The 72,089-nt window shown below is 37.9% G+C and overlaps 3 protein-coding genes and 1 long non-coding RNA gene across 4 annotated transcripts; 3 read left to right on the forward strand and 1 right to left on the reverse strand.

Moving 5' to 3' along the window:
• Window positions 1-1,914: 1,914 nt before the first annotated feature.
• On the forward strand, window positions 1,915-17,642 carry LOC107815595 (protein NUCLEOLAR FACTOR 1). The gene is made up of 25 exons (XM_016641202.2): window positions 1,915-2,220; window positions 2,319-2,438; window positions 2,766-2,886; window positions 3,579-3,667; window positions 3,994-4,183; window positions 4,837-4,972; window positions 6,192-6,315; window positions 7,462-7,562; window positions 7,708-7,839; window positions 9,364-9,444; window positions 10,164-10,345; window positions 11,002-11,074; window positions 11,520-11,579; window positions 11,696-11,734; window positions 11,824-11,912; window positions 12,156-12,220; window positions 12,360-12,406; window positions 13,642-13,701; window positions 14,600-14,671; window positions 15,838-15,867; window positions 15,963-16,057; window positions 16,192-16,297; window positions 16,912-16,974; window positions 17,069-17,131; window positions 17,301-17,642. Exons 1-25 carry the CDS (start codon window positions 2,190-2,192, stop codon window positions 17,373-17,375), a joined length of 2,244 nt encoding a protein of 747 aa, XP_016496688.1. The 5' UTR covers window positions 1,915-2,189; the 3' UTR covers window positions 17,376-17,642.
• A 281-nt stretch (window positions 17,643-17,923) lies between these two features.
• LOC107815593 (cytochrome b561 and DOMON domain-containing protein At3g25290-like) lies at window positions 17,924-22,887 on the forward strand. Its single transcript, XM_016641201.2, has 4 exons — window positions 17,924-18,889; window positions 19,405-19,851; window positions 21,092-21,355; window positions 22,396-22,887. Exons 1-4 carry the CDS (start codon window positions 18,686-18,688, stop codon window positions 22,693-22,695), a joined length of 1,215 nt encoding a protein of 404 aa, XP_016496687.1. The 5' UTR covers window positions 17,924-18,685; the 3' UTR covers window positions 22,696-22,887.
• A 4,149-nt stretch (window positions 22,888-27,036) lies between these two features.
• On the reverse strand, window positions 27,037-29,245 carry LOC107815594 (uncharacterized). Its single transcript, XR_001654768.2, has 2 exons — window positions 28,105-29,245; window positions 27,037-27,242 (listed from the first exon to the last, which is right to left on the reverse strand). It is a non-coding gene; the product is annotated as an uncharacterized LOC107815594 (long non-coding RNA).
• A 6,256-nt stretch (window positions 29,246-35,501) lies between these two features.
• Window positions 35,502-55,678, forward strand: LOC107815590 (uncharacterized). The gene is made up of 3 exons (XM_075236098.1): window positions 35,502-35,712; window positions 35,800-36,183; window positions 55,446-55,678. Exons 1-3 carry the CDS (start codon window positions 35,502-35,504, stop codon window positions 55,676-55,678), a joined length of 828 nt encoding a protein of 275 aa, XP_075092199.1.
• Window positions 55,679-72,089: the final 16,411 nt, after the last annotated feature.

A 72,089-nucleotide genomic window follows, 5' to 3' on the forward strand; every position in this document is an offset into this window, starting at 1 on the left:
TTGCAGCATGAGATTGGTCGGAACTGTGAGGCATATTCAAGATCATCAACCTTAGGAATCAAAACAATGTTAATAGTTTTCAATTGTTTTAATAGCATCCCATTCTGGAAGAATTGCAAAATGGCCTTTGATATATCTTCCCCCGTAATACTCTAGGCAGACTTGAATAAATCACTACTAAATCCATCAAGTCCCGGGCTCTTATTGATGTCAATATGAAAGAGAGCTGTCTTGACATCCTTATCAGTATAAGGACTCAATAATTCTGTTTGATGATCCTCAGATAATACCGGTCCTTGGTGTAGGAAACTAAGGAATGCTTTAACTCTAGAATTAGCTTTCTACCCAAGAAGATCCTCATAGTACTTGACAAATAAATTGTCTTGACATCCTTCAGTTGTGTAGTACATTACTTTAGCTTTTTATGCTTAATGACAGAATAGAAATACTTTGAGTTGTCATCCCCAAGCTTGATCCATGTATCCTTGGCCCTTTGCTGAAGAAACATCTCAGTTAAGTATGAGATCTGTCTGAATTTTAGGTATTTCTCTCTTTTAAATTGCTGAAGCATGGTATTAGCAGGGTTAGCCTATAGCTAGTTCTGAGCAATGAGCAAAACATCCCTATATTCTCTTTCCTATATTTCTATATTGCTGAAAAACTATTTATTCAAAGTTTTCAAACTCTTTTTCAGAATTTTCAGTCACTTAATCACTTGAAACATCAAATATCCTTCTACTTGGACATCCCATCCAGCTTTTACAACATCAAGGAACTAGGGGCGTTGAGCCCATGCATTACAATAAGCAAATGATCTCTTTTGCATCTGTTTCTTATCAACTACAGTGAATTTTGCAGGGGAATGATCACTTATGCCCTCAGGCAAGAAAGTAGCCTCACATGAAGGCATAGAGTCCAACCAAACATCATTTATAAAGATCCAGTCAATTTTTGAGAAAACTCTTTGATCACTCCCTTGTCATTCCAAGTGTACTTGTTACCCTGGTGAGGATGTGTGAGCAACCCACAAGTATCAACAAAATTCCGAAAATCTGCTATTTCAGACCAACCAACATGATTTCCTCATATTCGATCATTTGGATGGAGAACAGAATTGAAATCACTTAGAACCAGCCATGGGTTGGAACAACCTGAGCTTATGCTAACTAGGTTATTCTAGAGATCCCTCCTTTCCTCTTTGGAATTAAAAGCATACACTATAGAGAGAAGGAATTCCGAATAAAAGAAGCTTTTATTACTTTCTCTTCTCTCCGGCACTCTTGGACTTAGAATAGGTTGTGTGCATTTTAAGTAATGAAATTATAAATTAAATGGTTATATGTTTTAAGCTGAATATGTTGTCAAGATGATTGCAGACTTATATGAACCGAGTTTCTTTTCTTCCTTTATTATTTAGCTAATACTTCAAATAAAAATATAATTTGTTAACATAATCTTGAAGTGAAATTTAAGTAATTAAATTATAAAATGGGAATACATTTTAGGTTGAATATATCGCGGACTTATATAGACAAAGTTCCTTCCTCTATTAGTTAGCTAAATAAGCTAAATAATCATTATTTTCGAAAACTTATACTTTTTTATTAAAAATGAACTATTTTTTACAACTCAAACCCAACTTTCAATATGTATCTATGCGATTTTTCTTTTTTTATTGAGTTAGCTAAATAGGATTAACGATCATCATTTTTAGACATTTTTACTTTTTTAAATCTTTTATTTTATGACTCAAACACAATTTTTTATATATGATTTAAAAAATTTCTATGATACACGCGCAACGCGCATATCGTAAGAGTAGTTTATATATAATTGATAAATTATATATGCCTATACAATTTAGTTAAAACTTGATTAAAGAGGATAATAAAATTTTATATATAATATAGGAGTGTAAAAATCTCTATTTCAAAATGCCCTAATCCGTAAGCCCGTTCAGCTTGATATCTCACGACTCACTGATACAAAGCCCACTTTGAAGTTCAACCAATTCGGAAAACCCGGTTCCAATAACACCTTCGGCGCCGTCAAACCGGTCGAAATCTTACCCGGTTCATCAAACGGCACCCAAATTCGCAAGAGTTTCAGACAACCTTAAAACCCTTCTCTTAAACCCTTCGAAAAGCAGAAAAAGAAGCAAACACTTTTCCCTGTCGAATTGCAGCACAATGGGCAACCAGCGATTTGGTAGAAAACGAGGTTGTTTACTCCTCAATATCAATTATTGTTTTTGTTTGTTTAGCAATTTTTTTTAACTTATCCGTTTTTTTTCTTTTCGTGTCTGAAATTTGATATAGGCATGAAGAGAAGAGTTGAACAGAAACCGTTTACAAAGAACCAGAATATGATGAAGAAGAAGAATGGTCGATTTGGTAGAGAAGAAAAGCTCAATAGAAGCCCCTCTCCAAGTGTCTCAGGTAAACTCATTCAAACCATAAATGTAGTTTAAGTGCTCCCTCCATTGCAAAAAGAATTCGGGGTTATGCATAGTTTCTTAAAGAGTATATATTTATACTAAATTATACGCATGGTCCCCAGGGGTTAGCTCAATTGGCAAAGGTTGAATTATCTAGAAAAATATTGAGAAAATGATTGTGAAAAAACTGCTTAGTAATATATGAAATAGGACAATCAGAGTAATAAAGAGAACCGATTTTTCCTTGTTTGTGTTCTGTTATTTGCCAAAAGTTATGATTTTTTAATTTATTTTTTTATCTTTTTCTTTTCTGGTGGTGGGTTAATAGATGATTCAGGAGAAGAAAACTCGGAGATAGAAGAAGTTGAAGCACAAAAGGAACAAGAAGAAGAAGAAGTTTTGAATTATAAGGAGCCAACAATGTATGACAGTTTGTTGGAGTCATTGAGGTAAAAACATAGTTGCTTGTATCTATCAAATACTTGTGATGGTGGTCGCTTGAATTGTCAACTGCAGGTTTTATTTGTTGGAAAAAATGAAAAGTTTTGAGTTACTTCAATTTTTTGTATTTGGTTTGTTTTTTATGTTGACTGTCGAGATCTATATTCTTAAATTAAAGCAAAGTCGACATCTTTGGTACACAAACAAAATAACAAGACATAATCCACCACATAAGGTACTTTAGGAAAGGAAGTCTTTTCTGATGTGAAGGAACTTTTGCACTTCCATTCTCTGTACATTATCTAACTATTAGGCTTGATAAGCCAGTGAATTAAGAATTGTTGCTGCTTCAAGGCATCATGATTCATGAGGATTGTGTTGTTTATGTATCCTTTTTATGCGTCGAATTGGGTACCTATAAAGTAATAATGGTTTTGCAAATAATTGCTTATTCTCTTTGTAAAACAACAAGTATGCATCAATTCAAACTAGTTGAGGCCAGTTATATGAATCCTCTGCTCCATTTACTTAGTTTCTTTGTGATTGCTGAAATTTGTTGGATTAATAGGACCTTCTTGAAACCACGGATTCTAATGGTTGTAGCATGTGTTGATCATCTCCTCTTTTCATGTATTTTGGAACCATTAAGCTGCTTGGGATTATATCATGAAAATGGTTTGTGAATTGCGTGCAATTGTAGGACAAAACGAGAAGAATATAACTCGGACTCAGAAGAAAATGAAGATGATGTTGAGCAAGCTCATGGTGCGTCTGGTGATGAAAATGAAGGTAAGGCCTTAAGGACTAGTGAGAATTTCTGCATTTTACTCTTAATTTTTATGGACATTATTGCTTGACATTTTGGTTATCAAAAGTTATTGCTGGATGTTTTATGTTCTTTATTTGCTCTTGTATTCCATAATTTTTGATTTCCTTAAGATGGTTATTTCTAATTCTAAGTTGTTTAGGGCGAGACCGGGACTTCTAACACATATAAGTGAGATTTGAAATGAATTGTCCTTCAGAAATGTCAACTCTATAGCTGATCGTAAATTCTTTTTTTGAACAATTAACTCTATAGCTGATCTTATATTCTGTTTTTCTTCCAATTTTAGGCAGTGATAGTGAGGCTTCTAGACTTAGCGAACCTGGTGCTAGTCTAAATGGAGGTGGTCTAGGTAACCCCGTGGGACAGGTTGGAGGTACCGAAACTGACGATGATGATTCGGAGGCCTCTGGTTCAGATGAAGAACAGGAATTGAGAGTAAATGGTCAACCTACCAAAGGGGCTTGTGCAAGCACGAGGTGCGACTAGTTTTAACTTTTAATTGAGTTTGTTGCCTTTTGTTTTAGTTCCCTTATGTTCCAATAATTGTGTTTGTTCACTTGCTTATGTTTCATGATTTTGTTGGATTAAATTCTAGATATAATGCACATGTCTCTTCCTTTGGGGACAAATCAAAGTACATTACTTGTGCAATATTACTGCCAGATTGTATGAGTTTCAGCTGGGAAAGTATGTTCGGTTTGGTAGTGTCTACTTGCTTTAAATGTTTGGTTGGCTGAATAAGACTATTCGACAAAAGATATGTTAACTCTGTATTATAGTTTACGAACATCGACTTATCATAAAAAGCTAATTAGTGGAAACATCTAAATGCTTCATTGACTATCCATCACAGACAAGATGCAGTGAATCATGTGCCATTCTGAATCGGTTGCTTCTTTTACTCTTAAACTGCATTCTTCCACATGAAATGTGCCCATTAGGGATGGGTTTTTGTTGCATCACTTGCTCCTCAACGGTGTCCTATTAGAAGGAGAAGATAGGGTAAGAATAATCTAAAGGCAATTGGACTGATCCAGATCCAAATCTAGTTTGATGGTTGAGGAAAGATTTTATAAGACAGAAGAAGTTATGAAAATTCTTAACCTAACATGTTCTTTCCATGCATCAGCTCATTTCACTCTCATTTGGATCACAAGTTATCCAAAGAAGAGGTTGACATGCTACAGAAAAAGAAATGGACTTGCAAATGGGTGGTAGCGATGTCAAATTGCAAGTGGAGAGGGACAGGCGAGTGTTTTCTGAAGGTAGCTTTGTCTTTTTTTTTTTTTTGCTATGCTTCCTTATTCAATCGTTGATTGCTTCATAGAACTCGGACCTGTGACCTGTCTTTGCACTTGGTTGTTTTAGTTCTCCATTCTTTCATATCTTATATTCTGGGCAGAAGGTCTATTAGGCTATGCTCAAGTAATATGAGTTTGGTAAATAAATAGATAGTGGTCTGTGATTTTCCGTAATTCATTGCAGAATTGTTGCAGCAACACATATCTTCGCTGTACCTAACATCCATTTTCATGGAAAATTTGGCAATAAATCTATAGAGTATTTTTGGTCCAAATGATGTGGAAGTGGTGTCCTGCTTAAAATCTTCTTGGATTATTTGTCTATTTTTCAAAAGGAACAGAAAATAGTTCACGAACAGTGCATTCCCAGGGCTTAGTTCAAGTGGCAGACGTTAAAGGACTTGTAACTTAGTCACATGTTCAAGCCCTGTACCGTGCGAATTAAGACTGGTATTTAATTGGAGAAGGGTAGAGGGACGGACTCCTTATCACCGAGTTTCCATGGCTGCGATTAGCCCTAAGGGTTGGCCCCGGAGGGATTTCTCCTTCATCCACCCCCCCCCCCCCAAAAAAAAAAGTAGTTCATGGACAATGTTGTTGCCGGAGTTTTATAATTCTTGTCCATCTGGTTGGGGTTCCAATTTTTTCTAGGGGTTTTCTAGGATTCTGGTATCAATTCTCATCTTGCGTCTGCCTTTTTTTTAGATACCTGTCAATTCCAATTATTTGTGATCAAGCTTCAAACTTGAAGGTGTAGTAATACTTATTGTAGTGCTTGTCTAGTTACTCTGCAGCTCTTTTTTGAATTTCTCCTTGTAATATCCGTTAGTCTAAACTTGTGTGAGCGTTCTGTGTGTTTCTTTTTGGGATAAACAACTTAAGCCTGTTAAGGATATTGACAATCAAGAACTCTCTTTTCTAAAATATTGCTCCCTATATTTGTATTGATTTATATGTGTACCATGTTTTTTGATGCTTACTGGATGAGTTTAGGTCATATTCCGTAGGTGACTGTGTTAGGTTCACAAAGGAATGTCTTTTGTTGCATTGCTGAGTAGAGGCAAACCTCACAATACCTAACTGCACTGCTCTATGCTACATCAATACGTTCAACTGTTTTAATTTTATGCATTGTTTTCAACAACGATCTTCCTATACAAGAAGTTGCATTTCTATTCTGCAGGAGCTAGACGGCTTCTTATTTCATGGCTTGAAGCCGGCACTATACAAGCATTGGTTAGGTATCTATGAGAAGTCTGGAGGCTCCGATTTTGCTTCATCAAAGCAGATATTATTTTTCTCCCTCTGTAAGTAAAGCCCATCAAGTTTGTTTTGGTCATTTACTCGTATTAGACTTATCAAATGTCTGTTGCCTGCGGTATGATGATTGGTGGATAGAACTATGTGCCTGTTTCTTAGTTATTTTGCAACGACTTGTGGAAGATATATCAATCACAGTCCGCAACCCTCAGAGTAGATCTTTAGTGTAACTCCAGCACCTTATTTTCTTTCAGTTTGTCAATCAAATTGGTTGTGTAACTTGTTTCTTGATGTTATGTGGTTCCACATTGATAGTTGTGGTTAATAGCAGCACGTATTTTTGACTGAAGTAGTGTTTCCTACTAGGTGTGATTTGGTGAAGTTAAAGTAGAGTAACGAATTTGGTTATCAGTAAAAGTAGAGTAATGAATTTGAGTTAATCTTGTGGTAAAATTAGAGCAAAAAAATAGATCATCAACGGTTTAGAGATGTCCTTGGCTGCATTATCAGCTACTATGTCATTTTGTGGCAAAAATACTTGTGGAGTTGTTATATATATGTATTTGATTTTGTAAACTTTACACAAACTGAAATTGTACCAAGTGAAATATTTATATACGTGTAATTGGGCATAGTAAAAAGTAAACAAAAAGGAAAAAGAAAATGGATGGAGGATAGAGAGTGAGGTTGGCTTGGTGGAGGACAGAGGATCTCCAGATTTGAATCTTCACAACAAACCTCAGTGTGAGTCCATCTTCTGCAGCTTGTGTGGGGGACACTTATGCTTGTTTATTGCAGTAGGCCAGGTGGATTGGTCGAGCTGAAGGCAAGCTGGTCTGAACACTATAATTACCCCCACCCCCCAATTAAAAAAAATTAAAATAAGAAGACTAAAAAATCCCTAATTGAGCTGCCAAATGGTCCATTGGACATGGAGGTTCACTTGTAGTGCTGTTATTCTTGATAGCTGAACATCCACTTATAATGCTGCAAAAAATATCACTACTCTAAACTTGGCTTATTGCAAAAAAGTAAACATGCTTGACTTACGTATTCATACTTGAGTTATTCTTGTGGCACCCCTTTTGTGGTTAACCTGGTGGATTTTATCTCACTGTCCATGTATTACTTTCGGTTTCTTGTCCTGCTATTTACTAGTGTTGTAATTGCTATTACTCCCTTTATTCATGTAGGCAACAGCTACCGGGATATTTTGCACCACAACAAGAAACCCTTCTATCTCAAAGGTCTAGAAGAAGATTCAAGTACCATGGATGCTTATGTTATGCATTCTGTAAGAGCATCTGATTATTGATATTGCTTTTCCAGGTATATTTTCTTACTCTTGGCTCGCTGGTACTATCTTTCTGGTTATGTTGTTGTTATTATTCTATTTTCGCATGTCATCTTTGATTATTTGAGGGAATCATGTCTTGCAGCTTAATCATATATTCAGAACTAGGGATCTTGTAAAGAAGAACGAGGCGAAAATAACTAAGCTTCCGGAGAGTGTGAAAGCAGATACCCTTACTAATGAAGCTTTTCTTGACCGGGGGTTTACTCGCCCCAAGGTATTTACCTATTTCATTCTTATGCTTCTGAAAATGAATTTGTGAGAAATAGACACTTGTTTTCTATGTTACGGGGATTCTTCATTTGTCTTGACCTACCCCGTTGATTGGTTGTGAAAAGGGGTATGATAGGACGTGAGTAATATGGGTATGAGAAGGGTGTGACTTGTGAGTACTTTGTGCTGATTCTTCAAAATACACTAGAAATTAGCAAAAAACTTGAGGTACTCGCGCCGGATATTTCCCCACACAAGTACTTGATAGTGGATATCAAGCTTGGTATGTTTTATTGAAGGTGCATCCTTGTCTTGTTTTCAAATTTTTAGATAATCAGGGCTTCGATGTGTCAAACTGTGGTTATTCTTAGAATAAGATTTCTATATGGTAATGAGGAATTATGCGATTTCATTAAAAAGAAAATAGTCTGACCTACTCTTTGTACCTGCACTTTTCTGACATTACATTCTGTATTGTCTGCTGAAGTTCTACTCTTAAATGCTATATCATAGTTATGGTGGAGTTAGATTATTGCAGAGGAGACAGACTAGTTGAAGTACAATAATAACCTTCCAATCCCGCTCTTAGTCTTTAGAGACACTTAAACTATTCCACCACTGACCCACATTTTATGTGTATCACTCTTGCTAGTAGGGTTAGCCTTTAAGAAGCTGAACCACAACATTTCCCATCTCCAAAGAATCAGAAATACCTGATAAAATGTCTTTTTCTTCTGGGACTCAATAGGGCCTGTTAATGTGTTTGGCACATGTGGTACGCCCTTCTAAATTCTTTGTTCGTGATTTGGTAAACGTTACCTCCCCAAACCCCCTCAGGAGGGACCAAGAGTGCTTCTTCCCACTTCTCTCGGTGGCTCGAACTTCCGACGTCTTGAAGTGGAGTGCTCTTGCCACTAGATCAACCTCTCTTGTTCATATGCCCTTCTACTTATGCTATGATCCTAGTTCATTTCTTCCTTATCTGCTTTTATATTTTACTTGTATTTCAGCTGCGGATATTAATATATCTCTTAAAAGTTTTTTCTGATTATGCCAATGGATCAGATCCCTATGGATAAGCTTATTCCCCTTTAAAGGTTCAGAATTCTACTACCTGTAATCATTTTATCATGAGACTTTCTTTACCCCTAACATTAACCACCTGCTCAACTATGTCTTTCGACCTAGCAAACGTACAATTGAGAGTTGACTATCTCCTGATTTTTAAGAATTAATTGCACTTTTGAGGTTCACTTACGGTTTTATATTCTGGAGGTTAATATGAGTGTGATCAATTTTTCAACACATTTCTTGATGATGGTTTGGCTTATTTTCTTGATGAATGTACTTCTGTTGTTAGAGCCGTTGTTTGATCTATATCAATTTTTGCACAGTAATCTTGCATTTCTCGGTGTCCGGTTTAGTGCCCTCATCATTCACGAAGCACTGTGAAACTTATAGCGTTGATCATATTCTTGTGGTTGGTTAACTTGTAATAGTATCGATCATTTTCTTGTCGTTGGTTCAGGTTCTGATCATTCTCCCTCTAGCAAGTGTTGCATTTCGAGTAGTCAAGCGGCTGATTGATTTGACACCTCCTAAATACAAGGTACATGAGCTTTTCCATTTTCTGAATTCTCATGCAAAATATATTCAGCAGTGTCTTCCCAAGATTTGTGCAGCAGGTTCCATGAAATGCTAATTGACCTTGTTGGAACGAAGCAAGAGTATTGTTGCTCATGCTGTTGCTGCTTGACCTAGAATTGTAGTTAGCTGCTGCAAAATGCACAAAACTTTGCCTAGTAAGATATATTGACTAGTGTTGGGGACCAAACACCTTCTCACAGACGCCTTGCCGCTGTAAGATAGTAACATATATCAAGTGTGTGCTATTTTATTTTTGCAGTAATATGTGAACTTTTCTTAATCAGTTTAGCAGTGATATGCTAGTGATAGGTATTTTTTATTTTTGATCGGCTAAAGGTATAATTTTATTGATGAAGCTATTGTTATAAAAGGAATTACATATTTGATTTGCGAAATGTGCTACATCTGGAAGACTAGAATGTATAATGGCTTATTGCCCTTTCATTTTAGGGGTTGATATGAACCTTTAGATTCGTGGAAAAACGCTTTGGCCTTGTTAAATGTGGAATAGTTAACTTAGAGAGAGATCGTAAAGTGGACCCCTGTAATTAAGGTGAAGAGATTATTCAGTTAGGCTCCACTTAACTAAGATCATATTGCTAATTTTGACATCATGTAGGCCTGTATTAGATGGAGATATACCTTCTTCATACTTTATTAATGTACTGTTGATTCCCTCAGTCTAATGTAGAGGAGCGTGAACGTTTCTATAGAGAATTCGGGGCCGGAGTAAGCAAAGATAGGGAGGATGAAGATGCCGTCGAAAGCTCTGAATCAAAGAAGAGCTCAAAACCATCTGATTTTCAAGCATTATTTGGGGGAAATAACAATGATCACTTCATGCTAGGAATTAAGTTCACTAGGTATATTTCTCAACTCTGGTGAAATTGTCCAACATTTACTACACCATGAAAGCTGCATTTCTTTTTGCAAGTGCTTTTCGACTTAGATGCTCTATATTGCTGTTAAGCATTATTCAAAGGAAAATAATTTGCTCATTTTATTCAGTCACGAACAAGTCGCTAAAGTACTATGTTATTATGCAAGCAGGTTCCTATAGGAAAAGTAAAGTTCGTTCAACTTGCTGCATGTCATAGTAGGCCTTGATACACATCTTGCTAAATAAAATCACAATTTATAAAAAGAACGAAGTGATTTAATGAAACCCATAATTTTTAGAAATGTCATGTGTGTTCATGGGCCATATTGTGGCTGTATGCTTTTACTTTGACTAATGATGCTTTTACTTGGTTTTTATCTAAGTAAGCTTTGCCTACCAATTCATGGATGTGGCACATTAGAATATATGCCATATATGAAGATGGACAAATCGAGCCACTAATTCTTTTCTTACATAATAGGGTAGAACATGCTAGCAACAATCATAAGTTAATGAAACTGTGTACATAGATATGAGTAATTCCACAGTATAATATCGAAGTTATGGAGAGATCAATATGGAGTATTTTTGCTGTCATTTTTTCTCCAAAGGCAAATCATATGCATGTTTTTATTTTAGGAGGAGCATAAAGTTGTACGGTGACTTTTACTCGTCAGACATGATTGTTGCTTCCCCTCTTGGCCTAATCACTGTAAGTTTGCTAATACATACACGTGTTTGGTCCTCATTGCTCTTTTTCATTTTATGGGTGTTTAGATCTTTCCTGAAATCCTTGATTCTCTCTTATGTTCGACGTATACAGGATACTTTTCCAGAATACAGACAATGAAAAAACATTCTCTAGAATTCAAAGCCATAAATTTATTTAATAAAGGGAACTTGAAAATTGTCACCTCTTGACTGATTTTTTTTTTTTTTGGGGGGGGGGGGGGAGGGGGAGGACAAAGCTATATCTGTGCTCATTTCTGTTCTTCTCATTTCTATACCCTGTTCTTCTCATTTCTATACCCTGTTTCAATATATCAACAGATTTGCTCAAAGCTTATTCTCTTAATCCTAAAACTATGCAGCTCTAATGTATAGTACGAAAATTGTTATAATCTCTGACTAACTTCTTGTCGATTTTCTTCCTTCAGAAAATTGGGGAGGCAGAAATGTTTAAGGAAAAAAATGTTGATTATCTTTCTTCTATAGAGGTAATATTTGTCGGAATTGGGATATTAGTTTGGAAGATTATGATTTGTGCTCTAATCTTCTTCAGTAACGCTCCTTACCTTTTTATTAACGAACGGTATAATTACCATTTGAGCAGGTTCTAATTGTTGACCACGCAGATGTCATATTGATGCAGGTACTTTGAAAGTTCATCTATGCCCCTAGGAATGATTTGGTGCATGTCTACATTTTACTATCTTTTGTTCATATTTTTTTCTCTCGCAGAATTGGTCACACGTGAATACAATTGTTGAACAATTAAATCGGATACCCTGCGAGCAGCATGGAACAGATATTATGCGCATTAGGCAGTGGTATGCTCGTAAGCTGCTCTTTTGTTTTCCTTATTGCTATTTCTGTTATCCACCCCCATTTTGAAAAAAAGAAACGAAAGAAAGTGGGTTGTTCTGTGAGTTCTGAACGCGGATTCACGTAGAACATCGCTCCGCAATACGAATATAGGATAAATATAAGGCCCAAACTTAGAACATGTTGCACTCCCTCGAAATGAGTGATGCTTTTTGCTAATAATTTGATTTTGTGAATGTTGATTGTAGGTATTTAGACGGTCAAGCACCATTCTACCGCCAATCCATAATCTTATCTTCTCATATAAATCCAGGTACGTTTGCCACCTTTGTGTGGTGTTTAGGCAGTAAAGATAGATGCTAATGATATAAGCTGTAAATCCTGGTATCATTCTTGATAATTATCTTTATAATTAGGGCCTAAGAGCTAAAGTTCTTTTCTGTCCTATGCAGACATCAATGGTTTATTCAACCATCATTGCCTCAACCATGAAGGAAAGGTCTGTCCATTTGGCATTGCATAGAAATAATGGCCCTCTTTTCTCTGGTGACAATGATGGGAAACTTTCAGATATTAATAACCCTTAACATGATTGTGTTGTGTTTCTACCTGGAGCTCCATTCCTGGTTTAGAGTGCTATATCTTTACTTTTTGACTGTTCTTTTTGTCAACCCCTTTCCTTTCTTTGTTAGCCTCTCTACCCCTTCGGGGTAGGGGTAAGGTCTGCGTACACACTACCCTCCCCAGACCCCACTAGTGGGATTTTACTGGGTTGTTGTTGTTGTTGTTGTTTTTCCTTTGGTTGTTACCTGGTGTTTGATGTATCATAAGTTGGTGACTTGGGGGAATAATAAGCATTTTGGGCATTGTTTGAGCATCTAGCGCAAAAAAGATGTATATGCTTTTAAGAAGGGTACAAATTGTTCTTGATATGCAAAAGAAAAAGGGGACAGAAATTATTGTCCACCTGTTAAAGCAAATTACTGTACCAGGCTGAATGAATTATTTTGTTCACTCAAAATGTTAAGACGTTGATAGCCTTCTTCTCATCATCTTATTGTGAAGTGGCTGGACTAAGTTATTTGCCCATTAACTGGTGATTTGCAGCTATACTTTGAGAGCTGTAATGTTTTTTTTCTTATAACCGAGAAATCCCTGAGGATCGGTGACGCACGGTTTAAAACTCGGTAGATAATAGACCTACCTACCCTTTACTCTTAAATACCGGGCTTGTCTGCAGCAGGGTCCGAACCAGTGAAGTGAGGCTAAACCCTACATCACTTGCTGCGGCCTTATTACCAGATCAAAGCCCTGAGTCTGGGGCCACTTTGAAGCTGTAATTTTAGTTATTCTTTTCCTTTATTTATAAGTAATTGAAAATCCTCCATTTGACTTCTCCGCTCTTCCTTCCACTAACGTTGTTCTGTGAAGACGATATATGTGCCTAAACTTATGGAAAATGATGAATAAATTTCCATTATACAATTTATTCTAATTAGCGGGAGATGAAAGTTTTAATGTGAGTTTAATATGTTGTTCTTCTTACTTTATTTGAGTTTTGAAGGGTTGCATACACTAGGGAAAATAGAATTGGATCTCCACTGGTATAAAAGTGACGCATAGCCTTGCATATTACCTTGAAATTCCGAAATCATCAGTATGAATTCCAGCATGCTTATATTGTGAGATGCTCAGAAAAGAGAGATATTGCTTATCTAAGTGCTGTATTTTCAGGTTAAATTGGCAAGCGAGTATAAAGGTGTTTTACCCAAGGTAGTACTTCAAATACGGCAGGTGAGTGATAAAAGTATGGTCTTATAGTTATATTTAATTTATTTAGCATGAATCCGACAAATTTCCAGTGTAAGAATTTCAGTTTATCAAAAGGAATACATCAAGTTTTGTGTCTGTAGTCATATCACTTTATGATTTTGTTGATATTATGACCACCTCATCTAAAAGTTTAATTTAATAGAGATGAGACACTTTTATTTATTTTATGTCTTAAACACTACCTCTTGCCTGCAGTCTAATTCTTTTTCTTGGCAAGCACGTGGACATTCAATTTGATAATGAATGCTGTTGGGACGTGAACCTAGAATCTGTGCCTACTCTAATAGCATGTTCAAATTGTGTTCCCCATGGAAGTCAAGATGACACTTGCTTTCATTCACATCTAGTCCTAATACCAGATACTAGATAAACAGGCGGTTACCGGTGTCATACAATCCTTCTCTATTTGTCTTACTTAAGCCAGCTAAGATCAAGAAATCACGAAACAATGTATCAACTTTATTTCTTTTGATATTGATATTTTTCGTGCAACACCTCCAGTACGTGTTACAACCAATTTTTGGGTTTAAACGTGAATTTTGAAACAGACATACGAGTATCAGAATGGCTTACCAAAAGTTGGATCTGATACCATGTAAAAATTGTGTGACCACCTTATCTAAAAGCTTAAACAGTTAGGGTGGGAATTTTTTTATGTCTTAACAGTCCGCAGCAAAGTTGTATTAAGTACAAGATCTGCATTACTATTTGTATGCTCCATGTATTATTAAGTTTGAATCTTGTCTGGCTTCTATTTTGTTTGATAATTGCATACCTGAATTTGATTAATCATGTTCCTGTGGAAATACTATGGATTCCTTTCTCCGCTTATGGTTTTTGCTATTTCTCAAACTTGCAGATTTATGAGCGTTTTGATGCGAAAACTGCAGAAGATGCTGATGATGCTCGGTTTGATTATTTCACAAAAAAGGTCTGTTGTTCTTCTGCATTGTCGATCATTTCTCTTCATGATGACACGACTCAAATAATTGTGGTGATATCTTTCCGTAAGTAAAGAGCTTGCTCCACCTTTAACAAGATGGAATGTACTTCCCAGACAAGAAAAAATGTTAACAGCGATATCCTCTTTATTAGGCTTCAGGGTCGTAATGCCTGTTTGTTTTCTTCACCTATATTAATCAAAATTTTGTCAATCAAAATCATCTCTTGGTTGTTGTAAACACCCCCCCCCCCCCCCACCCCCCCACCCCCCAAAAAAAAATGGAAGGTAGATGAAAATATGATTGCGGATCGGATAATTAGTTATCTGAATAATAAGAAATAATCTTCGTAATCCAATTCAAACAGCACCTAAATTGTATGATCGTAGTTTTTTCGAGTTAACGTAGGTACAACTTCCCATTGTCTGATCCGTCTAATCCTCCATTGTTTCTGGCCGCCAAATGATTCATCCTTTAGGCTCTAATTTTCTTAGATCCTATATTTTACCATGCTACTATTATTTATATTGTAAATGCAACTCTTATTCCTTTTTGGTGATGAAGCTAGAGTACGTCGAGAGCACTTGATTCTTTGCCTCCAGATGGGCATGTATCTGTATAAATGATTAGCTCGCAAGTTGACACTTTTAATCCATTTTCTTGTCTGTATTAAAGAATTGTTTAAGGCACTGCCCCTAATCGTTGTTTAAATTTCAAATCTGCCCCTAATCTTTGTTTAGCTTTCAAATCTGATGGTGCATATAAACTAAGATCTTATCCAATACAATCTCGGTACCTCCCATTTCTTCCTTTGTCTCCCGAGCTATTTATGACCATTTGTACTATTTTATTTAATGTAAAGAGAGACCAAGTCTCCTTTCTTCAGTATTGTTATTTACTCATTATTTATGGAATTATACATTTGTTCTTATTCTGTACATGTGAAAGAATTTGAGCATCTAGTCAAATAAGGCAATAAATCAGTAGCCCGAGATCTTTGAAAACTCATATGGTATAACTATATAACCACACACCATTCTACATGTGTAACCTGATTTTTTAAAGTTAATATCATCATCAAATCAGTTGGTCTTACAGTTGTGATGTACTATTGGTGTATGCTCAAATCTCACACTGATGAACTCTGTTATTTCAGGTGTTCCCCAAGATAAAGGATTCCATTCAGGTATTTTCATCTGAGCTCGAGAAACAATTCATTTTTCCTAAGCATTTAGCTGTATGAGAGATGGTCTTTGCTCAACTCCTTTTTTTGTTCTGCAGGGTGGTATAATGCTATTTATTAGCTCTTACTTTGAGTTCATTCGAGTAAGGAACTTCTTGAAGTCACAAGAGGCATCCTGTTGTCTGTTGGGGGAGTGAGTAACATCTTGTGTTCAGATTGCTTTGCATTTCTGTGTATGAAATCGGATTTTGTGATCCAAGTGGCTACTTGCTATTATGTGAGTATGCTGTTCTGGTTTAAGGTTCAGTTGTTTACCTTTGCTTCTAGGTACACTGAGCAGAGTGATATATCTCGTGCACGAGTGTGGTTTTTCAACGGAACAAAAAAAATTATGCTTTACACTGAAAGAGCTCACTTCTATCATCGATACAAGGTTCTTTCTTGAGTGCTATTCATGCTCTCTTACTTCTCTCCTCTTTTTCCTGCTCACAAGAATGCTCATGCTTTTGGTTCTCTATCTTCAGTGCTATTCATGCTGTCTTGCTTTCTGCTATATATCCTGCTTAATAGAGCATTCTGTGATGGAATTATGGATTTTTTGTACCCTTACAAATATGTAGTTTTAGGGAAAAACTAGTAGTGCTTCTACTGAAAGTACCATATATTTTTCCCGGGGCTAAATTCCTGATCTAGTAGACTTGCCAGATCAGGAAAATGTTGATTCGTACAGCAGTCAAGAGGTCGTTTACCTGCTGCTCACTTTGGTATTAAAGGTATCCTCCCTTTGCAGAATATCGAGAAGTCTGGGGATTCTGGTGTCAAACATATCATATCATATTCTTAATAACATTTGTACTTAAACAGTATCATGTGATGGTTGCTATCTTTCTTCTCAATTACACAGCCATTTGGTAGTTAATGTTGGTATTGATCTTGTCTTCTTTCACAGTTATCGGTTGTATATCCTTAGATTCCTCTAAAAGATATTATCAGCCTTTTGTTATTCAATGTCTGCATAATAATAATAATTATTTTCCTGGGAATTAGATACGTGGCATGCAGAACTTGATCATATATTCACTTCCAGAGCGGAAAGAATTTTACCCAGAGGTGATCATCTCTACTTCAACTCTCCAATTAGGATAATATGGTGTTTCACACGAGCGCAAGTCTTACCTAGTGATTTATTTCATTTCTTCTGCAGGTTGTAAACATGCTACAAGGGTCTGCTTGCACTGTTCTATTTTCTCGTTTTGACCAGCTTCGGGTATGACTTCAAATTCCTCATACATAATTATGAGTTCATATCTTGCATGCATGCTTTCAACCTTTTTCCATGCTCGCCCTATCAACGTACTGTCTCTTAAATTTTCTTCCAAGTGTTTTGGTTTCCTTGTAGTGTTCTTACCGCGTAATTTACTTTCACTTGAATTCAGCTTGAGAGGATTGTTGGCACTGCTGCTGCAAAAAGGATGATCACATCGGACAAGGGTGTTTTTGTCTTCTGTTAAAAGTTAAAGTCACAAAACAACCAACTTAAGTGTTTAGCCAAGGAAAAGTCCTACTCTCAAAAGGGTCAACTGTTTGTGCAGCTCAAGGAATTGGTTCTTGCCTTTACTTATGCAAAAATGGTTCTTGTCTTCAAATCAGAAATCCTACTAACATGTATTTTGAGCAATGTTGCTTAATCAATTTTTTTAAAAAAAAATTAAAATTGGCATATTGATAACATTATTCAAATTTTCAAAGACAAAAAAAATGAATTTATTCGTTTCAAATGTTCTCTACTTACTGATACCTTACGAACCTTTGAACTTAGCCCTCCTCCCCCCCCCCCCCCCATTCCTCAGAGTATTTTTGGGCATTGCTTGGGGCGAGTTAAAGTGGCTACCTAGTGGTTTACAAGCGCTCTTATAATATAGCTTTTATATATATATATATATATATATATATATATATATATATATATATATATATATATATATATATATATATATATATATATCATGGGAACCGGAGTTTCTTCTGTTTATTTCCGATATTTTATTTAAATGGAAAAGGTATTCTATTATCATGGTTAACCAGCATTTGTAACAAAATGTATATGTTTTATGTGAGCTTTTTTCACATGCCATTTGACACCTCTTTTCTAGTGTGACTGCAATATGCTTAATGGTGACTTCTCAAGATACTTTTTTTTATATTTAAGCTGAATATTTAAAATAGACAATCATAAAGAGAATTTGACCTCTTTTCCTTTTGTTTACCTTGACATAATTTGCATTCTTACTTATACGACCTTAGTTGAAATAGCTTCTTAATTCTTGTTTCAACAACTAACCCGTAGTAACAACATGAAAACGAGTTATTTTTTTTGACAAGTTGATTCAAAAATTTTAGTCATTGCAATTCCTTCATACTAAATACGTGAAACACATTAATGTTGGAGTATACAATAAAGTGTGAAGCGTCTCACTTTGGTAAAAGCATTTTAAACAAGAAAAGCAACAAAAAGAGGAGTAAAGTAAGTACCTTGGAAGAGTAACTAAAACACTGTTTTTACCCTCTCACACTTTGTTCCGAAAAAGAACCTCAGATATTATCCAAAAAGTGATGAGAAAAATGAATAAAGAAAACAGAACATATACATTACTTCTTTTTAACTCCAATTTTTCTGACTCCATGCAAAAACTCATGGATGCATGCTCAAGTTAAATTTTCCTCTTTCCCCCTTTTAACTTAGTTCTTATATATATACCTACCTTAAGGTAGAAACACAAAAAATAGAAAAAGGCAAAAACAAAGAGAATAAAAAGTGAAGATGTCTCCATCTTATTTAATATTTTTGATCTCAAACTCAATCTTTCTTTTGTCTTTATTTTCAATTACAATTCATGCTCATCGTTGCAGTGATGACTTCTGGTCTGAAGCCCTCAGCAGAAATCTAACATTATGCAAGAGATACGAACATAGCAATGGAGTTGAGTTTGCATGGAATCTCGAGAACAACACTCGAATCCTCCAGGTTCAACTGAACCCATTATTTTCATCTCGATCATAAGCACATGCACAAAAAAAGAATATTATGCTTGTGATTATATATTTAGATTAAATTCATTATGTACGCACACTAACATTGTGTAATAGAACTCCTTTTGCCGGAAATTAGTTACACTGTAAGTATATATACATAAATTTGTTGAATAGTACGTAGTTCAAGGGAAGCCCTGGTGTAACTGGTAAAGTTGATGCCATGTGGCCAGGAGATCACGGCTTCGAGCCGTGAAAATAGCCTCTTGCAGAAATGCAGGGTAAGGTTGCGTATAATACACCCTTATGGTCAGGCTCTTCCCCGGACGTTGCGCATAGCGGGAGCTTAGTGCACCGGGCTGCGCTAGTAGTAAAAACGATTAAAGCGTCGTGTTTGACTGCTTCAAATCTCAAATGTGATATTTTTCTTCTTTTGTTAATTCCCTTGTTAGAAATCCTGATTCTGCCACTGCTGACTAACTATAAATTCTGAATTCGCCGATGATCCAGGTAATGGTGGGAGCTATATTAAAAAGTGAAACAGGATGGCTAGCCTGGGGTTTGAACTTTGGACCAGAACCAAGAATGGTGGGGACTCAAGCTCTTATTGGTATCAAGCAGACCAATGGTTCATTTCTTGGAGAAAAATACAATGTCACAAAATATATCAAAATAGAGTGCAAGTTGTTACCTTCTCCTATTGATTTGAATTTAAGCAAATTGAGGTTTAGTTCTCTGGATCTTCAGTATCACATAATAGAAGCCACTATACATCTTCCTCAATCAGTTAATGTTTCAAGAATTAATCATGTTTGGCAAGTTGGAAAAGTTGCAGCAGGAATGGAACCCAAGATTCATGATAAAACTCTCCATAACTATGATGGCACAGAGACCATTGATTTGAAGACTGGCAAATGTCTAAGTATTAGAGCTGCTAAACGTCATCATGCAAGAACTGTAAGCCTAATTAACTTTGGATCATCCTCCTTAATTACTCTCTCTTTTCTCTTGGTTATGATGTCTGCATTTATCCAGATTTAATTTATGTACTGACTGTTTAAATCTGCATTATCTTAAACTTGCTTTACCAGGTTATCTACCTTATTTTCAATATTACTAATCCCACTTATTATGGACGGTTACATGTAGTTGTCTTTCCTCATAGCATGCATGCATGCATCCTTGGAACTATTAGAAAGAAGGAGCACACCGATGACCGGTCAGGGATCGTTTGGTTGGTTATCCCAGAATTATAACTCAGATTATAATCTCACCTTCTATATGTAATAGATAATCTCATGATCATGATCAGTGGCGGGAGTAGAATTTTCATCAAGGAGATTTAGAAAATAAAAAAAGGAAAAACGCAAAGAAACTAGGGGTTCAACATTTAATATATGTATATGAAAAAACATTAACCTTATATATAAACAATATAATTTCTGGGCGAACGGGATTTGGTTGAATCCACTTTCGCCCACCTAGCTCAACTCCTTCCCATGATATTGGTATAAACTTTATCATGCATTTAGGTAATATTCACAACCAAACACTGAAATATACTGATAACCTCCATAATTGCTGTAACCAAACGTCCCCTAACGAGTGCATTTAGAAAGTACTTTAATTTACCAAAGACCCCATACTACTCGACTACATTTTGTTAGTGGTATAACAGATCGATGTTACATTGTTCTAAGACGGCTTTCAAGCCCATTTATCAGTAGATGGTAAAAATTAGTCCTTAAAAGATTTGATTTTGCCATTATATGATTTTTTTTTCTCTCAGCTACGTACTCATACTTTAATATAACTAACCTAATTTGGAATTAAGGCATATATATTTAATTGATTATTATTTAATCTTACTTAGACCAATAATTTACTTAGACAATTATTATTTAATTGTATTTTCTTGTATACAAATCATAATTTCCATTTATTTCGGAAGCATTAACACAGGTATTTAGAATCCAAATTTTGTAATGGGTCACTCCTGCATATATATACCAAACATATCAAGTATATATTTATCAGATGTTGAAGCGCGCTCGACGGTTTAAAACATCATAAAAAAATTCTGTTTTTTCTTTAGATCTTTATATAAATAGTCGGTCGAATTTAGCATTTACTTTTCCTAGACAATATACATAGATTATAACGGTTATTTTTTGGGGCTTAATAATTTTTTTTTCAGGCTCATGGAATACTTAACATTATTGGTTGGGGTGTAATCCTGCCAATTGGGGTGATAATAGCCAGGTACTTCAAAAAGGGACCAATCCAATGGAATGAACATGATCAATGGAAACATGCTCATAAGACATGTCAAGCATTTGGATATATTATTGGGGCAACTGGATGGGGACTTGGACTCTGGCTTGGAATTTCTTCCAAATATTACTCTTTTCCCAAACATGGAGCTTTTGGCATCTTCATTTTCACATTTGCCACCCTACAAGTAAAACTCTCTCTCTTTCCCCACCAACTTATTGAATATTTTTTATTTTATTTTATTCACGGTCAGTATTTACATCGAAATCTATCAATACATTAAGAAAAGTAAATGGAGAGTTGTTTTTAGTTTTTAAATGGAATATTCGTTGTCACAATAAGTATTCGATTAAAAGAATTACAATCTCATGATCCAGTGTACCCTTCTTCATGGATCACGGTCAACAAGAAATTATTATATTTGTTATTTTTTATTCATCGACGGATAGAATGCTTCAGTTCTTTTATAAATGTTTAACAAACTCTTTTACCACTAATCATAGTTTATTAGTAGTGTATGTACTCTCATCTCAAAATTAAGAATATATACTCTCATTCTATCTATCACTTAACTATGATAAATTGATATATTTCGTGTGAACACCATGTGTAGGTTGATATTTTTCTCTTCATTGCCCCGATCCCTCCATTTAAAGTTACTATTTCTCCATGCCCTTTGAAATGATTCACTCGTATAAGTGGCAAGATTATATTGATGTCTAATCAACAAGACTAACGTAAGATTTGAAGTTGGGGCCCAGAGGATAATTTTGAAGTCATTACTCCAATTATATACTCCTACGAATATGGATAATAATTAATACTATAAAGATTCTTTTACAAGAACGGGGGCATATATAAGTTAAATACTTCTAACAAAATATCTCTTTAGAGAAAGGATATAAATAAATTTAGTATTAGAAATATTCATTCTACGTTCCTCCTAGTTGAAGTTTAGGGATTTCATTAACTTAATCCATGATATACACCAAAAACGCATGGCCAGAATTAGGGGTGGATGAGGGTACGTTCGAACTGTTTTTGTAGGGAAATTAAATTATGTATATAATGTTCAATTTCATTCTTATGTATGTATATTGCATAATGAATTCTCTTGGCTTTTTTGCAAATTAATTTTTTACTTTTTTTTTGAATTTTCTTGATAAATATCCTATCACCGCAACTTCTCAAATACTAATTAATCATTTGGTTAAATTTTATATACAGACGCTGGCACTGAGATTAAAACCCAAAAAGGACGATGAACTTCACATATACTGGAGTATATACCATCATTCTCTAGGGTATGCATTACTCGCAGTGATTTGTGTCAACATTTTCAAAGGGATAAAAATAATGCAAGAAGACGACACGTGGAGACCTGCCTACATCGCTGTTATTGCCTCTCTTACTTTCATCTTCTTAGTCTTCGAAATCATCAATTGGCTCCAATTCAAAGTAGAACAAAAGAAAGAGAAAAAAGACGATATTCACCGACAAATGAAAATTGACACACAAGGGAAGTAATTCTAGTATTTCACGACGACTACTTTTTTGTATCCATGCATTTTTTTTTTGCTCTTTTACTTAGGTCAATTTGTGTACGTTTTAATTATTCTATCGAATACCTATTATTTTCTATTAACATAAGTATCGAATAACTTTACATATTTGTTTACATTTTAACTATAAAGAATCTTGCTTTTTTTTTTAGGGGAAAGGGGGTTGATTGCATAAATTTTGTTCCATTATTTAGGTTTCTATTTGTTGAATAAAAATAGTTAAGGTTTTCTTTTTTATTATATTTTTCTTTTATATTTGTGTGGAGAAAATATATTTGAGGAATTAGTTTAAGTAGATTTAAATGGTCTTGATTTTAGTGTTCCTACTTGTTTAGGTTCTCAATTACCATTAAAAAAACATATATAAAGGAAGAGAGATTGGGGGGAGGGGGGCGCAATTTGATTTTATTTATTGATATTAACTTCTTCGGTTAACAACATACCTTGAGTATATATAAAAGTGAAGAAAAGAAGTGCTAGAAATTTGGAGGTTTTCATCAAAACAAAACGCCCTTCCTCATAGTCATATATATGATGTTTGAGATTCAAAGCAATCACTAAGTGAATTATATCTTCTTCTTTTTTGTGTTCCCTAGCACATTAACTTTAATTCATAACAAAAATACATGAGGAATCTCACTTTGTAATTAGCTTTATAAACAATAAAGGCCAGCCATAAAAGAAAAAGTGTTAGAAATTTGGAGGTTTCAACCTTTCACCCTGTACTAGAAATTGAGGTGCAAACTCAGAGTACTTGCAAAGCAGAAAGCAATACATTCCCTGGAATATGCATTACCAAACCACCATGCAGAAAAGCTTGTCTCAGTGAGGGATTTGCTGATGGAAAATGTAGCAAAATCCTCAGAAGGTGCATTTGCTATAAGCCATGTGTATCTGATGGGAAGATGATCAAAATAGGAGCCGAAACTTTGGCCGAGGAAGCAAAAACTTTGGTTGCAGCTTTGCTTGAAGAAGAGATGATGGATAACTAATTAGAGATTAGAAGAAATTAAGAATGAAGTGTTGTCGCGCCCCATTTTCTCGCGAAAGAGGGATTCGACATGTGACAACTCTTTTAGTGGGTATTAAAAGAGAAGAATCGCCACCTAACGATTTTTAAGGTGCATTAGGGCACCTATTTGCAAATAACTCTGTTTTAACTAGTCAGCGTCACCAAAGATCTGGTAAGGGCTCAAATTACCTCAAAAAGAAGGTGTTAGGCACTCTTCGAGCTCCACAAGTGTAGTTCCCGACCGAATTTTAAACTATGTGGAATTATTGAATTAAACTAGGTTGTAAGTTGCTAAGCTGTGAATTAATACTAGTGGTCAAGTATATACATCAATTAAAAGCAATTAATTAAAACTAGTCATGACAAAAATGTAAGAATTGTAAATTATAAAAGTCTACTTAATTACATTAAAGAGGGACATAAATTTTTAAGCCCGATGGATCAACTCCCGTGCAAAGTCTGCCAAGACTTTTATAGCCAAGTGCAAGGGCTATTCGGGCAATTTGTGTATCATGTCCGCTACCCTCATTACTATATTTAAGTTGTTACCTAAAGTATACTGGTTGATTCTAAATCGTGCCTTAGTAAGTCTACCCGTCCCATTCCTATAGTCCAGGAGGCGTTGGACGCTATCTAAAGGGAAGTTCTAAACTTAAAAAGCTCAGGTTTCTATTTTTATTCTTATTAGCGTCACATGTAAGGGAGGTTAGGACTTAAACAAATAATACATAAGGCAAATAAGGGCTCATGTTGGCCTCTAATTTTAGGATTATATTAATTAGTTAAGAGCATGCTGGAGTATAAAGTGGAGGTAGAAACTAGAGTGAAAACGGGCCGAAGCATTTTATTGTAAGGAATTTTTACATTCCTATGCCATATAGGAAACTATATTACCCTCAATGTTTAAGGTTTGATATAATTACATTTAGTATACCTAATTATCAATTCTATACCATAAGGTGTTTTAACTGTACATTAATTGTACCTTATATCACTCCTAAATTTATGGTACCGTATATTCCTCCAAATCCTCACCCCCCACATTTCTCTCTCCCAACCCCACATCCTCATCTACGTATCACCACACACCCACGTTTTAAACCATTATTCCCTCTGCTAAAACCGGAAAAACAATTGAAACCCTCTACCATTAACGTCCAAAATCAAGGTTTTTTCTTCTACAACCAGTCAAAATTTAAGTCAAATCTTCAAAGTTCATACACAGTAATAACTTTTGATGGTTATGATTTCGGGTTCCTTCAGTAATATAAGAGGGAAGGAAAAGAGAGCAGCAATTCCACCATTGACAGCCATTAAAAAGCTTTGAAACTTTGAACTCAAATTTGGATTTTCAAAAATCATTATTTATTTGGATTGAGTGTTGTTGTAGATAATTGAGAATATGGTTTAGAGTTTATATCTTAATTTTGAGGGGTTTTGGTGAAGATTAGACTTGGTTTTGACTGAATTTCAGATTGAAACTCGAAGAAGAAGAAGAAGAAGAAGACATGACATACATTATATTGCAGCAATTGTAGATAAATTGTAGACTGTTGTTTATTTATTTTGAGCTTTTGTGTTTTTGTGTTAAAAGTTTTAATGAGAGCTTGTTATTCCACTTCGTCTGTTTTCGAGCTAACTTGTGCAGATGAGAAGATATTTTTAAGTTATATATATTCCTATACCTTTAAATTCAAGAAAGTATGGTTGTATTGTATTTAAAGAGGCGTGAATTTGTAGAATAGATTGAATGTGAGGAATGAGTCAAATAAGACTCACAATGACTTGTTTTCTACATTTAATCTACAACAAAACTACATATCATTTGAAAACTTAATATGAAAATACAGAATTTCAATGTTTCTACAAATTATCTACAAAATATCTACAAACTGTTCATAACAAAATTTATCTTTATTTTCATGCATGTTCGTCTGGAACACTAAAGTTACTTGATATGCCAACATCTCCCATTATAGAGGAATACAACTTATCTACAACTTTCTACAACTTTCACACATTATTTCCACCCAGTGAAATACAACTACAATAACATAAAACTTACATACAAATTTTATACAATATGTCTTGTATATTTTGTATATGATTTATACATACTAAAAACAATTTTCATACAACTAATTATATATTATACAACTTATCTACAAATTATCTATAAATTTCGTACATTATTTCTACTAAGTTATATACAACTACAATATAATACCACTTAAATATAATTTTTATACAATGTTGTTCAACTTTCATACAATAGTTAAATGAATAAAAGAAAAATAAATAAATAACAGAATATAATTTTTCCACAATTTATCTATAATTTTTCTACAATTTCTACAATATAATGTATGTCATGTCTTCTTCTTCTTTTCCTTCGAGTTTCAATCTAAAATTCAGCTAAAACCAAGTCTAATCTTCACCAAAACCCCTCAAAATTGAGATATAAACTCCAAACCATATTCCCAATTATTTGCAACAATACTCAATCCAAATAAATAATGATTTTTGAAAACCCAAATTTGAATTCAAAGCTTCAAAGCTTTTTAATGGCTGTCAATGGTGGAATTGCTGCTCTCTTTTCATTTGCTTTGTATTACTGAAATTTGGACATAATTGCGTTTGATGTAGAAGAATTATAGAAGATAGTTGTTTTTGATTTGTGAATTGTAGAAGAATAATCAATTCGTTTTTGAATTGTAGAAGAATAATTGCGTTTGATGTAGAGACGCTAAATTTGAAACGAAACTGACGAAGAAGATTAATGTGCGTGATTTGCGTTTGGAAGATCTGGAAGAATATTTAATCCCCCAATTTTAGCGCGCCTAAATAAGGAAGCCTACAACTACAATGATTCCTTATTAATGCATGGTCTATATTTTGTAGAAATACTATTAGCATGAAGAGTAATATGCAAACTATGAACATATTTGGTAATATAATTTCCTATATGGTATAGGAACGAAAATTTGCCTTATTGAAATATGCAATGTTAGGCAAATTGGAAAGAATAGATACTAAACAAATAATAGCTTAAAACTTCTTTCAAAAAATAATAGAGAGGCTCAAGGTACAAAGAAAATAAATGCAGGCTTCGTTTCCGGAGAAAGGTGAAAATAGACAATCTCATTCGAATATATGTAAACTTTGCACCTGTGCAGGTGCTAAATAAAGTATAAAAGATGTTTAGCTTCAAAGACTTAGTTTCTGAAAGCAAGCAAAAATCCCAAATACTGATAGTTAACTATTTGACACGCAACAACTAGCACATAAACGAGCAGAAAATAAAAATTAGCACGCAATAGCAAATCACTCCTTTTTCCAATATCCCTTCACAACTATCAGTGTCTTATTACATGCTCAAGTAGATAAAAATGGTATGGCCTAGGAAAATAACTAGACAGCTTCAGAACTCCAGGTTGACCCCTCTTTTAGGCCTTGCATTTACGGCGACCCAAATTCTCATCCAAACCAAATTTAGATACCTGCAATTCACTTAATACAAATTGCACACGCGCATAAAGAGCTAAACACACATATGGATTATATGCTCATAGCACATGGACTTTTACAGCACGGGTTATAATTTTTATAACAAAATCTCCTCACGTTGATCCTCCTAATCACATAAACATAGAAAAGGTTTGAAACTACTAGCTTTAACAAAACTTATTCAGCTATAACCTAAGGATAGTTAAAACTATATCTCTATTAAATCAAATAGGCATAGAATAAGCACACTATGATTTCGTATATTATAGATTACTCAAACCCCTTTTCTTAATAGGGACCATGCTTGTTAATCTTGAAGGCATGGTATCTAGGTGATATTCAAGCACATGATTGAACATAAAATATGATATCTATGTAATTAAACACAGAAACATGTTCACACAGCAAGATCAAACACGAAAAGCAAGCAAATATTGTTCATGAATTACTCTACCAGGCATGGTGTCCAAATGATCAGCAAATGATCATATTCACTAGTCAAAGGCATAGAAGAGCAGTAGATGTTGTTCCAATTTTAATGAGGATAAGCATGAAGTCTTACAATGAATTCATCTTTTGAACCTAAAATATAGTTCAAGCATTATTGTTCCTATTGGCTAGGTTAATCCTAAAACATAATCTCTACTTGGCTTTAACAAGAATAGATATTCAGGAAGAGTAATAACCATGCTTTTAATCAGATTAATAGACAAGAGAATTTTAACATCCATTGAGACTAAGACCTTGTTTCTAGTGCGCAAATAGTCACAAAAAGGCTTGCAAGGACAATAAGACATACAAGGATTAAGAGACGTAGTTATTTTCTAATGGCATGTGCTTTCAATAGAGTGTTACCTGGCACTGGCAGCACGGCCATATGCATACAAAATTTCATACACACATAAGGCAAAATTCTGGAGAAAGGAGAAGAGCGCTAACCTGCGCGCTTCCAAGTAGAATGCTTTTAGCATTCAAGCAACATATCATGTGTGAATTAAAACTAACTATTTTACATACAATTATCACATACGAAATTTAAATGAGTCGTCTAAAAGACTAACCAGTTTGACGTGCAGAGATAAATATAAAAAGCCAGAAATCCGAATCACGATTAAAGTCCAATAACTAATCGCCGAAAATGAAGTTGAACAACATCTACTATTGATACCCGAACTTGATACTTTGAGATCATGAGAACCTCGAGAGTTTCGAGCAGTATTTATATTAAGTGAGGGTAAAGAACCAAGCTTTCCCTTAGCTTATAGCCGGCAAGCGGAGAGGCAATTACAGTAATATCTCAATAGTGAAAATTGCTATAGTTGCAGTGAAAGTAGTGATCGAAAATGCCAATTTCTTCTTTTTTTCCCCCTCTTGAAGTGCCAAGGATGCCAATATTTATAGCTTTGAATAAAATAAACGTTTGTAATTAGGAAGGAAAGAAATCAGTAAAAATTGTGTATCATTACAAGCAAATTTTCTTTGAAAAGAGCCGTTGTTGATTAATGCTAAAAAACAAGGTACTATAGTTTTTGGGGAAAAATTAGTTCCATATAATCAGTAAAAATTCAAAAATTACACTTCCTTTAAAATTCGAAAATCAAAAGAAATATTCTATAATTGCGATTGGATCAATATGAGAAACAAAGAACACTTACCCCCAAATCTATCTACATTCATCCAGTTGATTTTAAATCTGCGGGTGCTCAAATGGAAAGAAAATCATGCGAGTCTTCAAACAAGATAGCCGTTTGGACTAGAATTGGGACTAAAATTTCGACTCCCAATCTAGGTAGGTAAGAACAAAAAGGAAAGAAAATGGAACACAAATCAAGTAAATAAATCAAGTAAATAAGGAAAAGATATGGGAGTGCATAGGAGAGCTTCAGAGTTGACTGAAACTACGACCCAGGATTCAAAGTGTCAAGCTTAGTTCTTTTCTATTGTTTTGGGTCTTGGGATTTGGGTTGGATAATTTCATTTCATAATACTACAGTAATAAAATAATGACGATTACTAATTTCGTAGTGATTTTAAAAATGCATGAAATAGGAAGTAAATATTAACATAAATAAATCGTAAATATTTAAAATGCCTAATATTGTAATTTAAATTAATAAAGCACGTAATGAAAAAACGTGAGAAAATAGTTATTATTATGGAATCTACAATTGAAATAGAGGCTCAAGAGAATAAATAGGGTAAAGGAAGGACAAAATTGGATGTCAACGTGGCTAAAATCGGAGAGTCCAATTTTATGGTCATTATGACATTCCACAACCCGTCTTCAAAGGGCCCGAGGCACAGCTCGAGGTTCGACCCCGAAGGTTCCTTATGCTCGAGGTTTGTAGTAAATGCATATGTACTATATTGGGATTCTCTCTCCTATATAAAGGGGACCATTGTTATTTTTTTGCACACATGATATACAATACAGCACAAGAACATTCTTTGCTCTCTAACTTAAACACTCTTTATTGTCTCTTCTTTGATTTATTGCTTACATTTATTGTATTTCATTAATTATTCTTCATTTATTACTCGTCATTGATCATAAAGAGCCATCATCAAGGCCCTTAGAACTGTTAGTTCTTTATTGACCGGTCCCAGCCCGACGTTTAAGCTCGACCTCGAGGCCCTACTTAGGCCAGTCCGAGGCCCCGATCCACAGCCATTTGGTTTGGATAGTAATGTTGTTCCTTACTCTTACTTTACTTTCCTAGCTCACACTTAGCATCTGTTGCCTAACAACTAGCATTAAAATAAATCACGTATTTTTAAAACCACAAAATCAAATCTAATTGTAATTACCATTTTCAAGGTAAACATTAGTTAAGTTAGTTATGTTGTAATTTTTACACCCCCCAACTTTGGTGTAAAAATAAATTTTTCCCTCAACTTTGAACAACAAAGAGGGAACTATCAGGGATGCTAGTTATTGAGGCTCTTTAGTTTGCTCTCTACTATGAACCCTAACCCTATAAATCTTTATAATGAATACCCCCCCAAATCACCTGACATTGCCTCACAATTTACAACACGACAGGATGGTGGAGAAGCTAAAACATCTTATAGAGACATGCTAACATCCTCAGACCATGGATTTTACCCCAAACGTGTGCCAATCCAATATGGAGCTGTCAGGAACTTTTTTAGAAGAAGGAGGGGAAGCACTGACAAATTTAATACACTCTCCCACACAAGAGATTAGGTTGATCACACTGATGGAGGAGGACAAACAACGAATTTATGAACCTTGAAAATGCTCCATCATTATCAAACTTTTTGGAAAACGTATGATGCATCAATACTTAAAAAAGAAGATCCAAGAGCTTTGGAGACCAACGAAAAATTTCACCTTAATTGATCTGGGAGAAGATTACTTTATAATAAAATTCAAGAAAAAAGAATACATGGACAAAGCTCTTCATCAAGGTCCATGGTTTGTAAATGACCATTATTTATCTGTAATCAAATGGAAACTAAATTTTGTGGCTACAAACGAAAAATTAACTACCTCAGCAATATGGATTAGTTTCCACAATTACCAACGGAGTTTTATGATGGAAAATCTTAGAAAAAATTGGCAACTCCAATGGTCGATTACTGAAAATTGATGTTTGTACATCAACAACAATGAGAGGTCAATACGCAAGGCTTTGTGTGGAAATTCCTTTGGATCTTTCAGTGCAACCATTTATCTATATTGATACACACAAGCAGTATATTCACTATGAAGGTGAAAATCTACTTTGCATGAAATGTGAAAGATTGGGGCACACCTCTCCTATATGCAAATTTATCCAACAAAATACGAAAGTAAACTCATGCCCAGAAAATGCTACACCAAGTTTGATCAAGGAGAAACAAGAAGGTGAATGGAAAACTGTCATCATCAACAAAGGTAAGAGGCAGCATGTCAAAAACAATCCATCCAATAACCTCATTCCAGAGGATAAACTTCAAGGCCCAGGTATCTTAGTTAATTTATTCAACGCCAACGTAGGTAAGTATATTGACACTCAAGTTCTACAATACAAAGCAAAAGAATCTACTAACAAAACTATGAACAAGAAGAACTTAGATAATACCACTCTTCCAGTCCAAAACCACTTCACCATTCTAGATGAAGAGCACATGGTTTTGGACAAATTTTAAAAAAATAAAAATAATATTACTCTAATACCCCCATGCAATTAGCCATTTGGACTCTTTAGAGAATGACATGGCTTTATCAGACTTATACGTGTCTATTTCTACTAATAATGAAAACTATGGCATGCTTTTAGATATAAACAAAAAAATCATTAACTCTAATAAGACTACTAATCCTACATGACAAATCACTAAACAAACTAAAAAACCTACTACTAATCCTTCTATTACTGATCAAACAAGCAAAAATCTTCCCCAAAGATTTGAGAATATCAACCCCCCAAAGCATGTTGTCCACATGGCGTTAAAGAATCCTAAAGATAAACAGATGGCCCTCCCCAGTGAACACGGTAACGATCCTAAATCCTTTCAAATTCACTCAATAAATCTAAAAGATGGCCACTCAGAGGCCATGTAAGAAGACCCTCAAATCATTACCTCTACCACCAATCCCATCCCCTCTTTTGGTAATCCAGATCCCACGAATGTTTTAAACCTATTAAATACCAATAAATCCACTCAAAATGCCCAGAATCCCATCTTCTCTGAGAAGAAGAAACAGACTAATCCAAATACTAAGGCAACACAGAATCCAAACGATGAAAACCTACCCCAAGCCCCACCACAATAGAAAATTCTCAGGTGATCTATGTCCAACCCCCTCAGGACCAAGACTACCAACCACTTTCGTAGATGGAAATGGGGCTAATGGGACATGCAATATCCTTCAACATCCAAGTAAATGGCCTGGAGGCAATAGTAATCCTTCACCACACTCAATATCTAGCACAAATAATAACGGAGGGGATGGGTTTGGCAATGAGCAACTACTTGAACCAAATTTGGCTCAACAACATCCTCCAACCTCTAGCACCATCGTTGAATCCAAACCTAGTTCATGCAATGATACACCAGTGGAACATGCCACCTCACTTCAACCTAATAAACCCACAGAATGCCCTCTCAGACATTCCCTTCTTCCCATCAGAGATACTAACTCATCTGAATCCCATCTTCATGCCTTGGGAAATCAACCACCAACCACAGAATCAACCACTCAACCTAGAGAACCCTCATGCATCACCACCTCACCCACATGAAATTCAAGAACAAGGTCTGGCAGAGGCAGTAATGGAGGAAGAGGTAGAATAACCCCTCAACCTAGCCTTAGAGTGAGTCCTAGAATTCTCAAATCTAGACAGGGTAAAGGTGTTTTTATTTAGGGGGATGCAGGAGAAGAGGCACGTGCTCAACTGTCCCCTAGCACTTTACAAGTGCTCAAAGGATATCAGGTCACCACATGATCCAACTATGGGCAACAGAGCTATGATACTTGTGCTATCTCTACGAAGGAACCCTGTCTTTCCAGGAGGGGTGAGGGAGAATGGGGAGGTAGTGAATATGAATTTAAACCAACTAATGAATCATCCAACTAAATTTATAATTTGGAATGTTCGAGGGGGTAATAACGACAATTTCAAAAGAAATCTTAGGAAGATGATTGATACTCATAGGCCCTACATCGTAACCTTTCTAGAAACTAGGATGGTCAATCATGAGCATATGCTAGAGGATTTTAGGTTTTATAAACTAATAGAAGTCCCAGCGGAGGGTCAATCAGGTGGCATGGTTTTTTTGTGGAAGCATGAGGTGGCCACAGTCCATAATTTCACACGTAGGAATCAAGAGATTAATGCTACAATTGAGGTACTTCCTATACGTAAAGTTTGGTTATTTTTTGTCTATTTATGCTAGCACTAGTTATCAATATAGGAATATTTTGTGGAATAACATAAAAACATCTCTAACAATTATAATGGGCCTTGGTTGATCGGGGGTGATTTCAATAATATCTTAGGTTCAAATGAGAAATATGGGTGAGACTTATTAACAATAATAGGGCATATAAATACTATCAAAAATCTCTAATTGTAACCTAATGGACTTAGGCTTTAAAGGGTGTAAATACACTTGGTCAAATTATAGACATAGGAATAAAGGTCTTATTATGGAAAGATTGGATAAAACCCTAGGCAATGAAAAATGGTGTGAGCTTTTTCCTAACTACCCCATAATTCATCTACCCAAAACCTACTCTGACCACAATCCTATTTTAGTAGAGCTAATCCTTAGAAGTAGACATAAAGACTTACAACCCTTCCGCTTAGAAACTTTTTGGTGCAGACACCCGAATTTCCAAAATCTTGTTAAATCAAACTGGCTTGGCAATGAATATTTCAGGGCCAGCAGTTCCTTTATAAATAGTGTTAAATCTTGGAAAGTTAAGACCTTTGGAGATATAATTGTAACGACCCGATCGGTCGTTTTGAGCATTTGCATTTCACTTGCCAGTTGTCGGGCATGACTAGCCCCGTTTGATATATTATGACTTATGTAAATCATCGGTTTTGGTTTTCAGGATAATCAGAATAGATTTGGAAGAATAATTCTCAGTTTGAAGCTTTAAATTTGAAAGATTTGACCAAGTTTTGACTTTTTAGTATATGATCTTGAATTTGGATTTTTATGATTTGGTTAGCTCCGTTAGGTGATTTTGGACTTAGGAGCGTGATCGAAATATATTTTGGAGGTCCGTGGTAGATTTAGGCTTGAATTGGCGAAATTGGAAATTTGGCGTTTTCCGATTGGTAGTGGAAATCTTGATATAGAGGTTGGAATGGAATTCCAAAAATTGGAGTAGGTCCGTTGTGTCATTTGGGACGTGTGTGTAAAATTTCAGGTCATTCGGAGTTGAATTGATAAGTTTCGGCGTTGTTTATGGAATTTGAAAGTTCCTAAGTTCTTAAGCTTGAATTCGAAATTGATTTGGTATTTTAGTATTTTTTGAGTGATTCGAAGGCTCAACTAAGTTTCAATGATGTTATGGGAGGTGTTGGTATGTTTGGGTTGAGGTCCCGAGGGCCTCGAGTGTGTTTCGGGTGAGTTTTGAGCGAGTTCGGGCATTGCTTGAACTCAAGCAATGGATCTGGTGCTTAAATCTACCGCCGAGGCAGAAGTTTTACCGCTGAGGTGGAGGTTTTACCTCTGAGGCGGAAAAAGGAGCGCTGAGGCGGTCCAGGGGAGAATCCGCAGGTTCGTTGGTCCGACGTTGGAAGCTTGTATCTTTTGATCTACAAGGAATTTTGAGATGATTCCAAAACGAAAGTTGTAGTTCTTCGTATCGAGTTTCCAGAAAGGTAAATAAATCATAATTTGGACATCTGTAGAGAAAGTTATGGCCAAAATACTAAGGCCTATCTGTGCAGCTACCAGAAGCGCGGTCAGCGATGGTTTTACCACAGTCAGCGGTGACGTGAATCCGAGAGGTGCACTATAAATAAGATATTTAGGGTTTTATTTCATATTTTGACCTAGAGAGCTCGGGTTTTGGCAATATTTCGAGGGAGTTTCAAGAAAACCATCAGGGTAAGTGATTCTACCTCAATTTTGGCTAAAATACATGATTCTAACGTTGGATTCATCATTTGAGTAGAGATTTGGGATGAAAATTTTGGAAAATTGTGGAACTTCATTAAAATAAATTTTGGAATTTGAAATCCGATTCAGAGTCGGAATTGAGTGAAACTAGTATGGATAGTCTCGTAAATGAATGGGTTGTCGAATTTTGAGACTTTGATCGGATTTTGAAACGTGGGCCCGGGAGTCGGGTTTGGCCAATTTTGGGCCTGGGTGAGTTGGAGCACTCCGAGAGTCGGCGGGAGCTTGGGTACTGTAGGCGGATTACGGTAAAGGAGGTGGAATGGGCAATGCATAAGATGTACAGGGGTAGAGCGACGGGGACAAACGAAATCTCGGTGGAATTATGGAAGAGCGCGGGGCGGGCAGGTTTGGAGTGGCTCACTGGGTTGTTTACTGTTATTTTTAAGACAAAGAAGATGCCCGAAGAATGGAGGTGGAGTACGATGGTTCCGCTTTACAAGAACAAGGGTGATATCCAAAATTGCAATAATTATAGGGGTATCAAGTTGTTGAGTCACACTATGAAGGTTTGGGAGAGGGTGGTGGAGGTCGAGGTGAGGAGGTGCATGTCTATTTCCGAGAATCAGTTTGGATTCATGCCGGGGCATTCGACTACAGAAATGGTTCATCTGGTAAGGAGATTAGTGGAGCAGTACAGGGAGAGGAAGAAGGATTTGCATATGGTATTTATTGACCTTGAGAAAGCATACAATAAAGTTCCGAGGGAGGTCTTGTGGAGGTGTTTGGAGGTTAGCGGTGTTTCGGTAGGGTACATTAGTGTGATTAAGGATATGTATGATGATGCTAAGACTCGGGTGAGGACTGCGGATGGTGACTCAGAGCATTTCCCTGTGGTGATGGGGTTGCACCAGGGATCGGCTCTTAGCCCATTTTTATTTGCCTTGGTGATGGATGTAGTGTCGCATCACATCCAAGGGGAGGTGTCTTGGTGCATGATATTTGTCAATGATATAGTGTTGATTGACGAGACGCGTAGCGTAGTTAACGCGAGGTTGGAGGTTTGGAGACAGACCTTGGAGTCTAAAGGTTTTAAACTGAGCAGAACCAAGACAGAATACTTGGAGTGCAAGTTTAGTGATGGAACCTATTATGTAGACATAGAAGTTACGCTTGATGCTCAAGTTATCCCCAAGAGAGCGAGTTTTAAGTATCTCGGGTCGATTATCCAGGGTAACGAGGAGATTGACGAAGATGTCGCGCATCGCATTGGAGCAGGATGGATGAAGTGGAGGCTTGCTTCTGGTGTTTTGTGTGATAGAAATGTGCCGCTAAGACTTAAGGGTAAGTTTTATCGAGTGGTAGTTCGATCGGCTATGCTGCATGGGGCTGAGTGTTGGCCAATCAAGAACTCCCACGTGTAGAAGATGAGAGTAGCAGAGATAAGGATGTTGAGATGGATGTGTGGGTGTACTAAGAGAGATAGTATTATGAATGAAGCTATCTAGGACAGAGTGGGAATAGCCTCCGTGGAGGACAAGATGCGGGAGTCGAGACTGAGATAGTTCGGACATGTTAAGAGAAGAAGCATTAATGCTCCTGTTAGGAGGTGTGAGAGGTTGGCCATGGAGAGTTTGAGAAGAGATCGAGGTAGGCCTAAGAAGTATTGGGGAGAGGTGATTAGGCAGCACATGGCGCTGCTTCAGCTCACTGAGGATATGACCCTTGATAGGAAGGTGTGGAGGTCAAGGATTAAGGTAGAAGGTTAGTAGGTAGTTTATAGTTGTTCACCCATAGTCTTAGTAGCATGCATGTCCCTGCATATTCTTAGATTTTTATTACGTTATGTGGTTTTGTTTGCCTCTGGTATTGTATTCCCTGTTGCTATTATTTGGTACCACTTATCATTTATCTCTCCCTTTTTCTTTTATCTTCCATCTTTCTTCCTTTATTGCTTTCCTTTTATTCTTCTTGCCCTTCCTGAGCCGAGGGTCTATTGGAAACAACCTCTCTACCTATATTAGGTAAGGGTAAGGTCTGCGTACAGACTACCCTCCACAAACCCCACCTGCTGGGATCAAACTGGGTTTGCTGTTGTTGTTGCTTTGTTCCTTTAGCGCGTATTAATGGTAAGATACTAATTTTCGTTAGATTTGGAGCATTGGGAGGCCGAGTCGAGAGGCAAAGGCAACGTGGGCTAGAGTTTTGACCGGATTGAGGTAAGTAATGATTGTAAATGTTGTCCTGAGGTTATGAAACCCCAGATTTTACATCGTTGTGCTACCTTGAGGTGGCGCACATGCTAGATGACGAGCATGGGATCGTGCACCATTAGGGATTGTGACTTAATCTGTCCCGTATGTTTGTTAAGTTGCATATTTAATTGAAAACTATTTGATATCATTGTGTTTTGGAAAGTATTACCATGTTTTGGGCTGAATGTCATATTTGGGCCTCGTGCCAACTGTTTTGGACCCTTAGGGAATTTTTACTACTATTCCTTACTATTTTGAATTCATATTTGTATTCAGTCATGTTGTATTCTACTATTTTCATAACTCAACCATATTTACTCTTTTTTTGATATTTTAAATGATATTTTGGGCTGAGCATCTTGTTTACTATTGCCCGAGTGGCCTGAGAGGTTTCTGACTGAGTGAGGCCGAGGGCCTGTATTGTGAGGATTATTATGGTATCGGGCTGTGCGCCGCAGTATGTTGTTAGTGATTCATGATTTTAAGGCTGAGGGCCTAATTTGTTATACCACAAGGTGGCTTGTTATGAGGCCGAGGGCTAGTTTGATTATGCCACGAAATGGCTTGTTATAGCGCTCGGGCTGTAGGAGCCCCTTTGGAGTCTGAACACCCCCAGTGAGCGCGGGTACCCAGTGTGAGATGTGATATTGCCCGAGGGGATGTGGTTGTTTCATGTTATTACCCGAGTGGGTGATTACGAGTGATTGTGAGGTAGCCCGAGAGGCTGGTTCTGTTGATATTTTGCCCGAGGGGAGGTTGTGGTACATATTTTGCCCGAGGGGCTGTTTACGTTTCTATCCTATTACTCACTATTTTCATCACTCGTTTGAAACTATTGAAAGATGTTTTAAAAGGTTTTACTTAACTGAGTTGTTTTTATGAGTTTTATTGCTTTACTACATTATTCTGGACATATAATGTTTTTGATGTAGCGTTATGACGTGGTTTATGTGTTTTCTTACTGCTCAGCTGCCTTTAATTTTATTACTTACTGAGTTGGCATACTTACACTACTCCCTGCACCCTGTGTGCAGATCCAGGAGTCTCAGGTCGCGATATCGAGTGCTGATCAGTCTTCTAGCAGGTCTCCAGAGTTGACTAGGTAGCTGCTTGGCATTCGCAGCCCAGTGCTTCTCCTTCTTATGTTATTCAGCTTTGTTTTAGTATTTGTTTTCAGACTATGTTGTCCTTTCTTATTCCTAGACGAGTTGTAGTTGCTCATGACTGGTGACACCCCAATGTCGGGCTTGTGTATATATTTTCCGCATTGTTTCCTTTAACTTATACTATTGGATTTTAGCTAATTACTGGCTTTAAATGACTTATTATGAATTTCTGGTTGGTGTTGGGGTTTGTGTCGGCTGGCCTAGTTTCACGTTAGGCGTCATCACGACCGAGTCAGTTATAGGGTCGTGACAATAATGGGAAAAAAATAAAATTAATTGCAAGACTCCAAGATATCCCAAATTCTAGGAACTACACTTATAGCACCTTCTCCAAAATCTAGAATGTACTCTTAAGAAAGAGTAAAATGACATTCTTAAGATTGAAGAGGATTATTGGAAACTGAGGTCTAGAATAATGTGGTTAAACGATGGGGATGCAAATACTAAATTCTTCTACATATTTGCCTCAAATAGAAGAAGGAAAAATAAAATTATTTACTTTAAGGATGAGGCGGGAAATTGGATTAATGACCATCAACTAATCATGTCTCATGTTTGAAACTACTTTACAAATGTTTTTACAACTTCACATACTTGTAATCATTGGAATGACTTAGGGTTAACAAATTATAGCTACCCCACAATTGACCTAAACTCCCTAGATAACCCACTCTTAGATAATGAGGTCAAGAAGGCTATATTCTCCTCCAAACCTTTCAAAACCCCGGGGCCAGATGGTCTTCACCCTTTTTTTAATCACAAATACTGGAATATCATAGGACAGTCAGTTATAAAATTTTGCCATAATACTTTCAATAATCAGACAATTGCTAAGGAAATAAAAAAATATACCTTTGTCTGATTCCTAAAGTGACAAACGCTAACAACATTAAAAACTTTAGACCTATTGGCCTTTGTAATACAATCTACAAGATTATTACCAAAATTCTTGCAGATTGTCTCAAACCTTTTCTAGAAAAAATCATAAGTCCCTTCCAAGCTAGTTTTATGAAAAATAGAAGAGTCTCGGACAATGATATAACAATTCAGGAATTAATTTCTAACCTAAAGAAAGTCAAGGTCAAACATGGCCATATGATATTAAAAATCAACTTGGAAGAGGCCTTAGACCGTATAGAATGGTTTTTTGTCTATCAAACCCTTAGGTTTTTCAACTTTCCACCTAAATTATCCAAACTACTACTTAATTGTATCTCATCAAGCTCTATTGCAATCCTTGTGAATGGCTCTACCACAACCTTTTTTGAACCTAGTAGAGGAATTAGACAAGGTGATCCATTATCACTTTACATTTTAATCCTTTACCTGGATATGCTATCTAGGTATATTGAAAATCAGGTCAACATTTGCAAGTGGGATCCAATCTGTAACGACCCGACCGGTCGTTTTGAGCTTTTGCACTTCGCTCGCCAGTTCTCGGGCATGACTAGCCACGTGTGATGTATTGTGACTTATGTAAATCGTCGGTTTTGGTTTTCAGGGTAATCGGAATGAATTTGAAAGAACGGTTCTCAGTTTGAAAACTTAAAATTTGAAAGGTTGACCAAGTTTTGACTTGTCAGTATATAATCTCGGATTGGAATTTTTATGATTTGGTTAGCTTCGTTCGGTGATTTGGGACTTAGGAGCATGATCAGAATGTATTTTGGAGGTCTGTGGAAGGTTTAGGCTTGAATTGGCGAAAATGAAAATTTGGCATTTTTTGATTGGTAGTGAAATTTTGATATCGGGGTCGGAATAGAATTCCAAAAATTAGAGTAGGTCCATTGTTTCATTTTCGATGTGTGCGCAAAATTTCAGGTCATTCGGACGAGGTTTGATAGATTTTTTGTTCGAATTCGGAATTCGGAAGTGTTTTGGAATTCATAGGCTTGAATCCGATGATGATTTGATGTTTTGACATTATTTTGAGTGTTTCGAAGGTTGGAACAAGTTTGAATGATGTTATGGGATATGTTGGCATGATTGGTTGAGGTCCCGAGGGCCTCGTATGAGTTTCGGGTGGTTAACGGTCCAATTCTTGGTTTTTTAGAGTTGCAGATTTTTCTTCTGTTCTGTTGCAGAGTTTTGTTCTTCGCGTTCGCGAAGGGTTGTTGAGAGGGGAACCTGGTTTGTTTTTTGCATTAGCGATGTAAGTCCCGCGTTCTTGAAGGTTCCTGAGTTAAAGCTACGCGTCCGCGAGGAGCGTTCCGCATTCGCGTAGGGTCGACTATTTGGCCTTCGCGTTCGCGGGTGGGCCCTCACGTTCGCGAAGAAGGGAATTTTGGTTAGTGAAGTTTGGTGCTTCGCGAACGCGAGGGTGCTTCCACGTTCACGATGAAGAAAATATCTAGGCAGTTAGATTATATTTTAAAAATCGAGGGTTTAAGTCCAATATCACAAAAACCATTGGAGAGCTCGGGAGAAGGTGAAATTTGAGGAAATTTTCAGTGGAGCAATTGGGGTAAGTATTCTTCACTAATTTTGGTTTAATTCCATGATTTAGTCTTGAATTTCATCGTTTAATTTGAGAAATTAGAGTGGAAATTGGGGAAAATGGAGGAAAAGTTTGAGAATTCTTTTGGGGATTTGAATGGATAATTGAGGTCGAATTTTGATGAATTTGTTATGGGTAGACTCGTGAGAGTGTAAGGATACTATTGATGTAATTTTTATCAGATTTTGAGACGTGGGCCGGGGGTCGGGTTTGGCCAATTTTAGGATTTTTGAAGTAAATGATTATTTTCGAGTGGGCTTTATTCCCTTAGCATATTTTGATGGTATGAATCTGTTTTTGGTTAGATTTGGAGCAATTGGAGTCCAATTCAAGGGGCAACAACATCGCGGGCTAGAGTTTGGGCCGTATTGAGGTTAGTAATGATTGTAAATATTGTTCTGAGGGTATGAAACCCCAGATTTCACATCGTTTCACTAATTTGAGGTGACGCACACGCTAGATGACGAGCGTGGGGTCGTGCACCGTGGGGGATTGTGACTTGGTCCATCCCGTATGACTGTTAAGTCACGTATTTGATTGAAAACTATTTGATATCATTGTGTTTCGAAAAGTATTGCTATGTTTTGGGGGGAATACCATATTTGGGCCTCGTACCAACTGTTTTGGACCCGTATGGGGATTTTACTATTTTTCCTCACTGTTTTGACTTAATAAATGTACTCAGTCATGTTGTATTTTACTGATTTCATAACTCAGCCCTATTTACTCAATTATGATACTATAAATAATATTCTTGAGCTGGTGCCCTATTTTTTGACTGATAGTCTGTGTAGCTTGTGTGGTTGATGGCTGAGAGAGGCCGAGGGCCTGGTTGTGAGGATTACATATTTATGGATCGGGATATATATATATATATATATATATATATATATATATATATATATATATATATATATATATATATATATATATATATATATATATATATATATATATATATATATATATATATATATATATATGTGTGTGTGTGTGTGTGTGTGTGTGTGTGTGTGTGTGTGTGTGTGTGTGTGTGTGTGTGTGTGTGTGTGTGTGTGTGTGTGTGTGTGTGTGTGTGTGTGAGCCCTAGTGAACGCAGTCAACTATATATATGGATCGGGATGCACGCCGCATCAATATATGGATCGGGTTGCACGCCGCAACGGTTATGATATGGTACCTATTGAGCATGAGTGCAGAGCGTGAGCGCTGATTGATGAGAGATGAGTCATGAGTGACTGAGAGGCTGCCCGAGGGGCTATATATATACACACATACGAGTGATGCTTCGCCTGAGGGGCTTGTTTATGAAATTACTATTTTGTACTCCTCCTTAAGGTGAGTCTCTATTGAATATGTTGATCAAATTACTGACTTCACTCATCTTTATACTGAGCCTCTATTGAAAATATTAAATCAATATTTTAAATGACTTTCATTTAAACTGAAGTTTTTATGAGGTGTTCCGAATTTAGTCACTGATTTAGATTTGTTACTTCCACTGAGATTTTTAAGTTAAGAGATGGTTATGAATTTCTGTTTGCCCGAGAGGCAGTGTACGAAGTATGTTTTGGCCGAGGGGCCAATTATGATTTTCATCACTTTCACTATAAATTTCATTAAACCTCTGATGAAAAGGTTAGAAAGACATTTTTCTAAAGGATTTTACTGAAATTGGAATTTAACGAAAAGATTTGATTGGTATCCTGTTTTGGGAACATACTATACCCATTGTGGTGCTATGACGTGGTTTACGTGATTTCTTACTACTCAGACTTTATTTACTTTTATTACTTACTGAGTTGGCGTACTCACATTACTCCCTGCACCTTGTGTGAAGATTCAGGTATTTCTGAGCTCGGTGGCAGGTTCATCGGAGTTAGCAAGGTAGATGCCCGGCGATCGCAGTCCTGCTTTTCTCCCTCCTTATTCTTCCTTATGTATTCTTGTGTTTTTCCCGGCCATATTGGTCTTGATGTTGTTAGACAATTGTAGTAGATGCTCGTGACTAGTGACACCCCGATGTCGGGCTTGTGTATTTATTCCGCACTGTTCATTTAGACTTATATTGTCACGACCCAAAATTCACTAAGGGCCGTGATGGCACAGGACACTGCTGTCAAGAAAGCCAACCAAAATACTTAATTAAATTCTTATCTTAATAATTTTGAAAATATAATTTTTTCCTTCAATTCAGCTAATAAAAGATAATCTTTGCAAAAGAAAGGTAAATAAAAGAATGTTTAGAAGAAAATACAGAATACCCCATAGTCATCCCAAAACCGGGTGTCACAAGTGCATGAGCTATTTCTAGGAAGCAATACAATACAACAACCGTCCGGAATACAAATTGGACAGAAGATAAATACAATAATCTGGAAGAGACTCTACTGGCTGCGGGTCGTCTCGAGAAGTGCAGCTCACCTAAGTCTCCGTATCAACCATGTTGCTACGCCCACCAGGCCAATAGTGATGCATGTGCATGTGCAACAAAAATGCACAGCAACTGTAGTATGAGTACAAAAATAACATGTACCCAATGAGTATCCTGTCTAATCGTGAAGACGTAGAGACGAGAGGTCGACTTCGACACTTACTAGTGGTCCAATAATGATATGTCCGTAATATAATGAATCGAGGATTTATATAAACAGGATTGTAATTCAATAGAGTGAAACATGTAAACAATTCTTTCTTTTATATGAAATTCCCAAAATTTCCTTTTTCATCATTTATACATATATTCTCAAGCCGGGAAGAGGCAATAACAACTTCAATAAGTTTCAAGGCAAGCAATACAAGCATGCGCAAATCATATCGAGGACGTACGGCCCGATCCAACAATATTTAAACTGTGCACTACTAGAGGGTCGAATGGCACGAACCAGAGATGCATCTATTTAATCTACCGATGCGTTTGGCCCGTTCCGCAATAGATAAACACATTCAAACAATCAAATCAATAATTCATCAAGGAGCAGATATTCAGGAAAACGCAAATTTTTCTTTTAAAAGTCAAGAAATGATATCTAGCCTTTTTTAGAAATTCATTTACACGTTCGATATGTTTTAAGCATTTTAAGTTTGTCAACAAGGTTGCAAGTATTACAAGAAAGCATGTTTTTGGGCCCTAAACTACCCGAACTAAAGCATAATAGTAGCTACGTACGGACTCTCGTCATTTCGTGCATACGTAGCCCCTGCAAATAGGAGCACATAACCAATTAACTCACCTATGGGGACAATTCCCTCTTACAAGGTTAGAAAGGAGACTCACCTCGCTCCGAAATTTCCATAACTGGCTTCCAAGCCCTTCCAACGTTTTCAATTGATGCACAATGCCCCAAAACTATTCAAACAACGGGCAAACCAATAAAAATTCACTCTAATACTTGTAACAATTCAAATTATATAAGTTCCCAACTCCGCACAAAAAGTTGACCAAAATGCCCTCGGGCCCACGTGCTCGAATTCCGCAATTTCTAGAAGATAAATTCTACCCATAGCTTTACTAACTCAAATATACAATTTGCTCTAATTTTCTTGCTCAAATTCAAGGTAAAAGTCCAAATTTCCAAATTCTAGGTCTTCCCCAAAAATTCCAAATTTATAGTAATTTTCCATGTCTAAATCCATGTAAGATCACATATTTAACTCAAAAATAGGAAGAAATCACTTACCTAGTGTTGCTTGGTGAAAATACCTCCTTGAGCTCTCCAAAATCGTCCAAGCCAAATGAAAGAAATGGGCCAAAACTCGTGTTTAAAACAATCTGCTCAGTCTTCATCGAGTTGTACCTTGCGTTGTGCAGGTTGTACATCCTATTACAATTTTCCGCTATTGTACACCTTCTGTTAAAATGCCAATAACTCCTTGTGTAAATATACAAATGACACAAGGTTTGAATATTTAGAAACTAGACTCGAAGATCTTTCATTTGATAGGCTGCAAACCTTATAACTTTTTATATATTCCGAGATATGATATTCTAAAGTCGGCTTCATGCATCAGAAAATTCTGTCGAAACTGCTCCACCAGCCATATTCAATCGATCATAACTTTCTGAAAAAATGTCCAAATCATGAATGGTTTAACTTTATGGAAACTAAAATGCAAGGAAAACAACTTTTATGTTTTGCAAATATTCAGATTCCTTATAGATTTTGAGATATAAGCTTTCAAATTCAGCTCCGCGATTGCACTAGTTGCTGTCAAAACGGCTTCTGCAGAAAATTTCAGCAACTCTTTGGTCCGAAATTCATTCAGTTAGCCTTCCGAAATCCACCCGAGGCCCTCGGGACCTTAACCAATTATACCAACATGTCCCAAAACATGATGCGAACTCGCTCGAGGCCTCAAATCACATCAAACAACGTCGAAATCATGAATCGTACTCCAATCCAAACTTTATGAACTTTGAAATTTCAAACTTCTACATTCGATGCCGAAACCCATCAAATCACGTCCGATTGACCTCAAATGTTGCACACAAGTCATATTCGACATTACGGACCTGCTCCAACTTTTGGAATTGGAATCCGACCCCGATATCAAAAAGTCAAACTCTCGGTCAAACTTCTCAAAAACCTTCAAATTTCTATCTTTAGCCAAAAGACTTCAAAATGACCTACGGACCTCTGAATTCACTTCCTATCGCTCTCTCAACTCCAGAATCACCATACAGAGCTACTCCCAGACTCGGAATCCCAAACGGACATCGATAACACTGAAATGCACTTCAACCCAAACTTATGAAATTTCTTCCAAAATGCTAACTTCCACAATATGCGCCAAAATGCTTACGGGTCATCCAAAACATGATCTAGGCATACGTCCAAGTTCTAAATTATCATACGAACCTACTGGAACCTTTAGATCCCGATTCCGAGGTCGTTTACTCTGAAATCCAATCTTAGTCAATTCTTTCAACTTAAAGCTTCCGAAATGAGAATTCCCTTTCCAAATCAACTCCAAATTCCCCGGAATTCAATTACGACCATGCGTACAAGTCATAATACCTGAAGTAAAGCTACTCATGGCCCCAAACTACAAAATAACGCGCTAGAGCTCAAAACGACCGATCGGATTGTTACATATATTATGAGATATTTGATTAATTAAAGGCTTAAAAATGACTGTTATTGATTAAATAGTTAATTCGGGAGTTGTGTCGACTGGCCTAGTTTCACGATAGGCACCACCACGATCGGATCGGTTTTAGGATCGTGACACAATCACAATAGGAATAAAAAGCCCTAGTCTATCCCGTTTATTCTTTGCAAATGACTTGACCCTGATAGCTAAGGCAAATGAAAAATTATGTTATGCCATTAAACAAGGCCTAGGGTTATTTTATTCATTGTTTGGACAAAACATAAACCTCACCAAGTCAAAAATTCTATTCTCCCAAAACTGTATTTCTACAATCATGAACAGTATTATAAATACATTAGGTATCAAAAGAAGTGAAAGCCTTGGCACGTACTTAGGTTTTCCAATATTACTCCCTCCGTTTCATATTAAATGAGATACTTTCCTTTTTAGTATGTTCCAAAAAAAATGACACATTTCTAAATTTGGAAATAATTCAACTTTAAACTATTTATTTTACCCATTTACCCTTAATGAGAAGCTTTTATAGCCACACAAATGGTATGGCCCCACAAACCTTTTATCCCTTATGCTTTTAAGACCAAAAGTTTCAAAAGTCTTTTTTTCTTCTTAAACTCTGTGCCGAGTTAAACTACCTCATCTAATATAAAACGAAGGGAGTAAATAAAATGTCAAGGCCGGCTGATTATCAATTTATAATTGATAAAATGAGGACAAGACTTGCCTCTTGGAAAATGAGATTCATTAATATAGCTGGGAGAACCGCCCTGGCTTAATCATGCCTCAATTGTATACCTAACCATTATATGCAATACACCCTACTCCCAAAGAAGACCATTAAAAACATAGATAAAATCCAGCAGGACTTTATTTGGGGGACCAATGAGAATAGGAAAAAATTACACCTAGTTAAATAGTCAAATGTCTGTCAACCAAAGAAGACGGGGGACTAGGCATTCATAGTGCAAATACTAAAAATATAACTAATCTAGCAAGTCTAGTTTGGAGACTTCTCACACAACCAACCTCTCCTTGGGCAAGACTAATTATAACTAAATATGGAGGGGGGTGCTCTAAAATAAATCAATCCTTTATCTGGAAGGCCATTATTAAAGGGTGGGAACTATGTTCTAAGGGAATCACATGGTCACCCCACCTAAACTCTAACTTAAATATTTGGGGTACGAGATAGCTCCCAAACTTCACAAGCCTAAGAAGTCTAATTGAAGGCCCCATTTTGCCTAAAATTTACAACCTAAAAATCAGAGATATTTATTCTGATCGCAAATGGGACCTCAAAAAACTATCAATGGATATCCCTACTGAAACTCATCAAAATTTTCTTAAGGTCAAATACGAACAAAGGGACCCTTAAATGACATTCCTATATGGTCTCAATTCTTTTCTAGATTCTTCCACAAAAATATCTCTCTTTTGGATTTCAAAAATTTCATTTAATTGTTAATGAATTTTCTCCTCAAATCCAGCGCCTCTTACCCCACCCCTCACTCTCTTCGTATCTGTTACAGTTCACATGGCTTCTCTGCCATCTTTCCTCTTCGTATCTATTAGCCCGAAGAGTTTTGAGCGAGTCCGGGCATTACCGGAACTCAGGCAATGGATCTGGTGCTTAAATCTACCATCTAGGCGGAAGTTTTACCGTTGAGGTGGAAAAAGGAGCATTGAGGCGGTCCAGGGGAAAATCCGCATGTTTGTTGGTCCGACTTCGAAAGCCTGTATCTTTGGATCTACAAGGAATTTTGAGATGATTCAAAAACAAAAGTTGTAGCCCTTCGTGTCTAGTTTCCAGAAAGGTAAATAAATCATAATTTGGACATATGTAGAGAATGTTATGGACAAAATACTAAGGCATATCGGTGCATCTACCAGAAGCGCGGTCAGCGGTGGTTTTACCACAGTCAGCGGTGACGTGAATCCGAGAGGTGCACTATATATACGAGATTTGGGGTTGTTTCATATTTTGACCTAGAGAGCTCAGATAAGTGATTCTAACTCAATTTTGGCTAAAATACATGATTCTAACGTTAGATTCATCATTTGTGTAGAGATTTGGGATGAAAATTTGGAAAAATTGTAGAACTTCATTAAATAAATTTTTGGGATTTGAAAGCCGATTCAGAGTAAAAAATTGAGTGAAACTAGTATGGATAGTCTCGTAATTGAATGGGTTGTCGAATTTTGAGACGTTGGCCGGGGGTCGGGTTTGGCCAATTTCGAGCATGGGTGAGTTGGAGCACTCCGAGAATCGGCGGGATTTTGGGTACTGTAGGCGGATTACGGTAAAGGAGGTGGAAGGGGCAATGCGTAAGATGTGAAGGGGCAGTGCGACGGGGCCAGACGAAATCCTAGTGGAATTATGGAAGAGCGCGGGGCGGGCAGGTTTGGAGTGGCTCACTGGGTTGGTTAATGTTATTTTTAAGACAAAGAAGAGCTCGAAGAATGGAGGTGGAGTACGATGGTTTTGCTTTACAAGAACAAGGGTGATATCCAAAATTGCAATAATTATAGGGGTATTAAGTTGTTGAGTCACACTATGAAGGTTTGGGAGTGGGTGGTGGAGGCCGGGTGAGGAGGTGCGTGTCTATTTCCGAGAATCAATTTGGATTCATGCCGGGGCGTTCGACTACAGAAGCGATTCATCTGGTAAGGAGATTAGTGGAGCAATACAAGGAGAGGAAGAAGGATTTGCATATGGTGTTTATTGACCTTGAGAAATCATATAATAAAGTTCCGAGGGAGGTCTTGTGGAGGTGTTTGGAGGTTAGCGGTGTTCCGGTGGTGTACATTAGTGTGATTAAGGATATGTATGATGATGCTAAGACTCGGGTAAAGACTGTGGGTGGTGACTCAGAGCATTTCCCTGTGGTGATGGGGTTGCACCAGGGATCGGCTCTTAGCCCATTTTTATTTGCCTTGGCGATGGATGTAGTGTCGCGTCACATCAAAGGGGAGGTGCCTTGGTGCATGCTATTTACCGATGATATAATATTGATTGACGAGACGCGTAGCGGAGTTAATGCGAGGTTGGAGGTTTGGAGACAGACCTTGGAGTCCAAAGGTTTCAAACTGAGCAGAACCAAGACAGAATATTTGGAGTGCAAGTTTAGTGATGGGACGCATGAGGTAGACGTAGAGGTTATGCTTGATGCTCAAGTTATCCCCAAGAGAGCTAGTTTTAAGTATCTCGGGTCGATTATCTAGGGTAACGGGGAGATTGACGAAGATGTTGCGCATCACATTGGAGCAGGATGGATGAAGTGGAGGCTCACTTCCAATGTTTTATGTAATAGAAATGTGCCGCTGAGACTTAAGGGTAAGTTTTATCGAGTGGTGGTTCGACTGGCTATGCTGTATGGGGCTGAGTGTTGGCCAATCAAGAACTCCCACGTGCAGAAGATGAGAGTAGCAGAGATGAGGATGTTGAGATGGATGTGTGGGTGTACCAAGAGAGATAGGATTATGAATGAAGCTATCCAGGACAGAGTGGGAGTAGCCTCCGTGGAGGACAAGATGCGAGAGTCGAGACTGAGATAGTTCGGACATGTTAAGAGAAGAAGCATTGATGCTCCTGTTAGGAGGTGTGAGAGGCTGGCCATGGAGAGTTTGAGAAGAGGTCGATATAGGCCTAAGAAGTATTGGGGAGAGGTGATTAGGTAGGACATGGCGCTGCTTCAGCTCACTGAGGACATGACCCTTGATAGGAGGGTGTGGAGGTCGAGGATTAAGGTAGAAGGTTAGTATGTAGCTTATAGTTGTTCACCCATAGTCTTAGTAGCATGCATGTCCCTTCGTATTCTTAGATTTTTATTACGTTATGTGATTTAGTTTGCCTCAGGTATTGTATTCTCTGTTGCTATTATTTGGTACCACTTATCCTTTATCTCTCCCTTTTCTTTTATCTTCCATCTTTCTTCTTTTCTTGTTTCCTTTTCTTCTTCTTGCCCTTTCTAAGCCGAGGGTCTATTGGAAACAACCTCTCTACCTATATTAGGTAGGGGTAAGGTCTGCGTATAGACTACTCTCCCCAGACCCCACCTGCTGGGATCAAACTAGGTTTGTTGTTGTTGTTGTTGTTGTTGTTATTGTTGCTTTGTTTCTTTAGCGCATATTAATAGTAAGATACTGATTTTGGTTAGATTTGGAGCATTTGGAGGCCGAGTCGAGAGGCAAAGGCATCGCGAGCTAGAGTTTGGACCGGATTGAGGTAAGTAATAATTGTAAATATTGTCCTGAGAGTATGAAACCTCAGATTTTACATCGTTGTGCTACCTTGAGGTGACACACATGCTAGATGACGAGTGTGGGGTCGAGCACTGTTGGGGATTGTGACTTAGTCCGGCCCATATGTTTGTAAGTTACGTATTTCATTGAAAACTATTTGATATCATTGTGTTTTGGAAAGTATTACCATGTTTTGGGCTGAATGTCATATTTGGGCCTCGTGCCAACTGTTTTGGACCCTTAGGGAATTGTTACTACTATTCCTTACTGTTTTGAATTCATATTTGTATTCAGTCATGTTGTATTCTACTATTTTCATAACTCAACCATATTTACTCTGTTTTTGATATTTTAAATGATATTTTAGGCTGAGCATCTTGTTTACTATTGCCCGAGTGGCCTGAGAGGTTTCTAACTGAGTGAGGCCGAGGCCCTGTATTGTGAGGATTATTATGGTATCGGGCTGCGCGCCGCAGTATGTTGTTAGTGATTCATGATTTTAAGGCCGAGGGCCTAATTTGTTATGCTACAAGGTGGCTTGTTATGAGGCCGAGGGCTAGTTTGATTATGCCACGAGATGGCTTGTTATAGCGCTCGGGCTGTAGGAGCCCCTCCGGAGTCTGAACACCCCCAGTGAGCACAGGTACCTAGTGTGAGATATGATATTGCTCGAGGGGCTGTGGTTGTTTCATGCTATTACCCAAGGGGACTGATTACGAGTGATTGTGAGGTAGCTCGAGGGGCTAGTTCTGTTGATATTTTGCCTGAGGGGAGGTTGTGGTACATATTTTTCCATAGGGGTTGTTTACGTTTCTATCCTATTACTCACTATTTTCATCACTCGTTTTAAACTATTGAAAGATGTTTTAAAAGGTTTTACTTAACTGAGTTGTTTTTACGAGTTTTATTGCTTTACTGCATTATTCTAGACATATATTATTTTTTGTTGTAGCGTTATGACGTGGTTTACGTGTTTTTTTATTGCTTAGGTGCCTTTACTTTTATTACTTACTGAGTTGGCATACTCACATTACTCCCTGCACCCCGTGTGCAGATCCAGGAGTCTCCGGTCGTGATAAAGAGTGCTGATCAGTCTTCTAGCAGATCTCCGGAGTTGACTAGGTAGCTGTTTGGCATTCACAGCCCAGTGCGTCTCCTTCCTATCTTATTCAGTTTTGTTTTAGTATTTCTTTTCAGATTATGTTATCCTTTCTTATTCCTAGACGAGTTGTAGTTTTTCATAACTGGTGACACCCCGATGTCGGACTTGTGTTATGTTTTCGCCCTGTTATTTTAACTTATATTATGGGATTTTAGCTAATTGCTGACTTTAAATGACTTATTATGAATTTCTGGTTGGTGTTGGGGTTTGTGTCGGCTGGCCTAGTTTCACGTTTGGCGCCATCATGACCGGGTTAGTTTTAGGATCGTGACAATAATGGGAAAAAAAGAAAATTAATTGCAAGACTCCAAGGTATCAAAAATTCTAGGAACTACACTTATAGCACCTTCCTCCAAAATCTAGAATTTACTCTTAAGAAAGAGTATAATGACATTCTTAAGATTGAAGAGGATTACTGAAAACTGAGGTCTAGAATAATATGGTTAAACGATGGGGATGCAAATACTAAATTCTTTCACATATTTGCCTCAAATAAAAGAAGGAAAAATAAAATTACTTACTTTAAGGATGAGGCAGAAAATTGGATTAATGACAATCAACAATGTCTCATGTTTGAAACTACTTTACAAATGTTTTTACAACTTCACATACTTGTACTCATTGGAATGACTTAGGGTTAACAAATTATAGCTACCCCACAGTTGACCTAAATCCATAGATAACCCACTCTTAGATAATGAGGTCAAGAAGGCTATATTCTCCTTCAAACCTTTCAAAACCCCGGAGCCAGATGGTCTTCACCCTTTTTTTTTATCAAAAATACTAGAATATCATAGACTTTCAATAATCAGACAATTGCTAAGGAAATAAAAAAACATACCTTTGTCTGATTCCTAAAGTGACAAACGCTAACAATATTAAAAACTTTAGACCTATTAGCCTTTGTAATACCATCTACAAGATTATTACCAAAATTCTTGCAGATTGTCTCAGACCTTTTCTAGAAAAAATTATAAGTCCCTTCCAAGCTAGTTTCATGAAAAATAGAAGACCCTCGGACAATGCTATAATAATTCAGGAATTAATTTCTAACCTAAAGAAAGTCAAGATCAAACATGGCCATATGATATTAAAAATCGACTTGGAAAAGACCTTAGACCGTATAGAATGGTCTTTTGTCTATCGAACCCTTAGGTTTATCAACTTTCCACCTAAATTCTCCAAATTACTACTTAATTGTATCTCATCAAGCTCTATTGCAATCCTTGTGAATAGCTCTACCACAATCTTTTTTGAACCTAGCAGAGGAATTAGACAAGGTTATCCATTATCACCTTACATTTTTATCCTTTACCTAGATATGATATCTAGGTATATTGAAAATCAGGTCGACATTTACAAGTGGGATCCAATCTGTAACGACTCGACCGGTCGTTTTGAGCTTTTGCAATTCGCTCGCCAGTTCTCGCACATGATTAGCCCCATGCGATGTATTGTGACTTATGTAAATCATCGGTTTTTGATTTCAGGGTAATCAGAATGAATTTGGAAGAACAGTTCTCAATTTGAAAACTTAAAATTTAAAAGGTTGACCAAGTTTTGACTTGATAGTATATAATCTCAGATTGGAATTTTTATTATTTGGTTAGCTCCATTAGGTTATTTGGAACTTAGTAGCGTGATCGGAATGTATTTTGGAGGTCCTTGGAAGGTTTAGGCTTGAATTGGCGAAAATGAAAATTTGGCATTTTCCAGTTGGTAGTGGAAATTTTGATATCGGGGTTGGAATGAAATTCTGTAAATTGGAGTAGGTTCGTTGTTTCATTTGCGATGTGTGTGCAAAAGTTTAGTTCATTTGGACGAGGTTTTATAGACTTTTTGATCGAATTCAGAATTTGGAAGTTTTTGAAATTCATAGGCTTGAATCCGATGATGATTTGATGTTTTAATGTTGTTTTGAGTGTTCTGAAGGTTGGAACAAGTTTGAATGATGTTATGGGATATGTTGGAATGTTCGGTTGAGGTCCCGAGGGCCTTGGGTGAGTTTCGAGTGGTTAACGGACCAATTCTTGGTTTTTGAGAGTTGCAGATTTTTCTTCTGTTCTGTTGCAGAGTTTTATTCTTCGCGTTCGCGAGAGGGCCTCGCGTTCGCGAAGGGTCGTTGAGAGGGTCAGCTGGTTTGTTCTTCGTGTTCGCGATGTAAGTCCCGCATTCTCTAAGGTTCCTGAGTTAAAGCTACGCGTCCCCGAGGAGCGTTCCGCGTTCGCGTAGGGTCGGTTGTTTGGTCTTCGCGTTCGCAGGTGCGCCTCGCGTTTGCGAATAAGGGAATTTTGGTCAGTGAAGCTTGGTGCTTCACGAACGCGAGGGTGCTTCCGTGTTTGCGATGAAGAAAATATATGGACAGTCAGATTATATTTTAAAAATCGAGGGTTTAAGTCCAATATCACAAAATGCTTTGGAGAGCTCGGTAGAAGGTGAAATTTGAGGAGCTTTTTAGTGGAGCAATTAGGGTAAGTATTCTTCACTCATATTTGGTTTAATTTCATGATTTAGTATTGAATTTTATCATTTAATTTGAGAAATTAGAGTGGAAATTGGGGGGAAATGGAGGAAAAGTTTGAGAATCCTTTTGGGATTTGAATGGGCAATTGATGTCGGATTTTGATGAATTTATTATGAGTAGACTCATGAGAGTGAAAGGATTCTATTGATGTGATTTTTATCGGATCTCGAGATGTGGGCCCAGGGGTCAGATTTGGTCAATTTCGGGATTTTTGATGTAAATTGATTATTTTCGAGTGGGCTTTGTTCCCTTAGCATATTTTGATGGTATGAATCTATTTTTGGTTAGATTTGGAGAAATTGGAGGGTAATTCAAGGGGCAAAGGTATCGCGGGCTAGAGTTTGGGCCGGATTGAGGTAAGTAATGATTGTAAATATTATTCTAAGGGTATGAAACTGTTAGCCCAAGTTCAGGTAAAGTTTTGAAGAATGATAAATGAACTCAGTCATGGACCAGGTTCATCATGTGAGGCACAATATTTATCAACCTAGACATGTGAGATACACGTGAAGGAGATAAGTCTCAGTAATCAAGCAGCAATATCTCCTGAACTGATCGAAAAGGTTGCATATTGGATGAGGAGAGAAAGTCTCCTTATGGGAAGAGGACACAATCACACAATCCGGATAAAGGATAGAGTTGGAGTTTGTATTGAACAAGGACTCAATTTTGATGGAAGATTAGCAATTGAGTCTCAATCAAACTCTGATTACTAACTCATTAAATAACAGTGATTGTTCTCTTTTACAGGTGTTGCACATACGCAGAAGTTAAACATGAATAGGGAGCAAAATAGCAACGCTTTTTGCAAGCAGTTCGTGTGTGATTCAAGTGTGTAAACGTGAAGCTACTTGAACGAGATAGAAGAACCAGTTTCGTTGTGTTTATTCTTATTCTAGTTCAATTGTAGTAGGTGGTTTAAAGTTGTACCGTTTCAGCTTTCATAGAAGCATTTGTAATAGGTACTTTGAGTATTCAAGTTATTGGCTAACTTGAAGGTGTCGCAACAGTTGAGGTTGTGTGTTACACAGGGATTAGAGTTAATCCTTAGGTTTACAAAGAGTTTTGTAAATGCTGTTTTGGCTCAGTGATTTTAGTGGATGTTTGGAAAATCCTACTGAGTAGTAGGTCGTGGTTTTTTCACCTTTTGATCCAGGTGTTTTCCACATAAAAATCTATGTGTTCTTTATTTTCTGCACTTTTAATTCCGCAACAGTAGCAGTTAGAACACCTAGAAGAACCAGGTTCTTCTAGATCGAAGTGGGTACCACACAAATCACCCCTCTCTTGTGTGGTATTGACGTTTAGAACATCAATTGGTATCAGAGCAGGTCATCCTTGAATAGGCTAACACCTTAGAAAAATATCAACATGAGTGCACCACCTGGGAACTAGGAAAGGCAATCCACTGCCAGGCCTCCACTGTTCAATGGGCAGTACTACTCTTGGTGGAAGAACAGGATGAAGGATCACATCATAGGAGAAGACTATGAACTCTGGGACATAGTCACTGATGGTCCTTTGGCAACTACAATGAAAAATGAGGAAGGAGTGGTTGTGCCAAAGACAAGGGCTGACTGCACTGCTGAAGACCTAAAAAAGTGGGAGAAAAATGCTAAGGCCAAGAAATGGCTTGTGTGTGGACTAGGTCCAGATGAGTACAGTAGGATCCAAAGCTGTACTAATGCCAAGGAGATATGGGACACTTTGCAAGTAGCTCATGAAGGAACACCTCAAGTGAAAAAATCCAGAGGAACACTGCTGTATTCTCAATATAAGAACTTTATTATGAAGGAAGGAGAAACTATCCAAGAGATGTATACTAGGTCCACTACATTGACAAATGAACTTAAATCCCTTGGAATGATTATTCTTGAATAATACAAGGTTGAGAAAATCCTGACAAGGGTTCTACCAGTCTCATGGGAAAGCAAAATCACGGCCATTCAGGAATCTAAGAATATTGCTACTCTCAGACTGGATGAACTGATTGGAAATCTTACTGCTTATGAACTGAGAAGTTAAACCATGAAGATGATACACCCAAGAAGAAGAGAATCCTAGCTCTCAGAATTGTTGAAGGTTCAGATCTGGAAGATGATGAGATGGCTATGATCACTAGAGAATTCAAAAAGTACCTGATGAGAGGAAAGGGTTCTTTAAGAGGTACAACCTTCAACAAGTCAAGAGCTCTTGAGAAATAGACCAATGAGGGTTGCTACAAGTGTAGTAAGACTGATCACATGATCAAGAACTGCCCTCAATGGGAAATTGAGTGGAAGAAAGAAAGGGCTGAACGAAGGAACATGAAGAAGGAATAGGTTCAACCAAAAAGGAACAAAGGTTCAACCAAGGCTATGGTTGCTGCTTGGGGAGAAACTTCAGATGAAGCTGAAGAAGAGCAAGCACTGATGGCCATCAAAGAATCATATGATGAACAAGAGGTAAGTATCATTCATCTCAAAAATAAGATTAAATTTTTGTCTAAAGAAAAGTTGGCTGAGCTACTACTAGACTTCATTGATGAGTCTGAGATAATTAACAATGAGAAAGAAGTTCTGTCTAGGGAATGTGTGATCCTAAAAGCAAAATGCAAAAGTCTAAAGTCTAGGTCTAATGAGAGTGATAACACAAATGTTGAGTTGAAGAACCAGGTTCTTGAACTTGATAAGAGTGTCCTAGAACTTAGGTCTGAAAACTTAAAACTAAAACTAGGAACAGAAAAGAAGAAAGCTGATCACACATATCTCACTCTAGAAGAAAACTTAGGAAAAATGAAAGATGAATTGTATAAGAAAGATGAACTCATCAAAGTCCTAAAAGAAGATCTAAAGGTGAAACATGAACTAGACAGAACTTGCAAGTGGAACAAGGATTCTGATGCACTCTCTTGGATGCAAGAGCATCACAATAGCAACAAAAGAGGACTTGGCTATGGGACTCAAGCTCCAAAATGGGACTCTAGAAGCAAGTACATCACTCTTCCTGAAAATAAAATCTGCACTCACTGTGGCAAGGATGGCCATTACAAAAATGAATGTAATGCAAAAGGAAAGGCCAGTCAAAAGAACAAAGTCTTTGTTCAAGAGAAAAACAAGCTGCCTGGGGGGGCAAGAAGGAATCTGATTCATCCTTTTACCTAGAGAAAGGGACCCAAACTAGTTTGGGTTCCTAAGACTAACCCCTGATTTCTTTTTGCAGGTCCAAGTGAAAGAGAGGAGCCAAATATGGTATATGGATAGTGGCTGCTCAAAACATATGGCTGGGAACAAGGACCAGTTCCTTTCACTTGAGGACTTAGAAGGAGGTAATGTCTCCTTTGGAAATGGAAAGAAAGGTGAGATCATTGGGGTTGGAAAGGTAGGTAAAACAGATTCTCATTCCGTAGAGAATGTCTACCTAATAGATGACTTGAAATATAGCCTAATAAGTGTGTCACAATTGTGTGACAGAGGTAATCTTGTAGCTTTTACCTCTACCAAATGCTTTGTGATTAACCTTACCACTGACAAGATTGTTTTGTAGGGAAAAAGAGTTAACAATATTTACATTGTAGATTTGTCTACTCTCTCAGAAAATGAACTCACTTGCTTAAGTGTGTTGGTTAATGATCCCCTCTTGTGGCACAAAAGACTTGGTCATGCAAGTCTAAATCAGTTAAACAAATTAGTCTCTAAAGACTTGGTGATAGGGTTACCTAATATCAAGTTCAAGTAAGACAAAGTTTGTGAGGCATGTGCAAGGGGGAAGCAGGTAAGGTCATCCTTCAAAAGCAAGAAAATGGTAAGTACAACCAAGTCGTTGGAACTGGTCCATATGGATCTATGTGGTCCAATGAGAACCATGAGCAGAGGTGGAAATAAATATGTAATGGTGCTTGTTGATGATTATTCTAGATTTAACTGGGTTCTATTTCTAACCTCCAAAGATGAAGCATTCGACATGTTTATTGCATTTGTTAGAAAAACTCAGAAACAATTAGGAAATCAACTTGCATCCATTAGGTCTGATCATGGAACTGAATTTGAAAATTCCAAGTTTGTTGAATTCTGTGATGAAAATGGTATAGATCATAATTTCTCTGCCCCTAGGACCCCTCAACAAAATGGAGTAGTTGAAAGGAAGAATAGAACTCTGGAGGACATGGCTAGAACCATGCTGCTTTCTAGTAAATTACCCCACAGCTTCTGGGCAGAGGCCGTAAACACTGCATGTTACATAATCAATAGATGCATGAGCAGACCTCTGGTAGAGAAGACTCCCTATGAGTTACTTAAAGGGAAAAAACCAAACATATCTCATCTTAGGGCATTTGGTTGCAAGTGCTATATGCACAATAATGGAAAATACTCCCTAGGTAAGTTTGATCCTAGAAGTAATGAGGGAGTATTCTTGGGATATTCTTCACATAGCAAAGCATATAAAGTGTTTAATAAAAGAAATTTGTGTGTATAAGAAAGTGTACATGTAGTATTTGATGAAACTAACATTCTTTCTGAGAGACAGGAAAATGAAGATGAAGCCATTGGATTGGTAAAGGAATTGACTGAATCCCCAGCACAAGTCAAAGTGGCATCAGAAGAAGGAACAGGTGATGGAACAGGTCCTTCAAATCAGGGCAACCTGACAGGGGGAACTAATCAAGGAGAAATTGAATCAAACCCCCTAGAGGAACTTGTTCATGAACCTGTTCCTCAGCAGCAGAACATGGGAGAGACATATAGCAGAAACCAGTTGGTTGTGAAACCTCACAAGTATCAAAGTTCTCATCCCATTGAGAACATTATTACTGATCCAACATCTGGAGTCAAAACTAGATCACAGCTAAAGAATATGTGTGCTTTTTGATGCTTTCCTATCTTTTATTGAACCTAAAAATGTTGTTGAGGCTTTGCAGGATACAGATTGGGTGAATGCAATGCAGGATGAACTCAACCAATTTGAAAGAAGTCAAGTTTGACATCTTGTTCCGAGACCCAAGGACAGATCAGTCATTGGTATAAAATGGGTCTTCAGAAACAAACTTGATGAAGATGGAACAGTTACAAAAAACAAAGCAAGACTGGTGGTACAAGGATACAACCAAGAGGAGGGCATAGACTATGATGAGACATTTGCTCCAGTTCCAAGACTAGAGGCAATCAGACTCCTCATAGCCTTTGCAGCACACATGGAATACATTCTTCATCAGATGGATGTCAAAATTGCCTTCCTGAATGGCTACCTAAAGGAAGAAGTGTTTGTGAAACAACCTCCAGGATTTGAGAGCAAGGAATATCCTGAGCATATGTACAAGTTAGACAAGGCTCTCTATGGGCTCAAGTAGGCCCTGTCACACCTCCTTTTTCACTATACCCCCGGGGAGGATATAATAAAGGGAGTTTTTTCCAATTTAAGTGACAATCGAAACAGGATTATTTTAATTAAAATTCAGAGTCGCCACTTGGGATAATTAATGGTGTCCCAAGTCACTTGTTCAAATCCCGAATCGAGGAAAATATTGACTCTGTATTACGGTCTGCGAACACAAAAATCCGGGTAAGGAATTCTGTTAACCCTGGAGAAGGTGTTAGGCATTCCTGAGTTCCGTGATTCTAGCACGGTCGCTCAACTGTTATAATTGGCCTATTATTTGATTTTTAATACATGTTTAAACCTATGTGCGAATTTTAACTTAAACCGCTCTTCTTTATTTAATTTTTTTTAAGAAAAATTCAACGTCATTTAAAACAAGTCTTGAACCCCGTCACATAAATGCACCCGCGGTCCGTGATGTATTTTATCCAACATTGTTGAGATTTAGATTTGGGTCACATAAATGCGCACCCGAGTTTAGGAAGATAAATTATTAAAATAACGCGCCTAAAGCAACTACGCACTTTCAAATTTGCGAGGGCCATGGAAAATTCAACTAATGGCACGCCTCGATTTCTAAAGGATTAAAATTAGTTATATGCGGGCTATGGATTATGAACAAAATATATTGTGGAAAACCATCTTCAATAGGAGAACTATTGTGGATACATCTGTGGTACATTACTACTAAAGTAAACATTTGCTCCAATATGTGCAGAAAACAAGCATATCAAAATTGTTTGACATAGGTTCAGGTGAAACAAAAATAGAAGAGATCAAAAGATATTAAATTCTTTATTGACAAAATATCGTGAGAATATTCATAGGATTTAATAATATGAAACGTGGCCATTTCACAAGTAGATATACGATACAACACATCATTCATGCATCTTTAAAGTTAACCGCTAATATAATAAATAAAGGCACTAATTTGACAACTACATACAACACATCCTTAAAAACACATCTAAAGGATACAATGATATAAATAGCAATACTTTTCAACTTTAGCTAACAATTTCCATAGCTTTTGTTGCTTACTTTCTAAATAATGAGTTTTAAATTCAAAGGAAATCATGTACTTCTTCAGCAACCTTCAAATAAATCAAAAGGCCTTCAACTTAAACTCACGTTTCCAACTAACCAAAGATAATAAAATATTTTACGTCAAACAAATACAGGGATGCAAAATCGACAATAACCAAACTAGCTAAGAAGATCAACATTGATACAGTAGTATTATCAAAGTGCTAGAAAATAGGAGCTGACTTATCTTCCAAATTCAAACAAAACAACATCGGCAAAGTCAAACAGGAACCGCAAGCAAAATCGAGACCTCGAACCGGAAACCTCAGACCCACGTTTTTCGACGACCTCGAAACTCGCCGGAACAGTTTTGGAAGTGGACTATTTGGGGCGTTTTATAGGGTGTTTTTCAGGTGGAGAAGATGAGCTCTCATGGCTCTTTCATGGTGGATGTTAAGCTCTAGATGTAGAATTTTTAGGAGGAAGAAGACCCTCTTTTTGTTGCCTGTCCGTGTATATCCAGTGTATATCGAGAGTATCTCTAGTGTATATAGAATGTATACTGACTGTATATCGAGCGTATACCCTCTGTCTCCGTTAAGAAGAAGCCATCTTTTTTTCCTCTCTATCTTTTGAACTTCCCCCTCCTCTTTCTCCAGCTCTCTAATCTCTAAATAGGCATCAAATTAGTGCATCTTCCATTACAAATTATACTTTTAACTTCTTTAATTATCCACTAGTTAGTGTTATTATTTAATTTTCATTAGTGTTAGTTTTACCCTACCAATATAGAACCTTCCTAATTAGTTAGGTAAGACTCTTTTTTTATTTTTTTTAAATAAAACCTAAATTAATTTCTATCCGCAAATTATCTTAGACAATTAAATTATTAACCCTAATAATTATTACAACTAATTAAAAATCAAATTAAAAGAAAATTGCCAAAATTTGAAAATTAAGAGTAAAATGTAACATGACTATTTTTTATGATCTTTTTCTATTGTTTCAACAACAACTTACTTAATTAATCTAAAAATGTAAAATAAAATCCAAAATGCAGATGCAATATATATTTTTTTTGTATTTTTTCATAATCTGAAATACTACATAATGCATTTTAAAATAAGATAGAAATATTGCACAATACCAAAGCTAATCCTAATTAATTAAACTAAATATAAACTATTTTTGTGTTTTGAAATTATATAAAGGTAAAAATAAGGTACTATTTTTTTAAAATTATTTTTTATGAAAAGTACATAAACTAAAATACTTTTTTGTAATTTTTATTTTTCTTGTAAGAAAATAAAATAAAAGAGTTAAAATGAGTTGAAATAGCTATATTAGGCCTAAATTAAATATTTACGTGCTAAAAATATAAATTTTTTGGGGAAGGTCAAAAATCACATGTCTACAGCTGCCCCTCTTTGACTGGAAACGTGAAGAGTTTTCAAACAAAGAACGACTAGACATATTTTTTGACCCGACCCTTATTTAAAGAGACTAAAACTTAAGAGAAAAGGAAAATGTGACCGAGCCCTGGTATTTGGGCTGCCTACATATCCTTGGCTATAAAGGAATCAGGTCACGTGTAGTTCAGAAGTGAGTGAGATGATCGAGTATGCTGAGGTGGAGAGCCAGTCGAGGTGCCGTTCCGTCGAGGTTCTGATCCGCGGTCCTGTTATTACATCAAAATGAATAAAAAAACTAACTAAGTCTATCAACTATGAGTTACAAGATTTCTATCTACATCTTCAAACTCGATCTTGCAACTCTTGTTGCCATGTTGACTTGTATTCTCCCGGTGAAATCCATTGTTGCCACTTTGCACCAACTTCTTGAAATGATCTCCCTCTCGCTATGCTAGTACCTGATTACTGATCCTTTAAATGTCTCCATCTTGATCATTGTCGTCTTCCTCTGCTCTCTAGGAGAGCTCCTGACTTCTTGATCTTGAATGTATTTCTCTTGATTTTTGTTGTATTCCTCTTGATTTTTGTTGTATTCCTCCGCTCTCCCGGCGGGTTACTGACTACTTGACTTAAAAAGGTATTCCTCTGTTCTCCAGGCGGGCTCCTGACTTTTCTATTTTTCAGGCGGGCTCCTCACTTCAAAATGTGAAATGTATCCCTCTGTTATCCAGGCAGGCTCCTGACTTCGACATTTGAAATGTATTCTTCTGTTCTCCAGGCGGGCTCCTGACTTCTCTGTTCTCCAGGCGGGATCCTGACTTCAACACTTGAATTGTACTCCTCTGTTCTCCAGGCGGGCTCCTGACTTCAAAACTTGAAATGTATTCCTCTGTTTTCCAGGCAGGCTCTTGACTTCGGCAAAATAGATACAACAAAGAAAATCTTTTGCCCCCATTTGGTGGCTGAGCATCATACTACCAGATATTGATAAGAATTTGAAAATTAAAACTTGAATTTCAATACCTCTGTTCTTCAGGCGGGCTCCTGACTTCTGAAACTTGAAATGTATGTCTCTGCTCTCCAGGCGGGCTCCTGACTTCAACACTTGAATTGTACTCCTCTATTCTCCAGGCGGGCTCCTGACTTCAAAACTTGAAATGTATTCCTCTGTTCTCCAGGCAGGCTCCTGACTTCAGCAAAATAGATACAACAAAGAAAATCTCTTGCCCCCGTTTGGTGGCTGAGCATCATACTACCAGATATTGATAAGAATTTGAAAATTAAAACTTGAATTGTAATACCTCTATTCTTCAGGTGGGCTCCTAACTTCTGAAACTTGAAATGTATGCCTCTGTTCTCCAGGCGGGCTCCTGACTTCAACACTTGAATTATAACAACCTCCGTTCTACAGGCGGGCTCCTGACTTCATCAACTTAAAATTTAACAACCTCCATTCTACAGGCGGGCTCCTGACTTCATCAACTTAAAATTTAACAACCTCCATTCTACAGGCAGGCTCCTGACTTCTTCGACTTAAAATTATAACAATCTCCGTTCTACAAGCGGGCTCCTGACTTCATCAACTTAAAATTTAACAACCTCCATTCTACAGGCGGGCTCCTGACTTCATCAACTTAAAATTTAACAACCTCCATTCTACAGGCGGGCTCCTGACTTCTTCGACTTAAAATTATAACAACCTCCGTTCTACAGGCGGGCTCCTGACTTCATCAACTTAAAATTTAACAACCTCCATTCTACAGGCGGGCTCCTGACTTCATCAACTTAAAATTTAACAACCTCCATTCTACAGGCGGGCTCCTGACTTCTTCGACTTAAAATTATAACAACCTCCGTTCTACAGGCGGGCTCCTGACTTCATCAACTTAAAATTTAACAACCTCCATTCTACAGGCGGGCTCCTGACTTCTCCAACTTAAAATATAACAACCTCCGTTCTATAGGCGGGCTCCTGACTTCTTCAACTTAAAACATAAACAACCTCCGTTCTACAGTCGGGCTCCTGACTCCAACTTAAAATTTAACAACCTCCATTCTCCAGGCGGGCTCCTGACTCCAACTTAAAATTTAACAACCTCCATTCTACAGGCGGGCTCCTAACTTCATCAGCAATTACTTCCCTCAAACTGGTGTTTTCACTTCTCTGAAACCTGTCGGGGATAACACTGTTGGGGAATTATCTTCCTTCTTTAAGACTAGTTACTTTCCTCCTTTTAACAATGGTGGGGATGATACTGGTTCAAAGACCACTACCCTTAAAACTTGGGTTATCTTGCTTCTTCCAAGATTGCTTTCTTTAAAACTTGTATTGCCTTCTCCCGTAAACTGCTGGGGATTCCACTTCCTTCAAAACTTGTGTTATCTTCCATCTTCCCCAAGTGGGTATCTGATTTCAAGAAAATTTTGGCAATGAGAGAAAATTTTCTGCCCCAGTTTGATAATCTTCTTTGTGGCCATGTCTTCCCGCTGTCAATAACATTTCCTTTCCCTGCTTCAAATCAAAGAAAAAATTGTTAGTTTAAAACGTGGTGAGTGGTCGTGCCACTCCTGCTGGGGATGGTTTTTCCCTTTTTCCTTTCCCTGCTTTGCGTTTTATTACAAAACTTGCTGGGGATGATATTATTTGCTGGGGATAATATTCCTGGTGGGGATGGTTTTACTTTTCTCTTCCTTCCCCACTCTGTTGTCTGACCATCGCGGAACTTGGTCGATAATCTGTCAGAGTTGTTCCTGCATCTCGCAAATCTGCTGGGGATCCTCTTGGAATTTGATCCATAACTTTTCAACTGTTGTTTTTTCTATTTTTCTCCAACTTCCCCTGGAAATTTGGTCCTCTTGGAATCTAGACCCATTCATCATTTGGTCTTGCGACAAACTTCTTTTCGCTTTGTCGCCTTATCTTTGGCCTGTCCTATTCGCATTTTGCTTTGCACCGTTTTGGCAACTGGTAGTAAGCTCTGAAAAATCTTTCTCAAAACAAACTGCTGGATGAAAAATTCTTAAAACAAAAGAAATGAAAAGTGATGATTTCAAAAGATGGAAAAAGAAGAAGTCTTTCCGAATGAATGCTGGGGAGAAGAAAAGGAAAAGGACTTATCTGAATGATATAACTGATCCCAACGATCATGTCGTGCATTCCGAATTAATCAACCCAGTCTATTTGTATCAATCAATCTTTCTGGTGGCCTCATTTCTTTGGGGGATATGCAGGCGCCGAACTCTTTTTGCCAACAACACTTTTGCATTGCTTGATGCCTCGACGGATCCTTTCCGCCAATCTTATCTTGTTGCCTCATAGTGCCCTTCGAGGGATTTTCACTAATAAGACTCTCTCATTTCTCTCAACTCCCGTCGCCTTCTAGTGCCTATGAAGGTTTTCACCATAAGACTCTCTCATTTTGTTTCTCTCAGCTTTCGTCGCCTTACGGTGCCTGTGAAGGTTTTCACCATAAGACTCTCTCATTTTATTTTCTCTTTCTCATCTGGGGATTGGAGTGTTGCCGATAAGATTCTCTCTACTAGGGATTCCTTTGGCTATCAATTCTATCGGCTCATAATCCTCTTTCAGTTGGGGATCAGTGTGTTATTCTTGGCTTTCATTTGCCTGCTCGGCATCTCTCAGATACTGATCGGGAGGTCTTTTTGGACATCAAATATGGGTTTTTGTGTGGGGCTAAAAGGAAAATAATATCAAAAGATTCAAAATAACTTTAATGGGTAAAACATTACAACTCTCGGAATCAAACCTTTTTCCACAATTTAAAATGTAACTTCTGCCCCAGTTTTCTTGTTTGGGGGATTTTTTGATTTTTGTTATACTATGACCGAGCCGTGAGGTGCCTACGTATCCTCTTTGAGGAATCAGGTCGAACGTAGGTCATTCGATTCCTTTGTATTTCTTTTTCTTGTGGCTTTTTTTTTTCTTCCTTTTCTTTCTTTTTTTTTCATTTTCATTAGTGATTCCAAGAGAGGAGTATGAAAGAATAAATAAGGCTCAAAGGGGGAAGCAAAGGTTAAAGTGTTTGGATAGAAGAAAGAATTGCCTCCGTCATTTCATTCTCCGATAAATGCCAAGTACAAACAGACAAACATCAATCGCAATCAAAGGAATTACACATGATATCTCTTGACTGCGTCAGAATTGATAGCCATGTCGATGCATCTTCCCTCGACATCTGTCAGACATAAGGCACCGTTGGATAACACTCTGGTTACAATAAATGACCCTTGCCAATTCGGGGCGAACTTGCCCTTTGCTTCGGCCTAATGTGGCAAGATTCGTTTCAGCACCTGCTGTCCTACTTCAAATTTCCTGGGACGCACCTTCTTATTATATGCTCTTGCCATCCTCTTTTGATACAACTGGCCATGACATACTACTGTCAATCTCTTTTCATCAATCAAGCTCAACTGCTCCAATCGGGCTTTGACCCATTCATCATCATCAATCCCATCCTCAGCGATAAACCGGATGGACGGAATTTCTACTTCTGCCGGTATCACTGCTTCAGTTCCGTATACCAACAAATAAGGAGTTGCACCTACTGAAGTGCGGACAGTAGTGCGATATCCCAACAATGCAAATGGCAACTTTTTGTGCTATTGCCTGGACCCTTCTACCATCTTCCTCAATATCTTCTTTCATCAAACTGCAGGTAAGATTAGCGCCATTGTCCATGATGATCACTTTGGGGATCCCAAATCTACAGATGATATGGGAATGAACGAAATCCACCACTGCCTTCTTGGCTACCGACTTGAAAGTTTTAGCCTCAACCCACTTGGTGAAACAATCGATGGTGACCAGAATGAACCTATGACCGTTGGAAGCTGCCAGCTCAATCGGTCCAATGACATCCATGCCCCATGCAACAAATGGCCATGGTGCTGACATTGTATGCAATTCTGTTGGCGGAAAATGAATCAAATCTCCGTGTATCTGATACTGATGGCATTTTCGCACGAAATTGATACAATCATGCTCCATAGTGAGCCAATAATACCCTGCTCGAAGAATCTTCTTCGCCAATACATATCCGCTCATATGTGGCCCACAAACTCCCGCATGTATCTCTATCATCACTGTCGTGGCTTGAACAACATCTATACATCTCAGCAATCCCAAATCTGGTGTTCTTTTGTATAACACTCCTCCACTGAGGAAAGATCCATTTACCAATCGCCGAATGACTCTCTTTTGATCTCCGGTGGCCTGCTCTGGGTATATCCCCATCCTGAGGTATTCCTTGACATCATAAAACCATGGCTCGCCATCCATTTCTTCATCTATCATGTTGCAATAAGCATGTTGATCACGAACCTGGATATGCAACGGGTCAACATGAATTTTGTCTGGGTGGTGCAACATCGATGCTAAAGTGGCCAAAGCATCGGCAGCCTCATTGTGAACTCTTGGGATGTGTCTGAACTCCACTGATCGAAATTGCTTGCTCAAATCATGCAAACATTGTCGATATGGTATAAGCTTCAAATCCCGTGTTTCCCATTCACCCTGGATTTGATGCACCAGGAGGTCCGAGTCTCCCAAGACCAAGACATCCTGGACATCCATGTCTGTAGCTAACCGTAAGCCCAAAATGCATGCCTCATATTCAGCCATGTTATTGGTACAATAGAAACGTAGTTGTGCCGTAACAGGATAATGATGTCCTATTTCAGAAATAAGTACCGCTCCTATTCCAACTCCTTTCACATTTGCGGCTCCATCAAAGAAGAGCTTCCAACCTGGTTCCTCAGATAATTCCAACTCATCTATATGCATCACTTCTTCATCAGGAAAATACTTTCTCAATGGCTCATATTCTTCATCAACAGGATTCTCAGCCAAGTGATCGGCCAATGCTTGGGCTTTCATGGCCGTCCTCGTCACATAGACGATGTCGAACTCCGTGAGTAATATTTGTCATTTCGCTAACCTCCCTGTGGGCATAGGCTTCTGGAAAATATACTTCAGTGGATCCAAACGTGAAATGAGATAAGTAGTATATGATGACAGATAATGTTTAAACTTCTGTGCCACCCAAGTTAGGGCGCAACACGTCTTCTCAAGTTGAGTGTACTTAACCTCATAGACCGTAAACTTCTTACTGAGATAATAGATGGCTTGCTCCTTCCTTCCTGTGATATCATGTTGCCCTAGTACGCAACCAAATGAATTCTCCAGTACCGTTAGATAGAGAATCAACGGTCTTCCTGGTTTAGGTGGGACCAACACAGGTGGGTTTGATAGATACCCCTTGATTTGGTCGAAGGCTTCCTGACATTTTGCCGTCCATTCTACCACAGCATCTTCCTTCAGTAGCTGAAAAATGGGTTCACAAGTCGCCGTGAGTTGAGCGATGAACCTGCTGATATAATTCAACCTTCCCAACAGACTCATTACTTCTGTTTTGTTCTTCGACGGTGGCAATTCCTGGATGGATTTGATTTTTGACGGGTCCAACTCAATGCCTCGCCGACTGACGATGAATCCCAACAGCTTTCCAGATGGAACACCAAATGCACATTTGGCCGGGTTGAGCTTAATGTCGTACCTTCGAAGTCTTTGGAAAAACTTCCTTAGGTCTGCCACGTGGTCTTCCTGACGCTTAGATTTTATGATCACATCATCTACGTACACCTCAATCTCTTTGTGTATCATATCATGAAACACCATAGTCATTGCTCTCATGTATGTTGTCCCAGCGTTCTTCAAGCCAAAAGGCATTACCCGGTAGCAATAAGTCCCCCACGGCGTAATGAATGTCGTCTTTTCCGCATCTTCTTCATCCATCAGAATCTGATGATACCCAGCATAGCAATCTACAAAAGACCCGATCTCTCGTCCGGCATAATTATCGATCAAGATATGGATGTTGGGTAATGGAAAGTTGTCCTTGGGGCTTGCCCTGTTCAAATTGCGGTAATCGACACACACTCTGATCTTCCCATCTTTCTTCGGCATTGGCACCACATTAGCCAACCAATCAGGATATCGAGTGACCCGAATAACCTTTGTTTGCAGCTACTTGGTTACTTCTTCTTTAATCTTCACACTCATATCTGTCTTAAACTTCCTCAATTTCTGCTTGACAGGAGGGCACGTCGGGGCAGTGGGCAATTTGTGAACCACTAGATCGGTTCTTAAGCCCGGCATGTCATCGTACGACCATGCAAAAACATCTTTGAATTCAATGAGTGATTTGATTAGTTCCTTCCTGATGTTCGGCTCAATGTGGATGCTTATTTTGGTTTTCCTGACATCGTCTGCATCCCCAAAATTGACAGCTTCAGTGTCGTTCAAATTGGGCTTGGGTTTCTCTTCGAACTGGCTTAATTCTCTGTTTATCTCTTCAAAGGCTTCATCCTCATCGTATTCCGATTCATCATCATAATCGACCTCTTGTACAATTAGTTCGGAATCAGATTGATTTTTTAGACTAGGTTGAAGATCCGTTGTGCATGCCATGTCATTAGAACCAGTATAAAGAGAACTGTTCAGAAAGAGAAAAGAAGAAAACAGAATTAAAACAAAATAAAGAGAGAAAACTTTCACTTTATTAAAATGTGGGATAACAGAGTTTCACGCTTTTTTTGAATACAAAAATAAAACAAAACTGGATTACAACTCTGGAATAATCCAGAAAACAAGAAAGAAAATCCAGAGCCTACTACCAAGACTCCCTCCGGGTAGGAAGAGGAGTAGCTGTCCAATTGTTGATATTGTCCCTAGGCCCCACAAACTGTATATCTGCCCTACTGGAACCTTCTCCAGCTTCTATCACGTTGACGCCGGCGAACAGCCTTTCAAAACCCTGATTCAAATCTCCATCTGACCCAATCAAAGGTCCGAGAATTTTGGGGACTGACAACCTTCTGATACCTGCTCTGACAAAGGATCTGGAAAGACATGGAACTGGCTTAGGAAGAACCCAAACTTTCTTCTTCAACTTTCGGGCCCGCCTTACATCTGCTGTCGTAGGCTTGAATCCTAGCCCAAAAGTGTCCAGGTTCTTGGGCAAAGAAACTGGCTGGACCATACCTTGCAGATCAACCCCCAAAGCTTTTCCTGGTACAAACCCGCTGTTTAGCATTTTCGAGGCTACCATGAAGGTCGCAGCTGCGATCCTGGGAAGTGGAAGGTCCTCGCCTTCAGAAATTTTATCCACTGAAACCGTGTCGAAAACCTGGTACACCTATGGACCTTTGTCATCATCAGTTTCTATGAATGGCATCACTCACAATGCCTGTACCATCATCCCCGTGCACCACTATCTCCTGCCTGTCCCATTCAAATTTCACCATCTGGTGCAATGTAGAAGGCACTGCTTTGGCGGCATGGATCCAGGGTCGCCCCAATAGAAGATTGTATGATACTGCCACGTCTACCACTTGGAATTCCATGGTGAATTCTACTGGACCAATGGTCAATCCCAGTATGATATCACCCACTGTGTCGGTACCACCTCCATCGAAACCTTAGACGCAGATGTTGTTCCTGTGAATCCGGTCATGATCAACTTTCAGCTTGTTCAGAGTAGTCAAAGTACAGATGTTGGTGCTTGATCCATTATCAATCAATACTCGGGTGACCACCGAGTCTTCGCATTTCACGGTCAAGTATAGGGCTTTGTTGTGTTCTGTACCCTCTGCTGGCAATTCATCATCAGAAAACGTCACTCGGTTTACCTCGAAGATTTTGTGCACTATCCTCTCCAAGTGATTTACAGAGATTTTATCCGGAACATGGGCCTCGTTCAGGATTTTCATCAGTGCCTGGCAATGATCGCTGGAATGGATCAGCAGTGATAGTAACAAAATCTGCGCTGGGGTTTTTCTTAACTGCTCCATAATGGAGTAGTCTTGTGCCTTCATTTTCTTCAAAAACTCCTCAGCCTCTTCCTCCGTCACTGGCTTCTTTACCACCGCTGGGTTGGACCTTCTTAACTCTACGGGAGCAAAACACCTTCCCGAACGAGTTAAGCCCTGGGCCTCACATACTTCTTCCACAACCTCCTTCCCTTTGTACTTTACCATCGCTTTACTGTAGCTCCATAGCACGGCTTTCTCGCTGGTTATCGGAATCTGCATTACTGGCCTGATGACAACTGGCCCTATGCATGTTGGCTTGCTTGGTACCCCTCACACCGTTACTTTGACCGGCTCTAGATTTTTTGCAACAACAAGAGAACTCTTCCCCATCACCACTACTAGCTTGACGTCTACCTTTTCCAACTGTACCACCTCTTCTCCACCTGTCGACTTTTCTTTTGGACTGGCACGGATCATCATCATCGTCTGTGAGGGTTTCTTTAGCTCCCCTCCTTTGTGCACAAGCTCGATCATGTGGGTTTCGTGGTGTGCTGGCAACGAGTTCTGATTGATGTTGGGTGCCTCCGGTGTTTGAACCTCGATCTTGTTGGTGTCAATAAGATCTTGCAACGCATGTTTCAACTTCCAGCACTTCTCGGTATCATGTCCGGGAGCCCCTGAACAATACTCACAGCTTACCGAGTGGTCCATATTTTGGGGAAGGGGATTCGACAATCTGGGCTCAACAGGACTCAACAAACCTAACGGCCTTAATTTGTAGAACAAAGCAGTATAGGTTTCTCCCAACTCAGTGAATGTTCTTTGTCTCTGCACCCTTTCATTTCTGAAAGCTTGGTTCCCCCAGAAACCTAGCCCTGCGGGATTCCTGTAGGCCCTTGGTGGTGTATATATGTTTTGTGTAGGTGGATATGTATTCTGTGGAGGTGGATAGGTATTTTGGGGAGCCGGCGCGCGCCACTGTGGGCGAGCCGAAGGCTGGGTATATGTCTGGGCTTGATGGATGGAGAAATGTGGTTCTTGTGGTAGGTAGTAGGGCTGTGGGGGGTAATTTGGAGTGTGTGGGTAATTTGGGTGATGGGGTCTGGCTTTGTAGCGGGGGAAAGGACCTCTCGATCTGGACCAATTACCTGCCTCTATTGTTGCGACCTCTTCTCTTTTCTTCTTCGCGAGCGCACCTCTCGTGCCGCTCTGAATGGCCTGAGTTGTTGCTTTGATTGCCGAATAGCTCAGGATTTTGTTGGACTTAAGTCCCTCTTCAATCATACCGCCCATTTTCACCACCTCGTTGAAAGATTTGCCAACTGACGTCACCAAGTGACCAAAGTAAGTTGGCTCTAGAGTCTGCAGAAAGTAGTCCCCCATTTCCCCCTCTCTCATCGGAGGATCAACTCTTGCTGCCTGTTCTCTCCACCGGAACCCAAATTCTCTAAATCTCTCTCCCGGCCTCTTCTCAAGTTTCAGTAATGTGAGACGGTCAGGGACGATCTCAAGGTTGTACTGGAAGTGACCTGCGAATGCTTGTGCTAGATCGTCCCAGGTGTACCACCTGCTCGGATCCTGTCTTGTGTACCGTTTCAGGGCAGACCCACTTAGACTTTGAACAAAGTAAGCTATTAGCAGCTCATTTTTACCACCTGCTCCTC

The sequence above is a fragment of the Nicotiana tabacum genome, chromosome 18 (genome assembly GCF_000715075.1).
Source record: "Nicotiana tabacum cultivar K326 chromosome 18, ASM71507v2, whole genome shotgun sequence".
Classification (NCBI taxonomy): domain Eukaryota; kingdom Viridiplantae; phylum Streptophyta; class Magnoliopsida; order Solanales; family Solanaceae; genus Nicotiana; species Nicotiana tabacum.

Coding starts and splice junctions, on each gene's coding strand:
- LOC107815595 (XM_016641202.2), top strand. CDS start 2,190: ATGGGCAACCAGCGATTTGGTAGAAAACGAG. Junction 7,840..9,363: donor GGGGGTTTACTCGCCCCAAG/GTATTTACCTAT, acceptor TCGTTGGTTCAG/GTTCTGATCATTCTCCCTCT. Junction 9,445..10,163: donor TGACACCTCCTAAATACAAG/GTACATGAGCTT, acceptor TGATTCCCTCAG/TCTAATGTAGAGGAGCGTGA.
- LOC107815593 (XM_016641201.2), top strand. CDS start 18,686: ATGTCTCCATCTTATTTAATATTTTTGATCTCAAACTCAATCTTTCTT. Junction 19,852..21,091: donor AACGTCATCATGCAAGAACT/GTAAGCCTAATT, acceptor TTTTTTTTTCAG/GCTCATGGAATACTTAACAT. Junction 21,356..22,395: donor TCACATTTGCCACCCTACAA/GTAAAACTCTCT, acceptor TTTTATATACAG/ACGCTGGCACTGAGATTAAA.
- LOC107815590 (XM_075236098.1), top strand. CDS start 35,502: ATGGTTCATCTGGTAAGGAGATTAGTGGAGCAGTACAGGGAGAGGAAG. Junction 35,713..35,799: donor TCGGGTGAGGACTGCGGATG/GTGACTCAGAGC, acceptor TGATGGATGTAG/TGTCGCATCACATCCAAGGG. Junction 36,184..55,445: donor TGTGCCGCTAAGACTTAAGG/GTAAGTTTTATC, acceptor TGTGTGGACTAG/GTCCAGATGAGTACAGTAGG.